Raw genomic sequence first — 54,537 nt, forward strand, 5'->3', positions numbered from 1 at the left:
CAGGCTACACTGGCACTCACATCCTCAGGACCACATGGCACTAAAGAAGAGGGGACATGACAACATCAGTCATTTCTAATGTCCTTCTTCCTCATACATAAATGTTACTCACTCTTACTTTACCTACCTGAGTCCATGCTGATAGGTGTCGAGGGGGACAGACAGGTTCCATCATTGAAGGTGACAGTGACGCTGTATCTCTTTCCACAGGGCAGAGAGGTGATTGTACAGCTGTCGACTGAGCTGCTGGTGCAGTTGAGCTGAGCTCCACTCTGATCCTCGATGGTTGTTGTGTAGTGTCCTGTGGGCTGATGGTTCTGCCAGACTATCAGGGCATTGTTGGCGTCACAATCTCTGTATGCCGTAATGTTAGTTGGAGGACAAGGACCTAAACAAGGTGGGCAGAGGATTTCATTTAATAGGTTTTCAGAAGGTATGCTTTTGGCAAATTGGGATTTGTTAGTGAGATTTATACTTGAAAATGTATAGCAGAGCTAAGTCCTCCAGATAGGAACAACAGATTGTTTTAAATTTTGGTGTAATCCAGATAAGCATAGTTACAAGAAAAGTAAGCGATATCTCTAAATTAGCTTATTTCAATTCATACAGCCCAGACACTGCAGCATCATCGTACATTCACCATTGTTTATGACTGACTGGTGTCATGGCACGCCCCCTTGATTTGCTGATCAATTGGGCAAAATTCACTAAGCTCACAGGCCACAAACTTTTGACCAATAAAATTAAGAAGTAAAATAGATTTTTTTCTTAAGTTAAAATTACTGGGATCATAATTAGTTCTGTTAGCCCATTTAGGGCAATTTCTACTATGTGATAGTACCAAGCCAACAAATATCATATGGAACACTTTTTAACTCCAATAAACAAACTGGTTGCAGGTATTGTGAACAGTATCTGCAAGGAAAGCACGTTATCGGAATTTTTGACCTACCTGTCATGAAGCTGACCTCCTTGCTGACGGTGCTGTTGCACTTCAGATTGGTGCCGGTAACGCTGCCAGTGTAGTTTTGTCCACAGCTCAGAGCTTCAATCAGGCAGTTGTTGCCCATTGAATTGCAGCTATGTGAGTTTCCGTTTGCATCCTGAGCAACTGCAATGTAGAATATAGAACCGATACTCGTGGTCCAGTTTACGCGTGCAGAATCTTGGCTGCAGTCAACCAATGCTGAGACATCTTTGGGGGGACAGGGAACTGGAGAGAGAGAAAAAGTTTGTGTTAAAGACTAATCTATATTTAGGAGAGTCATTGGTGTCTTGTCCCAGAAAAGCATATCACATAGGGTCTTGCAAATAATCCAGTACATACCAGTCTGAGCGACTTCTCCCAGCACCCTGTTGGTAGAGCATTTGTCGTTGGAGGCGACGATCCACACGCTCAGGTGTTCACCACAGGGCACCCCGGTCACTTCACAGCTGTTGTTGGAGGAGGTGCAGTTGTAGGTTTCTCCGGTGTTCCCCTGTGCTTCAACTGTGTAGGAAAGAGCTCCAGCAGCAGAGTCCCAGGTTGTGATCAGTTTATCAGGGTCACACCCAGCAGCTGTCTTTACATTTGTTGGTAGACAAGGAGCTGGAGGAATGGAGAGACAAGAAGATGATATAAAGAGAAGAAGTAAAGACTTATCTACTCTAAAGTTACTTCACCAGCTTTGAGTTTATATTTATACAGATAAAATACTGTAGTACGTCTACAAATCGGCTCATATGCAGTTTTAATCTTTGATGACTGTGATCTGTAGTTAAATGAAGTCATACAGAGCGAGAGACATTTTTACTGCTAGGCTTTCAACAATAGTATTTCATTTCCTTAAATTGTATTCTTCAGTCATCTCTGATGATAACGCTGTTGTTGTATATTTTTTGTTGTCCGAAACTCATGAAAGAACCAGCTGACACTGAGTTCATCTATATCTAAACACTTATCAAATCCTCCAGCCTTAATCCCAAGCCCATTTGTAAAAAAAAAAAAATGTACATGTTAAAAAAAACAAAAACATTCTCACATTGGTATAGTTTTATGTTCAACAAAGCTGAATAATAACTGAAAACACCTCTGCACTATAATTGTTTTTGTTGCAAAGTTTATGAAGACAGGGGGAAACAATGTATTGCATCCACTGTAGTTTTTTAAACTCTTTGACAACTCTTTGACACAGAGGAAAAACATTTATGAGACACTGGCTTCATTATCAATAACATTTTTTAGTAGTTTCTTTTGGGATTTTGTCTTGACACGTTTTTTTCACAATAAGAGAAATCGTAGCGGAACGATTTCGTTCCAATGGAAAAATCAATTCCTACTCACAGGTCTGGACGACCTCAGGTTGGCTGGCTTCACTGTTGCATTCAGAGCTCACGGCGTACACAGTGAACCTGTAGAACTGACCACAGCCTGTGTCAGTGAAGTGACATCTGTTATCTGCCGTCCTGCACTCAGTCACTTTGTCTGTGTTGTCCACAGCCGTTGCGATGTAGTACAAGGTGTTGTTGGTGGGCTGCCAGCTGAAGACGATCACATTGCTGGAGCAATCATTGATGGTTTGAGTATTTGCTGGAGCACAGGGGACTGGATGAACAAGGCAGAGAATGTAAAAGTCATGAATACATAGATAGTCATTATTTTTATATTTCTAGTAAGAGACCATAAGAGTGATAATGCATTGTACAGTTTTCATTAATAGGAAATAATGAACTCCACTGCTCGTTTGAAATCTCTGGCCTTCTGTCTTCCTTTAATATGATACTTCACATCGTCAGTTATTATCACTGACCATCCACCATTGGAGTAAACACGTGTGTGTGTGTGTCTGTGTGTGTGTCTGTGTGTGTGTGTGTGTCACCTTCACGTTTTTACTATCCAGGCTGATCACATTGCTGACCTTTGAGGTAACTACCTGATTTCAAAAGACTGTAAAGACTCTTGAGGCTGACTGGTGTTGGATGGCAGGTCTTGTGTGTTAATGAGAGGGTGTTCATAAGTGCTTATCATGACAGAAGAACATAGGACACCATGGGACAAACCTATTCAGTTTCCCACTGGACAGGCCTATAGGGGAAGATTTTTCGATAAAGAGCTGAATGTTCATAGGTGTGAGAGTGTATGGCAGTGAGAGGTAAAAAAAAGAGAAGGTGTGTGCACACGTGGGAGACGTAATGAGGCACAGACCATCGAAAGCATTTTCAAAAGGGAAAAACAGAACACGTTTATAATTTCCTCATGTGCTCCACCCACCTGTCTCGAACAAGGCTGAGGTGTTGGAGGTGCTCTCACAGTCGTCAGAGATGGCTGTGATGTGGACCACGTACTTCTCACCACACGTGAGCATGTTGATCTGGCAGCTGTTGGAGGCTGAGGTACAGTTAAGGGAAGCACCTGTGCCGTCTACAGCAGTGGCCCTGTACAAGGTAGCCCCGAACACCAAATCCCAAGTTACATTCACCCTACCGCCGGAGCAGCTATAGTCCACAGAGATGGTCGTCACCGGATTTATAGCTGGATGAAAGTTAAAAAAAAAAGTGAACAAAAGCAAAACAGATCTATTTTAAAAATGTTGAGGGGTCCAGTAGGCCTATAGCATATAGACTACTATTATTCAAATCTCATAACTCGACGCAAAGGCCTTTTGGAACAATTTTTTGACTCTTCTAAAGAGGACCGCTCTCCTGCACTTATCTTTGAGTTAAATTCAACACCTAATCTCCCGATCAGTGTTTGAAGTTAATACTATTTATTTTCAATGGACATTCTGTTGACTCGTGTAGCATATTTAGCTAGCTGTGTAGCTAAAGCTAAATACACTTTACAGTCTGACTTTCAGAGTCTCTAAAGTAGATCAACTGTGTATGGAAGAACACTTAACACAAGCATGTTTCTACCTTGGATGTACAGTTTAGCTAACAATCATCCTGAAGCAATGATAGTTAATACCGTCCTTCCCATGTACACTAAATAGCTATTGTAGCTAGCTGTGTCCATGGCTTGGCATTACATTACCAGTTAATATTTCAGGTGCCTTCATTTTTATATTGCAAGGATCCTAAGACTCAGAGGAAAAGAGAAAAGATGATCTCCAAATTGTCATATTAAAATTTGGATGCTGGAGTCTTATAAGATTTTTCTGAATAATTTTAAGTCATAATGTGAAGAAAATGCTGTTTCTTCTCATTTCTGTCATAACCTTTAGTAGTTGAGGTCTATGGGACTGACCATTGTCGTATTGAGCATGTATTTAATCTATAAAAGGGAATTCTTATCCTTAGAAACTCACTGGAGGTTTTGTGTGAAACATTAGCAGCCTCTCCAGGAACTAAGAAGACGCTGACAGATGAAACTCCAACGATGTAGGTGGAGCAGGGCTCCAGATTACTGATATCCATTGATGTGGCAGAAGTGTTTCTGATGACAGGGGCATTGCTGGGGTCCACATCGCTCACCTTTACTTGGTAAAGTAGGACTTTACTTACAGCGTCCCACGTCACTTGAGCAGTGCTCTTTCCTGTCTGTACCAGAGTCACACCTGTTGGTGGCTGCACCACTTCAGAGAAAATACAGGTGTTAATCTGATGCTTTCACAAATCACCATTAATGATTTCATATATATTGTTGTACATTGATAAATAATACCCTGTGTGAACTTACATGTTGTGACTGTCTTTGTACTGCTTTTGTCACCTCTTCCTCCACTGTTGATGGAGTAAATGTAACAGTTGTAGGTGGTAGATGGAGTCAGGCCGCCCACTTGCCCACCTAGGGTTGTGAAGGTCTGGTTATATTTTCTTGAGGGGGAACTAAATAACTCCTCCACAAACAACATGTAGCTGTCCGCTCCTTCCACACTGGACCACTCAAACCTTATGGATGTGCTTGAAATAGCTTTGAATAAAGTGATCTGAGAAACAGCTGGCACTGTGGGAATGAAAGATAAAGGCATTATTCAACAATTTGACTATCATGTAATTCACTAGTTATTTAATTTATTTCTATCTTTACCTGTCATTGCTATTTCAATGTCTGTGCACACAACAGTGTAATATTGTAAAACCTTCAGTGTGACTTGATAAACATTTCCGGGGTGTAGCCCCTGTATCAGCCTCTGTGTGGTTGGTGCTGCCTGCATCACCACCACAGGGGCGATACTGGTAGAGTTCACAACTTTTAGGTTCAGTAAATAAACTGAAGCTCCGGTATAGCTGCTCCAGGCCATCTGCAGTGTTGATGCTGTGGGAGATGTCACTGAAGAAATATTACATCCTGAAATGGACAAAAGCACGATATTTGGTTAATACAATTAAATAAGGTATCTGTATTGGACCCTAAATATAAATGAAGTAGAGGAGTAAAAACAACAGCATTGAACATTGAATCATGTGGGTGATTCCACAGAAGATAAAATACAACTGCACCCTTTCACACGTTCACTGTTAACTTAGAATTTCACACATTTTGAGATTAAACGGGAAAGGGGGTTAATGGTAAGCTTTTTATACATGGTTTTTATTATAACTCTATTTATTAGGGTTAATGTTGACTAACTGAGACTAAATTGTGAGAATACATTGGAACATTTTGAAAAAAATTATAAAATTCAAACTATTATCAAAATTATATATTTTTTCCTATTGAAAACAGCTAAACAGTACATACGTTCTTTCATTATAAAACAAGAGTACCTAGAAATGCGACATGAATTGTTTTATAGATCACTGTTGGTTTTTTTTATATATGAGGAGAAAAATGTAGTCAAAGCAAAACAGAAAGTTATGTTAACTATTAATAATTAATAAAAAAAATATTGATGTATTACAGTAATTGGTAAACAAGTTTATCTGTGAGGCGGTGGCCCTCTGCTGGCTGAGTAAAAATAATTGCTCACTTGAGTCCGCCTTAAACCTCAAGCAGGGTCTCTGTAACCACTCAAGTTCACTTGAACATGTTGCTTAATAAGAGACTTGTGATATGGAGGGCCTCCTGAGCTGTTTTACTAAAAAAAAAAAAAAAAATGTATTTCTTTATCGTTATATTTATTTTAGGATGTCATGTTTACGCCTGTATTTAATTGTGGGTCTATCTCCTTAGTGGATTTTGGGGAATTTTCATATTTTCATATTTAAAGTTTAGAAATATTTTGCTTAAGAATCATCCAACCATGATAAGTAAAGATTATTGTATTTCTATGCAAATAAGAGATCATATTTGTATATAAAAACTTAAAATGTTAGCCTCACTGTCTGTCTATGTAACTTCACCCAACTGAGTGATGGACAAAAAAAAGAATTGGTCTAAAAATGTTTGCCTCCTCACAGCATCTGCAACACTCACCTGTAGTGAAAACATGTTGTATCTAAAAGAAAAGAAGATAAAAAATGTATTAACAAACTATTTCAAATAATGTTATTTTAAATTAAAACAGAAAAGGAACTGAATTTGAAACAAGTACCTGTATAACAGACAATAAGAAGATTGATGAATAAAACGTCCTCATCTTGTCCATTGTGAAAATCAGGGTTCAGTACGTTACATCCACATGAGGGTCTGCACTAAGCAGGTCATCTTCTGAAATTTTTGCAGGCTGAGTACTGTAGATCAACTTCATGGGAACCAATCACAACGTCCTAAATGAGGACAGGTAAGTTGCCTGTGGGCTACCTGTCATCATGAGAAGGAAACATAGTATGTGTCATGTTGGGTGGAGGTGGGGGAATATTTAACTCCCCCATCCCCTTACGGTCAACTACACTTCTTCCATGTTCCCAGAATATTTCTGTACAGTTATAGCTCATTACCATTGAGTCTTTATTTATGTTAGATAAACTCTTTTTTTTTTTTTTTTATATATATATATAAAAAAAGTTGTAATTTTTTTTCTTTAAATGTTCATTATTTCTCTAAAAATGTTGACTTTCTTGTAGAGAAACAGGATTGGCTTGCTGTAAGGAAACATGATCTCCATTGTATCAGATACTCAGAGACTAAGGGAACTGAGTCTTCCTGCTACATCCTTCCTGGATAGATGTCATCTTCCTGGATATTAATCTGTAATTACACATTACTGTATAATGGCAGCACTTAATATGTCCAGTCATGATTGTTAAGTTTTCTTTGTGTCACTTCATTCTCATGTTATTATACATCTTTTTTTAAACTTTCACAACCAGTTATGTTTCTCTGAGTTTAATGTGTTTGTGCAATAACAGCACTTTAAACATGTGAAAAGCGCTCTACCCCCCTTAAATAAATCGTATGCAATATCAAACAAACTAAAATGAAATATATCAAAATATCATGTGTGGGTGTGCTGGTGGCGCTGTGGTTAGTGTGGGCTCCCCATACACAGAGGCTATAGTCCTCCAAGCGGGGGCCCAAGTTCAAGGCCGACCTGTGGCTCCTTTACCACAGGTCATTCCCCACTCTCTCTCACTCCCATTGATTTCCAAATCCACTATCCTATCAATAATTCAAATCAAGCACAACCACTGGTCAGAATCAATTGTTTGAAGTTACGTTCCCCCTTTGAATGGTTTCTGTATCTTGGGGGATACAGACATTTGACAGGCTGTGAGGTGGAGGGTCATTAAGTGGGTGCTTTAAATATTATGAGAAACACTGGAAGGAGGGTTGGGTCAAGTGCTCAGGTCATGTGACTACATGCCAACATTCAAATAGATACAAATGTCTTATATATTATATTTATATAATATTTTTTAAGGAACATTTTGCAAGTTCTAGTTGAAAAATGATTCATTTGATTTTCACAACCTTGAAAATCAGACGTTAAATGTTTGTACCCTGGAGGATACGTCGCCCAGATAGGTGTATAAAACAGGTACATCACTCATACATGTGTTTTATGGCATAATACTGTATAAATAATAAAGACTATAAAGGTGTGAAATATGTATTACACTTAATTTTACTCCTAATTGTGTTTTATTGGTTATTTAAACCAGTGTACACATATTTGACAGACAGACTCCATCGTTTTATCATCACTGTTCAAAATGTTTGCAACATGACAGTAATTGGGTCCCTCAGGGATGGTAATATAAAAATATTTTTAGTTTATAATTGTTTATGAGTTGTTTTTTAAACAAAGATTAGATTCATTACTACTATTTAGAGCATGAATAACTACTGTTCACTTTTTCTACTTTATTAAAACATTATATGCAAACAACATTTTGTCAAAATCCCATCTCACACCCTCAAGAAGTTAATATTAGGTGTCTCATAGTTGCTTTTGAATCCCCCTATAAGCGACGATCTGTGACTTGCTGTCTATTGATTTTTTCTAAGTTGTATTCTCCTGACTTCCTCTTTAGAGCTTTGATAATAGATAATCTGGATGAAAGCGATGTCTGAAAGGAACACTTCCTTGATAACTTGATTACTTTGATAACGTTTTCTTAATATAACTTTGGATGCCATTCTTGATTTCATCCATCCAATCAGATCATCACCCCTAAAAATGTGTTATACTGTATGTGTGTTATACAACTTCAGGGTCAGTGAAAGTAAGTCACTGAGGTATTTTAAACCAGAAAAGAGTGAGACCTACTTTATGAAGTGTCTAATAGATCTGTTTCTGGAATGATTGATGACAGAAAACATTGGAATGCAATCAATGTGCTTTATTTTCGCCGGTCAATTGTGAGGAAACAAAATCCATTGAAAGAGCGGTTACATTGAATCTGATCGGACATATCATCCACAGGATTCACCAGGCATGACTCCGGGCTAAGAAGATGGATACCTGCTGCCCCACTTTTTAACTTTTAACCTCATTCTGAAGCACCAACTAGCAATGCAACTCGGAGACATGTCATACAGCGGCCATATGGAGGTCTAACTTGGAGAAGTCCTTAGAGCTTCATTTGAATATATTTTGTCTTGGAAAACATCTCAATTTCCATGAATTAGTTATATGGGAGTTTCACTGTTAAGTTTTCTTATCAGATCTTCTTCTATAAGAGACAACTTCAAGACTCATTGTGAAGGTGCAACTTTTACAAGTAAACATGAGAAAGAGCATGAAATGGCATGCAGCCTACAAATGGCAATATGGACAATATTTGCCAAATACATTGGATTACCAACCACAGTTATTTATTTACGAGTCCCTCTTTTTTTAATGTATTGTTTGATTCTAGGATTTAAGCTCTCCAAAGTTACTCGCAAGAAACAATGTTTTTACTATTTAAAACAAAAAAAGAAAGCTTTTCTTGCTTGCAGCAGTTCGAACAAATAGAGATACTTCTAAACAGGAGTGATATTTCATCTGGGTATATTGGATCTTCAAACTGCTGTTGATGTAAACACATTCTCTGGTCCATGTTCAGTGGTGGTGGTGGTGATTGGGATGGGGGGGGGGCTTCACTGCAGGGTGAGAATGAAAAGAGAGACAGAAATTCTCAACATGGACTTAGAGGAAAAAATTGATTACCAAAATCTCATTAAAGCTTCTGTAGAGATTTATTGTCACTTCTATTAAGGGGGTTGTTTGTGCAGAAATAAAACCCTTAAAGTCTTTGTATGCAAAAAGCAGAATTCAGCTTTGTCATAATGAGTCAGCAGCTGTTAAATTTCTATCACATTACACTCTTCACAGATACAATAAGACAACTGCAGCTCCTCATCTCCATTTACCTAAGTCACGTTCCTTTCTCTTCTTCTGTCCATGTTTTACAGACATTATATGAAAAGTCCCAGAGGTAACAGCTGATACAGATCAGCCTCACCTGTGCTACCCATATGTATCTCTCAACTCCTCTTTTCTTCTATACTCAAACATTCACGCATATTGTTTAAAGCCAAACATACAGTCGTTTTATGCATGCTGTTACACGATCCCCTTCAAGCCATGATGTAGCACAATAGCTGCATTTTGTAAAACAAGATTTCATCAGTGTCCTTCACGTGTGTTCCCCTTAACAAAACTCACACAAAGCACGTTGCTTTACTCAGGTGGTTACATAACACGTGGACTGAAGACAATGGATTTAAACCAGAGGAGAGTTTACTAACAATAAACTTACCGAAACTAATTCACACTGCGTCTTCCATGAGAGATCACTAAAGAAGGAGAGGGGGGAGAATATAGCACAGGCGTTCTTAAACAGCTCAATATTTAGATTTCTAAATAGTTTGACATTTTAATGAGTCACTTATTAAACTTTATGGCGAGAGTTAGAAAAGAAGATGGACAACACTCTAACTTATTAGCCGTATGTGAAGCTATATCCAGCAAGTAATTAGCTTAGCTTAGCATGAAGACTGAAACAAGGGGAAACAACTAGCATGGTATCAGTCTTCTGAATAAATGCTTAGAAAGTTGCAAAATGTGAATATTGAACAGAGTTTGACAAAAGATACTTACTCATACCAGCATTACTTCCAGGACAGGGAACTAAAAATGTAAAATAATAGTTAAAAAAAAAAATAAAATAGGTTTTCTTAGAGTCTACAAATAATGGGAACTAGCTCAGATGTGTGATATGATTTCCGAGTAATCACCTTTATAAAGTTTATAACTCACCTGAGAACATCCTGGGTCGACAGAAGCTCACTTTGTCCCCGTTCAGTCCCACCGGTGCTGCCACCACTGTGTACACATCCCCACATGTTTCCTCCGGGATGTCGCAGTATTTCTTGCCGACACAGGTGTGGTTAGCCCCTGTCCCGTACAGCTCTACTGTGTGATTCTGGATCTGAGGCCCCAAAGAGCGCCAGTACACCCTGAGAGACTGGTTGGTCCTGCGGTAGAGCTTGACGCTTGTTGGACAGCAGGCACCTTCAGGAATGAATGATTTAAAAGTTCTGTTATAAACTGTGTTGTGGATGTTTTAATCCATTAACTACAAACTTTAAAAAAAATATGTTGATGTCCTATTTTCCAGGCAGCAGTTAGTTTTGACTTCCACTAGGATTTTTCATGATTCGTTTAATTATAGATGAATCTATAGGATATATGTATTCTATTTTCTTTCCTTTTTGTGTTTTCTTCAACACAAAGAGAGGATATATCTACAGATTGGTGTGAATGCACTTATGTTATCCAAAACACTTTCATTTGTAGACATCAGACAGAATGTAGAATAATTAAATGAATATAAGATATTTTAAAAGCTTCTGAAATGATTTAGATCCATGCAAACAGGCAAAACATTCAAAATGTCAAACACCACGTCATGCAATAAACAATAATCTTATCAAAAAAAGTAACATACACCTTACTAGATACCAAAGACAATGTCCAGTCCAACATAAGAAGATCAATTATTGTAAGAAAATGTTGAAAATCATGGGAAAATATCATTTCCACTAGCCAATGTGGTATATAGTATTATGCTCTGAAATCCAAAGTAGACAGAATAAGACATAACAGTAGCCAATCCTCACATCCGAGAAACTAGAAGAATTTTTTTTCTACAATACTCACAATGAGTCATTTTTTATTTAATTGGCAATAGTTCTGTTTTCTTACTAATCTTTAATAATCTAATTCCTGATTTCTTGTGACCATTTTAATGTGTAAGTTATGTGATTCTCAGTGATTCGCTTGAATATTTAACACTATCAAATAATCTTTGAGGTGACATTTTCCATTTTTCACATAAACGTGTTATTCATCCCTTATCTTACACTGTCATATAGGCTCTTGTTTCTAAGTTTCTGTGTTTGTGCACATGTATGGTTTTTTTTCCTCACTTGATGAAAATCCATGATGCTTGCACTCCGACATGTGTCCTGAGCTGCTGATGGCTTCCAGGTTGACGCTGTAGTTGGTGCTACAGGTGATGCATCCCATCAGGCAGTGGGTGTCCAGGGTGTGACACTTAGCATGGCCGCGTGATGACGTCAAGGTGACGATGTATGAGCGAGCTCCACTGCCAGGCGACCAGGTCACATTGGTCATAGCCTGGGTGACTTGGGTCACATTTATAAACATGGGGCAGCAAGGACCTCAGGGAGAAGAGTACAAGACAATGATCAGTACTGAAATGCATATGTATGTAATGAGGGTAGAAGAATGAGAACCAGGAATACACTGTCATGTTTTCAGTCATGAATAAGATACAGAAATCAAATTAATAAAACATGCAACATCACAATGATGATGTAGTAAAACGTCACATACAACCACTCGGAAGAGATTTCTTGGGAGTATTTTATTTTTATTTGTAGGATAACTAAAAGGAAAATTTGGTAAATGGTTAATTCAAGACAGCTGGGATGTAAAAAGAAGAAGAAAAAAAGACAAAATGACATTCGAATTATCTACCCGCAGCCCTGACACAAACCAAATCTTTTAGACCATGTAAACAAAACTTATTTGACTTGCCATTCACTTCCTGTGAGAATCATTCATATACCTGTTTCTAAAAGTTTAGTGAATCCAGGTAGACTTCTCCCCACTGTAGTTGTTGCCACTGCCATGACCTCATATGTTGAGCCACAGGGCAGCTGTGTTAGCTCACACGAGTTGTTTCTTGCATGACACTTGTGGATGTCTTGTCGTCCGATGGCAGTGATAGTGTAATTTGTGTTGGGGTTGTTGGGGTTTGTGAAAAGGACTCTGTAAGTGGAGTCTTCCGTCTGCGTCATGTTTATGATCTCTGGAGCACACGGAGCTGCAACAAGACACACAGGAAGCCAAAAAAAACAAATGTTAACCCTGTTCTATTTCGTTATGGTGAGCAAAGTGATTCAGAAAAGTGAAGGCAACCCTAGCAGCCAGATAGTTACGCTTAGCAGTAATAAGAAGCAGTCATTAGAAACAAAACTCACTGATGAACAAATTATACAAATTGAGGTAAGCCAAGCTAACCAAATGATGGCATGCATCTCATATTTATAGTTTAGACATGATCGTTGTTTCAATCCTTCCATCTTATTCCTGGCTAGAAAGAGAACACATATTCATGTGTTTAACCAGCAGAACTGTGTTTTGTCTCACCTGTTTGATTCATTAGATTGAATAGCTTATCTCTAAGTAGAGTTCCCGCACTCCCTTTGATGTGTGTATTTAATCATTTGTGTTTTTATTATAAGAGATTCCATCCATTGTACCTGTCTCATGTGTGTGTGGATTGCAGGTGCGGTTGCATCCTCTTAAATCGCTGCACGGTGTGACGGTCACAGAGTAAACCGTGTTGCACCTTAAGTCGGACAGCACACACACGGGTGCTGTGTCGTTACAGTGGATGGTGTCATCGGTTTGTGCCGCGGTGGTCTCGTACAGCTCGGCCCCTTTGACTGGTGACCACATCACCTCCAGAGTCTCTGTAGAAACCAGATTCACGGTAACGCCATCTGGGCAGCAAGGGACTGTGGGAGAGGCAAGTAGGAGAAATTAACAAATAGGTGAGAATGATAATCAGCACTGTGCAAAGGAGTATATACATTATTTACAGCCCCTTCTAGGGACTGTAGGGAGAGACATTATTTTTACGTCACATCAACTTGAAGGTAGCCTACTTCAAATTTAGAGTGCACAGTTTGGAACTGCCAAACCAATTTCTTTGACTTTTCATACAGGATACATGTGTAATTAATAACATGGGATCCATTTCATGTGTCAAATAACTCAAGGCCAGTGTGAACCTTGTGGCCTATGATACAAATACAAGGGAGGTGGTATTGAGAGAGAAGTGGCACACCTAAATGGAACCCAACCAGGTTAGTGATATCAATTACACCTGTGCCTTTTCTGCCCTGGCATTTCAAAATGACACCATGAAATAGGTTTATTTGTACAACATTGCACCATGGTGGAGTGTTCAGTGTTGTCAGTCATCTGATTTTAAGAATTAGCTGCTTAAAAAAAAGCCTTGTATTCATGATCTTTGATGTCAGAAATTCAAGTTGAGAGGACTTATGTATGAAAAGCATAATGTGTATTTGTGCAATTTTGTGCTGCTTTTTACAGAGCTACTATTGAGCTAGCACAAGTTAAATTTAGATTTGAATGTTTTCTTGAGGATTTGTGTTAGACATCTTTTTCGATAGCATAAGTCTGACTTAATGTTTATTGTGATGAACCCTGACCATATCTCAGGAAATGTGCCTGTCAATACATCTTTATTTTCACCTTGAAGTGAAAGCAGCCACTCTCACCACTTTGGTTGCGAATGAAAAAAAAAGAGCTCTGTCGCTTATTTGTATTATGTCAGATTTGAAAGGTAATGGACCTACTGGTAGTGTAATTTTGGACTTGTGAGTAGGGGCTAGAGCCGGCCTGGTTGTAGGGGAAGACAGTGGTGAGGTAGGTGTAGCCACACATGCAGAAAAACGGGCAGGAGGTCCCAGTCGTGTTACAAGACTCCTCCATCCCGTCGCCCCTCTTTATGAAGGCCACGTAGTACTCAACCAACGGCACCTGATCCCACACCACCGAGCAGTTCCCGGCCGTAGGCTCCTCCACCCAGATGTTCTTTGGTGGACATGGATCTGACATAAAAAGAGATAGAAATGAATACAAAATAAGAATAGCCTTGTTGAGCGAACGGTTTCATATTTTGGGAAAAATGCTTGTTTTCTCCATTGCTGAGACTTGATGAGATGAATTATAAAATTCAGATTTTTGTTCTGTTAATATGAAGGTACAGGAAGTGTTAGCTAAGCTTAAAATAAAAATTTAAAGTCTGGGGGAAACAGCTAGCTTGGCTTTGTCCAAAAACAAAGTCTGTTTGCTAGCACCTATTAAAACCATCAACCATTAAGAAATATCGAACATATCAATTGTGACTTTTTGGGGGTCTGGCAGTAGACTTTTGTGACCTTTTTCACAAATCCAGCTGTTTTGACTATTTTCCTAAGGGATGAATTCCTTTTCCGTGCAAAGCTAGGCTAAACAACTGCACTTCTTAGTTCTTGGCAAAAAATTAACAATGAATACTTGTTGTCGTGTGTGATATACCCACATGTGATGTAGTCTGCGGGCTCTGAGGGGCTGCTGGCACCAGCTTTGTTATAAGCTATGACAAAGACAGATTGGTTCTGTCCGCACTCCACAGGTATGATAAAGCAGTAACTACTGCCTATTGAAGTGCAGTTTTGGCCATTGGTAGTCCAGACCATGTAGCTCTCAGCTCCCTGCACTAACTGCCAGTACACAGTGACCCCAAGTGACCGACCCGTAGTAACCTGGACGTGGGTCACATCTGGGCTTGGAGGACCTGGATATCAAACCAGAAGAAAACAAGTAAAACGATATTCTCGTCCGGTACCAACTTAGCTACTGAGGTTTTGTGTTATAAGTGATCATTAAGATTTTTTTCATGCTTACGTGTGATCTGGCAGACGGTGATGTCATCTCCGACTCTACCCTCAGAGTCCCATGCCGTGCCCTTGATACAGTAATTGGTACCTGATTCAAGGTCATCAAATGTCACCATGGTGTCGGTGGTGTTCAGTTTGAGGCGAGAGCTCGAGCCCTCTCTGATGAAGCAGAGGGTGTAGAGGACAGCGTGCTCCACCGGGGTCCATGTTACAAGGATGGTGCTGTCATCAGGGGAAGTAGTGTTCAACTTGGGTGCCATTACCACTACAAACAGATATAGAGATAATAAACAGGAATATAAATGGACAATCGCATCGATTTCTTAATTCTTATCTCTCCCTACCTTTTTTTTTTTTTTCATAATTCATGTAAAAAGGTAACAATTTCCCTGTGATTATGTTACGTTGAATTTTCCTTCGGGAAGGGAGACAACCCAGTTCTCAAGGTTTAGTTTTTCATATTTAGAGAATGGGACAGTGCAGAGGCATGGATACTGTTTCCAACCACCTGTGATGGCTGCAAAGAGTAGAGACTGAGTGACAATGGGCGGTAAAATAACACACCGTTATTGCCAGCGGAGTGAGATAACAAGCTATTGTCCTACAGGAACAACAGCAGGGCTATGTTTCACTCTTCATACACTGATTACTATCTTGAGTAAACTGCTCCTTATGTATAGAGTCTAGACAAGTTAAAGTAAAAGTTACAATTTCCAATTCCTACATTCATTTTGTTAATACAAATGAGCCTTTATGAAGATAAACTGAAATATGTTCAAAAACTACAATTTCATTCTGTAATCCAATTTCAAACAGTCAAGCCACACTGTGAAATGTATTTGAGTTTCTAATGTAAGACTTTTGTCCACACCTGTCCCAGCTTGGATGGGGTAAGACGGCTGGCTCCGCCCCCCAGAGTTGACGGACATGACACTCAGCTTGTATTCTGTGAAGGGCTGCAGCTCCATCACAGTGCCCGGTGAGCTGCTCACCACAGTCTCGGAGAAGAAATCCCCAATAACTGACTCTGCCCTCAGGATGTAGCTGGTTGCCCCGGAAACCTGTGTGAACTCCACAGTGATGCTGTCGCTGTGTTTGGAGTAGGCCTGATCGATGCTGGGGACTTCAGGGGCTGGAGAACAAATCATAGAAATTAATCAAATAACAATCTATGAATCTTTTAATCTGTTGATTTAGGATTCCAACACTTCAGTCAGTTTCTCAATTTTTTTCTTGGATAATACTCTAAATTGTAGTTATATTGTCAATGCATTTAAAAAAAAAAAAAAAACTTTCTTCGACAAGTATTGAAAGCATGTAGTTACTAGTTTCAATCAGAGAATAAATGTTATATTACCAAATAAAAGAAAACGTATAAATTACAGAAGGCGCTTATTCAGTTTTCCTTCTCCATTGAATTGTGTGTGAAAGCAAACAGCAAAAATAAAGAAAACTGACTTTAATAAGCTCCCAGACCAAAGTATTCTTCAAATGTCTTAGTTTTCTGTCCAGCTGTCCAAAACTAAATATATTAAAGTCAAAAGGATATAGATAAAATCGTATTAGCTTTAACGAAAAATACACTAAAAAGTAACTTTTATTTTTAATACAATAAGCTAATTTAACCAACTATAAGGTGTTTATACTTGAGGAACAATGAGAATGCAGATTTGCCTGTTTTAAATAAGTTAAGAGTCTGAGGAGAACGCTATAGAAATGTAAGTTTAGTGTGGTCAGGAGCAGCCACATTTCCTTCTATATTCAAAGGAAAGTATCTGAATCTGAGCTTATCACCAGTGGTCTCCTCCGTCTCTGCACTGCTGAGCACGTTGAATGTGTTGTCCATGGCCTCCAGCTGCATGGTGTACACTGTGTTTGGGGACAGGGAGTTGACTGAACCCATCACCGTGTTGCCACTGAACTGAGCGAAGACGGATCGTTCCGGAGAGTTCTTGGGTATTGCTGTGATTTTGTAGGAGCTGGCACCAGTTTGATCGCTCCACTGCACTGTCATACTTTTAGATGTTACCGTGAACACTGACAGGGTGATATCTGAAGGAGATATAGAGAAGAAGGGAAACAATGATGGGAAACACTGAAAGAGAAAAATATTCTAATAAATTGCACATTTGTTCTTTTAGAATGAGTGTGTTTTTATAGAGTTTGACCTCTCAAGGTTGTCCTAATTACAAACAAAACGATTTTAGTTATAATAAGAGTTCCTTATCATCATTAAGTTTGTCAAAAAATATATTTACCATTATCAGCTGCAAAAATCTGAAAAGGACAAAACATGAAACATGAATGAACACAAGACTGACATACGTAACTGTCTGATAGATTACTAGAAATGTAATATTTGAAAGACGGGGACATCATTCCAAAGGTAGCAGGCTAGAGGTATTTCACAATATATCCCGAGGAAAATTATGCCCTGTATCATATTCTGGGAGCATGAGAGGCATGAGGCTGCACATTACCTTCACTCAACACAGATTTCAGGGCTGGTCAGTGCAGGTATTTCTTTCAGGTCTGAATGAATTTGTCTATTGAGCTACGGTTGGGCACGCAACACACACTTGTTGACAGCAGTGACACTCAAAAGAGCCACTGTGTTCCTGTTTAAAAAGTCCTTCCTTCAAAAGTTATCAATAATCTGAGTATGTAAATTATGCACTGGATCAAAGATAGGTTGAACATCGATTTGTTTTATTAAACATTTTATTATTAGTGTTTTTTATTGCAAAAAAAAAAAAAAAAAATCAGAACACAATTAGAAAAGGAGCATCTCTTACCTCTGTGAAGGTCAACAAAAGTAAAAGTTTCAGCATCTTTAACTTCAGGATTCCCATTTCTGCTGACTCTTTCCTGCTGCCTGAAGGCAAGATGTGTGATGCTGTTTCTCAAAATGACTTAAGAGAGACAGCTCAAGTTTAGATTAAACTTTTTTTTTTCCCCTGCTAACTCTCACTCTTCCCTCCCCCTTTTTCTCAGATGAAAGGACAGGTCCTGTTTTGTTTCAGCAAATACCGAAGAGCCCAAAGGCGGTAACTCCTCCCCGGGGGATGCCTGGGTGGCCTATTGGAGTGAGAGGAGGAAGCTCTAGTTTGTTGCGTAAAGATATTAGTATTGTGTTGCAAACTTTTCTGGCTTTTTTGTTTTTGGCAGTTTTTACTATTGGGCTTTGTAATTGAACAGTTTGTCAGGTTGTTTCTTGTCCTGATGTCTGACATATTTTTTTTACAACATCCAAGTTTAGAAACATTAAGCCTCACAACTTCTATAAAATGCAACGTTTAGGGACGATCCTGAATTGGTCAAAGTTTTCAAAAACAGAAATATAACAACATCCTTTTCACATTAAAGCAGCCACGGCCCTTTAGAATTTGTAAATACAAATATTGTGTGTAAGTCGGTGCTTAATAACGTATAGCACCTGCATCACACAGTGTATAACCTCCACCTGAAGGGTCTCTATGATGGATAAAATGTGATAACTCATCTTCTTCAGAGTCAACTGGGGTCAACATTCACTTTGAAAGAACAAGAAAACCAATTGCAGCAACCAGCGAGCTTAAGTAACCACATACATTTGGCTAACTGAAACTTTATACACCGTGCTACACAACAGGTAATTTTACCACACTCTACTGAAGCTACAGTACAGGGTGTGCTATAGTTCCAGTGAAAGTGACATAGGTGGGGTAAGATTGTTGTAATTGCTTTTCTTCCCCTATCTGCGTCAGGTGTATTATGGAGGAGGACTGGGAGGATCCCTAAGGACCAGCTCAATCTCGTGTATAAAGCCATTTTCAAAGAGTAAAAAGAACAACAGTTTCAGATATCCAAAATGTACAGTCAAATTGTTTTGTATGCTGTATAGCTCCAGGAAACTTTAAGATGTGGTAAATGAAACAAATAATCAGAAAATTTAGATACCTTTAGACGGAAATTACAAATAATATTTAACCTTAAATGATGGTTGTGCACAAATTAGACATTTCTGTCTGTAAATATTACTTTAATTCCCAGATGTGCATCAAAGTTTTACAGTATCTTACTTTAGCATAATATCAGCAATAATGCAAGCTAATAAAGGAGGAATAGTTACATTGACAGATTGTTTAAGGATCAGCACTGAACAAGCTGGTTTAGACTGTTCTGGAAGAGCACAATGTTTAAGGCAAGATCAGGGACCTCAATCTTTATAGCTACTATAGTCTTATCTGAAACTTCAACATCAGCATGGAAACAGCTAATGGCATCACACAACACATCACTTCAGAGATTCTGTTTTAATTTGGGCATGAACTTACTGAGGAGGAGCACGGCAGAAGAGAAGCATAATGGCCTCTTGACCAGGTCATCTATCAGACCGTCCCCTTTCAGAGCACTTATTGATGACCTGATGGTTACAACAACAACATCTCTACCTAGCTACAGATCGATCCTCCAAAGTCTAGAGTAAATCTTAAAATCAAATCTCTGCCTATATTGACTCTGAGCCAGACAAGTCCAGATCCTTTGTTGTGAACAAGGGGAAAGTCACAAACAACTAGACTATGGCATTGGCTTCTCCCTTTCTGGTGTCCAGCTCCCATTTGTCGTCAAGAAGCTAATCAAGAGCCTCGGAAAAATCTACTGCACCTTGAGGGACACTGCAGTGGTCTGGGCAACCAGCAGTGTTTTACAGGCATGGACTGCTGTGGACAAGTCATGGTTCCCTGGAAAAACGTGTCACTCTCTGCCGACTCTGTGTCTATGAGGTCACTCTGACCACCGTGGTGTGCCGCAAAAGGAAAGAAAGTCACTACCCACAAAGACGGCTGAGTCTGCTTTAAGCGTCATCAGAATCTTTTTTCTCTTTGGAAGCATGATAAGCTGAGGCTTCCCTTCAGTAGCTTTACAGATTTTATAATAACTCTGTTTAAGGATTTACCCAGTACCCATTTAGTCATTGTCTCAGGGTGTCTGAGGTCTGGTCATTCAACATCAGATGCTCTTGCCAAAGGCAGCCGCACCCATGGAAAGAAATCTAGATCTTAGGGGGGAGATTACAGCAGTTTTCTTCAAACATTTTCTCTGTATCTCACTATGAGGTACACCCTTCTGTGTTAAAAGCCCAATATCACTAAGCCAGACACATTGGCTGGTAGTCGTGGCAACTGCATCAAGAGGAGTGACATCCTCCATTTGCAGTTTCTTTTTTGGAATTTTTTTTAGATTTAAATGCCCGTTATTGGTTGGACAAGCACAGGTCGGTCCACTCCTTTACGACCAATCATGCACCTCCCTTAATGCAGTGACTTGCTGGTGAGTGCAAAGGGAAAGGAGCTTCAATCGCTACCCAGAGTTGCTAGCGATCTGGGTTTAACCAGTGAGCAACAAATTAAAGCCAAGTTTTGAACACACACACACACACACACACATCTGTCAAGTGCTCATTTTTTTGCATAGTCATTTACAACCGCGTACAATACTTTTTTGGTACAAAGTAAAGTAACTATGTTCTTGTGATTGTTTAAATGTGAAGAGTCTCTGTTCATAGCCTGCAGGATATGGAACAATGAGAACTTCTTCGGTTCTTCAGACAATCACAAGGAACAGTTCAGGAATGTTGTTTAGACACATCTTCTTTCCTGATACCCTCTCAGATACACAACAGAGAAAGTTGATCCCCCACAACAGAAACTGAACACAGCCCGGCACCAGCAGGAGATGGAGCCACAAAGACACCCAAAGGTAGCTCAGTAAGAAGACACTGTGACGCAAGCACCCATGGGCAGACAGGGCTGAGCATTAAGGAGTCTATGGAAAATGTTAGCTTAAAGAAGAAAATCTGATACCAGTAAGGTAGGGAGGGGTTTTCCTGACATGTAATGTTAATAATCTGACCCACTTTTTATTAAGTTTAAATCCATGACCCCAGTGGCTGTTTTTTATATTGAGTTGGAAAACAGGTGAATAAAAAAAAAAGGTTAGATGAGACAAGTGCACTGAGATGGAGCATTGCGAAAAGATATGGAAAATGTTTTATTGGTTTATTGCTGAAGTGAAACTGCACTACCCCCCTCCCCCTTACAAAAGGTCAAGCTGGAATTTTATTGTTTCTCCTTTATAAAATACATGAAGGTATAGGAATCGTTTTGATCTGTACTGATCAAATATTGTTGTGGTCAAAGGACCTCAAATCAAATGTAAACAAAGTCAATAAAAGACTTTCAATCTTTAAAAATATCAATTTGCTTTAAAATGATCACAAAAAAGTCACATACGGTTGTACGGTTGTACATTCTGAGAGTGAGTTCAGACTGTTCTGTGAAGTATAAATATACAAATCTGTAAAAAAAAAAGACATGACCTAACACAGGTACTTAAATAACTCCCTCAGCTTAGAAGAAAGGTAGTACTGTATTATCTATAAGCATCAGGTGACATAGGGACTGGCAGATTGATGATTGTAGGGTAAACTGATCTGTAACCTTCTTGTTACAATGCGTGGTGTTTCCTGCCCCCTAGCGGCTGAATATTGTGCAGCTTCCTGTGGAGCTTAGCCTCAGCCAGGTCAGCTGACAGTCTCTTTGCCATCCTGTCCGTGGTCCTCTTCATGCTGCGAGCCACCTCGATAGCCTGGTCTAGAGTCCTACTCATCTCTTCTTCCTAGGAAACAGAAATAACATTTTCAATGAACCAACCATGACAATGTTCTATTTTGGAGAAGGCATTTTCTAGCATGCACACAAGAAATCACTAGACATCTCACCTTGCTTCCTCCGCATCTGCTTTTCCTGCTGCCAGCCTTTGAGGGCGCTGATGCTGGGGTCTGTGTCCTCTGGAAGTACACATTGCTGGGCAGGAGTGCCGTGTCTGACTGGGTGGAGCGCTTTCTGTGTCGGGACGTGGACTGCATCAGTGGCTCCCTCACTTTATAGCTGGATTGTTTTTTTTGTTCAAATAGTGAGGAGGGATGATTCCACTTTAACAGAACTATACAATCAGTATTCGACAACTTCCTGTGATGTGATGGATTTACTTTCTTGTGAGACCTATGATTACCTTGCAGGCAGGCTGCTGGAGGAGCCATAGCTTACTTGTAGGAGGGGCTTCTGAAGAGATGGAGAGGAGAAAAGAGGCCTCCTCTCCTTGACAAAAAACCCGTCTATGACTGCTGCTGGAACATGGAAATATGAACATGAATAACACACAACACTTAAAAAATAGATATCCATGGTTTTTGTTTGTACAACTAAGGACTTTTATGAGAAGACACTGTTGATTTGTGACAAAGATGAAGCTGTCTTGTATATACAGTAGGCCTACTCTATATCCAAATTTCCTATGATGGAAAAATTAAGTTACCACTGTTGACATTTTATTATTCACTTGCATGATAAACATTAGATTTTCAAATGACTTACTTTGTGTCCTTTTCATGGCTTGGCTATAAGAAGTCTCTTCTTTCCCTCCCTTTAAGATAGAGCTGGTCGGAACAGAGTTTTTAACTGAGCTGTTTCTCTCTGACCGAGGACCATAAGACACATGTGACACATCTTTGAGTACAACACATCCCATATTAATTAAACTATTGAATAAAGTCAGTACTAAGAAACAACAGCTCAGACCTTGGTTGGATTGCAGTTTATTGGTAAACTCAGGTGAACAGCTCCCGCTGCCCGTCCCTCTCCTGCTCCCTATGGGTGTACTTTGGAACTGCAACATGTTATCAGAACCAGCTGTGTCACCACTGTCTGTGCCTATGGAGCAAATCATCCAAACGATTTTAAGAATAATGGAAATACACAAACATACATTTATAAATGTGGAGGCACACTTTAAAAAATGCAGGGTTTTGCTGCTATTTTCTTTTTTTGGTGGTGGATTACCTTTGCTCCTGCTGGGGTCCATGTCTGAAGATATCCAGTCCTCCTTCTTCACCTGACTGGAACTAACATCGCTCAAAGGCTGTCTGCTACTTAATGGCTTCCACAAACTAGAAGTAAGAATATAAAGGGTCATTATGGACCAAATTCGAAATCAACACACTCCAACAAAGACCATTATCCGTCAGTTTTCCCATAATACCCGCTAGTAGCATGATCACCTGTTGCATGCTAGTCTGTGCTGGTTTCGGAGTCTGGTTTTAGACCTGCGCTCCTGACGATCCTCTCTGTATCTTGAGGTGAGATAGTCCATCTTCTGTGCTAGGTGAGGCAGCTGGTCCAGGCCCTCCTCAAGGTCCTTCTTCAGCCTGTATACCTCTGACTGCAAAGCTACGATAACCTCGCTATACCCACACACAGATACAGATATTGACTCGGTGATAGGGCAACATCAAAAGATAATGAGTAAATCTTTATAACACTGGCTCTCCCGAGCATAAACCGACCTATTACAAGAGCATGAGTTAAGTGGACTGCCTCTGTCATCTGTGTCCATGGTGGCACTGAGTTTGGGTTCAGGAATGTGGTAATGGAGCTGAGCAGGCGGGCTGCCTTCAGATCCTGTTCAGTGGAAGAGAAGCATTCATTAAATCAGTGTTTACCTGTAAATACCAAATAATCATACAACTTTTATGTTGGATTTTCAGCAGAACAAACATTCCTACAATAAGTGAACTTGTAATTTGTTGAACCGCTATGGGAGACTGCAACTCTAATACATCTTAAAATACAAAGGTGCAAAAAATCTAAAGTAAATGATAAATATTGAAAATTCCAGTAAACAAAATCATGAATAGAAAATGTAATAGGAAAAGCAAAAAAATAAAAAATAATTAACCAAACCCCCAACAATCAGACATAAACATTACAAACAATTCATTACAATTGTCAACAGTTGAAATAATCTGTGCACATATCAGGCCTATTCCTGGGAATATCATGTACTCGTCTATCATGTCACTAGTCATAGTCATCATAGTCCTTTTACACAAGAAAACAAAGGGGTTTCATGGAATTTGCTCACAAACACTGAAATGAGGTTGTTTAAATAATTTATAATTTTTTGCGTTGCAGAACAAGAATTTAGCATTAGGATGGATTCACTCACCTTGCAAACGGACCAAAGGCTCCTTAGTGGTACTCTGCACCCACCTCTCCACTGCTGCTGTTCCACCACAGGACTGTGTTTCAACAGATTGATTGGGGCTTACCCACAACTGACTGGGGAGGCTGGCTGAATGGATTGCCGTCTGCAGGTTGGAGCAGGAGTCCTCAGTGTCTGTGCTGCTTAAACCATCATTCTGGGACGGCACACTGAAGATAGGAGGGTCAAACATGAGTTGATGTGGAGAAAGTGACGGTGGGTCTGTTTGTGTTTACTGACAGAAATCTGCTCTTGCTCATTTATAAACGTTTGTACCGTTCTGTGAGCTGATTCGATTCAAATGATCCAGAAGCCGAGTTATTCAGGTAAGAACTTCCAAATCCGCTGTCAGTCTCTGGGCTCACAATCCTCTGCATCGAAAAAAACAACAAAGAAAAACAATACAAAAAAACCCCATAAAAAGCAGTATTTGCATTCTACTCACAACTTCAGAAATGAACCCTGAAATGTGATGGATAAAAACCAGTAAATTATAGAGTATGTATAAAAAAAACCTGCAGAGTCGGTCAATACCACAGAGGTAAATGTGCAGAGATAATCAAACTAGCCAATCATTAATTGGGACCGACCTGTGCTGAAGAAGATGTTTGGAGAGGAGGCTCTGAGAGGTTGTGGTTATCTGAGTCTCTGGGTGCATCAGACAAACAGGAGAGCTCCACAGCTAGACTCACACAGTCTCCCTGATCACACTCACCCACTGCGTGCAGGACACTAACCAGGGTGCTATGACTGCAGCGACAAGAACAAGTGACATATTTAACATCTGTAGAGTAGGCTGACAATACAGACACTCTGCAGAAGTAGCTCACCTACACTGTCACGAGATTACAAGATGGATTACAAGCATGAGCCATGCATTATTTAAGAGTAAACAGTGTAGAGGAACCAAAAAAAGAGAGTCACTGGAGACATGGTTAGCTGTAGTCTTTGGACATCAACAACACTGACCTGTCGGCTGTCCTCTGTATCTGTCCTGAGAATGATGAGCTGCTTCCATCTAAGTATGCTAAGATGTTACTGTGGTCGATCTCATCTGAAAAGACAGAGTTCCTCTCCTCCTCCTCTGTCTCCGCTGTGTGAATTTCCAGTCCCTCCACAGAGCCCTGCGAGCTCCTGAAACAGGACAGAGAAGAGAACCTGAACGCGCCAACTCAAACACTTGATGGAACTGAACACCGTCACTGCAGCTGAAACATTATCTGCCCATGGGAGAGCTGAGAACATGGCTATTATTTTAGCACAAACACACACGCGCCATCGATCAAAACACTCAACGTGCAGAACAATGGCGTAAATAATTATGCATCCAGGAGAACTTTTTATTTCTGTACATATGAGCACTGCTTACTTGTGTGACTACATTTTTCACAGGAAGTACAAAGGTGTGTCATTCAGCAGACCAGTTGAAAACCCCACATTTTAAAACTTAAAATATTCATAATTTACAAACAGAATATAATATAGAAATATGAAACTAAGAGCTGGACTAAATACATCACTTAACGATGAACAAAGTATTCTAATTAAATCTTAAAATTATCTAAGCAAGTACCTTGAATGGCAGCTGCTGTGGCTGCTGTTTCTCATTAAAGAGTTTGTTGTTAGAACTTCATGACTTTCCTGTAATTGAACATCTCCATAGACCTTGCTGTCCTTCTTTACTTTCTCCATATTTTCTTCTTCTTTCTCCATATGAAATCCAGCAGTGGAAAAACCTGAGCATGGTCCCTGAAATGAGAAACCCAAACAGATAAATTGCAGTTGGGGTTGTCTTTCACGCACAAAAACACTCAACGTTTCCTCCTTGAGATGATTCGTCTTAAAAGAAGAGACAAGGTGAACATGCTGCAAGGGAGAGCTGCCTGCAATATGTCAGAGGCTTCAAATTCAACAGTGTAAGAAAAACTTGGTGTTTTCATAATGTCAAGATGGATTTAGTTTACTCATGCATTATTAAGTATCATATTTACCAATTCCAAGCCTATTATGTCAAAAATTGACAGAACATTTAACCTTCTGGTTGTGCTAAAGAAAAGTCAGAGGACCATTAAACTCCTTAATATTTATGTCAAGGAAAGCATGAGCCTCTGTATAAACATTGATTCCAGCAGATAAAGAAGAAATGGAAAACCTTAACTCTTTGTGGCTCTATATAAAAATCCTGTTTCAAATGAATGATGTCATCACAACATGAGAGATGCTATTTCACAGATGAACAAATAGCTGACACATTGCCGAACGTTGTAAAGATGAGTAAGTGCGAGTGAGGGTGATAGGTGTGTCAGAGGGTTGATTACCTCATGCAGGGATGGTGGGGGTGAAGGTGTAAGTATGCAGAGAGGATTCAGCATCACATGCTGTATCTGTCTCATGGGTGTGGGAGTGGAGGATGAGTGAGGTGGAGATATCTGTTCATACACGTTTTTGTCTATCAACTCCTTTATGTCCTCAAGGTGCATCCCTATCCTGAATATGTCTCCCTCCACCAGCCTGCACACAATTTAACACACACACACACACACACACACACGTTAATATGCAAAGAAGTGGACGCATTATGATGATGCTTGCACTTTCGCTTGGTTGCAACAGCAGACTCTTTTTCACCTGTTTGGGTCAAATGTGCCAGTGTTCCTGCACAGGCCCATGTAGTTTTGCATCTCCAGAGCTCTGTGCTCCTCTTTCTTGCTGATGTATTTTCTCTCCAGCTGGTCCTGAGCCTCCATAAGCCCCCTCAGCATCTGACCAGGGACACATTTTTACAGTAATTGTATGCACAATGTAAAACTAAAATGTAGAATTGCATTGGTCCTCAAAAAAAAAAGAATCTTCAAGTTATAAAATGCATATATATGACGTTCTTTAACACCTAAAGAACTACATATAGGAAGTGAACAACACTTACCATGTGCTGCTCTGCTGGGCTCACTGACATGTTGCTTACACTAATTTTGAGTTCTTCCACCTGAATAGAAGAAAAACTGGTTTAGATATTTGTTCACAGGTAAACTCCTGGCACAACTTTCAACTCAAGAAGCAGAGGAGGGTCTTCTGACACAACTTCACCAACTACCCAGGTGCATGGAGAGTGAAAGGCTTGATGTCAAAAAGCAACAGCAACACTTAAGGTACAAAGATCAACTTTATGTACTTTATTCTATTCATCTATTAAAGCTCAAACTTTTAACTTACTCTCTGCATGAACTGGCTGATGATGTCTCTCAGCTCTGTTGTCATTATTTCTCCATAACTTGGACCTTCTTCAGGCTGGTTTGAGGAATCTGTGTTCATCTCCTTGATTTTATTTTGGGAGTTTGTTTCTCTTTTTTCACCTGAAAAAAAAAAAGATTTGAGTGAAATAGACTTGAAAGAGGCCGGTGAGAAACATCTCATTGATATTGATACTGGTTTCTGAACATCCACATCCAAAATACCCAAATTCTTAAACTCTTAAGCCAAGAATTTGAATTAAAACACACATGATACCAACAGTTGCTGACAATTGATTTAATACAATACAATGTCACTTCATTAAAGTGCTCCAAAAGCAAAAATGTGTTTGTGTAACCACAAGTATGTCATCTGACCCGGTTTGTCACCATGGAAACCGGGTGCACTTGCGTTAATTGCAGGTAGTGAAGCAAAGCGTCAACATGTCATAATATCAGATGTCAGAGACTTACCTGATGTGGGAAGGACAGGAGCCAATGATCCAATATGGATTCCCTTAACTAAAGGTATATTTTCTAGATGATCATCCTCACACTCAAAATGAAGCATGAGCTCTGAGGAGGACTGAGCCTTGAAAAGAGAGACATAATTAATCATGTACATTAAACTATGACTGCAATTTTAATGATTTTCACACTCCCACAGTAATTAGATATCAGTCAAAAAAATACTTAATTGTTTACTTACATTAGTTCCAACTCTCATTTGATCTATAAGGTTCTCGGCCTCAGCATATTTGGTTAGTAATTTATCATATTCAGCCTAAAGACATGTGGAGACAAATGTCAGTGCAATGTAAAGCATTCACACTGCTACTTTCTGCACTCTGAAAATGTTCTACCTGCAGGTGATGCACCAGTGCAGGAGTCTGTTTGTCCTCATCTTTGAACACATAGGGCTTCTCTGACAGCTGGACTGAGTCCTCCAGGACTCTGCTGATCACTTCTAACATCTCTGGAGAGGACTGGGCTCTGTGCATGGTGCTGGGGCTCTGGGGAAGGGGTTGGGGTTGGGCTGGTCCACTTGGAGCTTTGGGGATTTTAACCTTCGGGGCAACCTTGGAGAAGTCCGGTAGTGGATAATGGACTTGGCCTTGTCCATATTTCATCTCAGTGAAGGACCTGGTGCGCACAAGTGGGACTTGTCGCACCTGATCATTTTCTTGGGACTTTTCCTGTTTTGCTAGATCTACAGCACTTGTGTCCTGTTTTGAGTCTGGACTTTGAGAGTTGGATGCAATACAGTTAGAAGCAGAAGCATTTACCTTTTCAGGTCTCTCTTCGGGCTCCTCCACTAAACTTGATTTTACATCATGACTCTTTTCATTAGATCTTTCTGCACAGGAACTCTGAATAATCTCAGAATTACAAGCAAAGCTCTCTGAATTGTTACTGTTATTTGTTGTGCTTTTGTTTACTGGAGCCCAGCTCAAAACTGTGCCATCCATGCTCTCTAGCAGGGACACCTCAGGCAGAGTCTCTGCCTCAATCAGCCTGCCAGGCCTCAGCAGTTCTTCCTGGGAGAAATGTCGCAACAACACCTGGTTAATGTCTGCAGGGCATGATGGGGCAAACTCCTTTGGCTTTAAAGCATTAAAAACATGATCCTGTTTAGTGTTGGCATCGTCTTGCAACAGAGCTGCAGGTTTCTCAGCATTGTGCTCAACAGAAAACAAGTGTTTAACTAAATCATCTCTCTCTATTTGATTACATTCAAGCAAATCTAAAGCATCTGGACTTGCATGGATAGTAGCTCTTCCATCTGAGCTTCTTTCTCCCTCAGAGATAGAAGTCTTGTTGAAGTAGGTGCTTCCAAGGTCACCATCGAAAGGATCATAAGGTAGGTCGTCCTGATCCTCGTCGCTTGTATCCTGCCCTGCATCCTGATTTAATGGGGGCTCACCTTGCATGGTGTTTGGTCTTTCAGCAGACACATGCAATTTGCTGCTCTTGATCTTGCTCTTTACCAGTCTTTCACTCTGACTGCTGACAGTGCTGGACTCTGAGGAAGTGACATCTAAAGCTGACAGCTCAGCACTTCCTGAAAATGACATAATGTATAATTACAAAATATGAGAGTTCTATTGATTCATTGCATAATACTTTTAATGACACTGGCATCTTATCACTTTGACTACTCGTCACTTTGGTTTAATCACATTTCTTGTCACCCAAAAGATTAAAAAAAAAAAAAAAGATTTTCCAATAACCAAAAATAGACTCCAGGACTTACCACTGAGATGGATGCTGGCCTCAGAGGCTGCAGACTCTGCTTGGGACAGATGTATGGCAAAAGAATTCTCCAGGTCACTCAGGTGAAGACTTTCATCCTCACTAAGGTCAACAAAGATGCTCTGCTGAATACACTTCTCCCACAGCACAGTCGGCCTGTCCTTAACATCCTCATCTGCCTCGTCTGGTTCTCCCTCCATGAATACTTTGTCTGCAAAGTGACAACCTCTCCTCACCTGTGTTAAGAAAGGGAGCACCTGTTCATCACTTAGCAACGCAACCTGTGAGCTGACAACACTGGATCAAAATGTGTTAAGCTGTCAATTATTTAACAATCAGAGCATTGTGTGCTCACAGGTTGGCGTGACAAAAGTGTTACATTTTTTTTATGGTCGAAAGAATTTATGTGTACTTGTGTGTGAGAGAGATAGAGACATTGATGGAGTACATATACTAATAAGTACTTGAGCATCAAATTATAGTGTATATTCAACAATATCTAAATAATCATTTAAAACTTTAAGTCCTGCTTTTTTCATTAAAAGAGAAGGTATAGTGTTTTAGCATTTGTCAAAGGCAAATGACTTGTGGCAATTATTGCTGACATATTGGATGTTTTTATTACACAATCTTCAACATGCTACACAATTTAGATGCTGTATCTACTAAAGGAATTGATTAATATTGTTGTAAAGGTTTTTTATAACAAAACAAACAGAATGTCTAGGTGTACCTGCCATGCTATTGTAGCGTACTACACATTTGCCTCTGAACCGCACTGGGATTTTGATTTTAAGAAGCAGAAATACTCAAATGAAGAAGTTGCTGTCTCAAAATAACAAATTAAATATGTTGATTTTGATTCTTTTGATTACTCCATGCATAAATAATATGACCCCTCCAAAAAAAATGTAAACATAACCATTATTTGAAAAAAAGTGCAGCACCAGCATACAAAAAGAGTACAAGTAGGCATACAAATAAACCACACTGACCTGTCTTGCAAACTAATAAACAAAACAACCATCCATATCTGTAATTATAGCTGTACCAACAATTTTATTTTTTTGACCACATGTTTCCTTTATCAAAGGTTTTCTTCGTTATTGTTAAATAAATTAAATAAAAAACAAAGTGACTAATTCGCATCCACTCCTAAAATACTTTGTAATGTAAGAGAAGGGGACATGTCTGTGTATTATACACAGACAATACACTCCATAGTGAGACTTCTTTGTAATTGAGTAGTTTTTTTGTAATTTTGCTTTTGTAGTTTTAGTATAAAACTACCTGTTGACCTAGTTTTAACTTGCACTACAATTGCAGTCTCACATGATGTTATAGTAGTTTTGTTGGTGGAAACTTACTTGGATGTTTCACGGTTTCTTCGGCGCAGTAACATCAAGTAGATCCGATCCACAACCATGGTCTCGCTCTTGACATCATCTTGTTACCGGCTAAAGTATTTCTGTGTCTTTCTTTCTTGACATATGGTTTCTCGGCCAGGTTTAGTTTCTCTGCCATCATTAATAATGTAGCCTTCACGGAGCGTCTAGAGCCGGACTAGCAGCTGTACAGGCAGGGAATGGTTGCTTGGTAACGGTGGTGAGGCCTCTACCAAAAAATACTACTGATGCAGAAATGTGTTTACGTTAGCAATTTTAAAAGGATGATAGACCACAGTACCTCGCATTTTAATGATTTTATTTCGTGTATTTTTACATTTTTACACAGCGGCTCTCATTATTATTATTTTTTTTGTTGATACTCTGCGATTAAATGGTGGAAAAGTTTCATTCACTGCCCATCAGGTCCTGTCGTACGCACGTCATCTCTTTTCTATTCAAATCTGGTGGTCCAATGACTGTTATTCTGGGCGTGGCTATTTTTGAATGTCCTCCTCTGATTGGCTAGTTGGCGAAAAACACAATACGCTTTGAGAAGCCACAAGGGAATTTCGTCTACCTCACAGAAGTTATAAAAAGTTTAACAATAGCGAAAGGATAATGAAGTTTAAGATGTAGTACAGTTCGTCACGCAATTAAACACATTTTTCGAAACGGAGCTATGTTTTTATTCTTGTGAGAATTTTTAAAAAAAAAAAAGAAGAGGACAAGTCACCATTGTTCGAACTGGATCGTCCAACGTAAGTTTAGAAGCTAACACGCTAGCTTGCTAATAATTTTCTGGATGTGATTATTTGAGCTAAAACGTGAATACACTGCCCCAGGTTGTGTTTCCTCCGGCTGGAGTAAAGACTTCTTACCGTAGTGCCATTCATGAAAGTGTGGTGTTTACAATCCTGTCATTCAGGTCCCTCATGTTAGAGTAAATTTAAAGTGAATGGGGATCAGCCTGACGAGTACAGATGAATCATACTGTTAGTAATACCCAGAAGAATTATTACTATCAAATTAAGAACGGGTTGTTTACATAAAGCTAAAATGTTCGTAAGAATCACTGACATAATGTTTGTTGTAGCGTTTTAACCCTTACTATGTGAACAAAGTACTTGCACAGATTTCATTTCAGATACTTGCACTAACTTTAATGTGCATGCCAGATTATTAGTAATGCATCGTCATATGTAGAGCATTGTACCTCTTTACTCTCAGATCACTCAAACCTTTAATGTGTGGCATATGTTTACTGTGTAGTGTATACGAGGTGTGCTTATGAAAAATGTCTTTATTCAAAGTTATTCTTTTTGTTTTAGGTTGTTTTAAAACATAGCTTTGTCTTCCTTTTCTGAATGTTGGGAGAACCTGGTTTGATGTGTACATCATTATTTGGGTACTTTTACCCAATTAACTGGCAACTGAGTGTATATCCACTTTAGTTCTATATCTCTTAAGTTAACTTTATTTAATGTCATCTCAAATCTATGTCACAGTCTTCATTTGTGTTCTGAGGGAAAATACACAAATGCTCATACTTAAATGTAAGTAAGTCCTGGTCACTTTTCTTTGCAGACTCTCAAGATATCCTGTCCCTGTCAGGAAGAGTTACCGGTCAGTATTCTAGTACTCAGTAGTTGTTTCTTTGTTTTGTTTTGGAGCAGGCTTTTCCTGGCTCATGGTGTAATGCTTAAATGTGTTTCCATATTTAGATTTTGCTCTCAGTAGTAGTTGTAACAGGGCTTCAATGGGCTCTAAGTACAAAGAAAACAAATCAAATCTTCTTTGTGTTTAAGATGAAATCATGTCCTGTTTAAACTCAAAGAGTCATTGATGGCCTGTCATTAAGAAACAACCTCTCGTTTCCTATGATGCACCTTTTAGTCATGAATCATTTGTCCTGCTAAACGCTTGTTCATGCCCACAGTAGGTTTGTGAGCAGTGTAAGTCTCTCTTTAACACACCCAGTTGGCATGCAGAGGTGGAAAAGGCTTCGCCAAAAGTGGCACAAATCGGTGATTATATAATAATCTGTAGAAACATGCACCGCACAGACTCCAAAAGCCCTGGGCTTAAGTTTGTGTTGAAGGCTGTTCACATTCACATAGCAGCAGGAAGAACAGACGAGAAGATTTCAACATACCCATACCAGGTTTATTTCATAACGCCTGACGAAGCACAAGTACTCAACAGTTATGGACAGTGAATTTCCAAAAGCTTTATTTATTTATTTTATGCATGGGTTACTTTTAGATACACACTTTTGAACTCTTAAATACCAGAAGACAGAAAACTCTTGTATTTAAACCACTTTTTTTTTTTTTTTTTTTTTACAAAAACACAAACAGGTCCTCATAATTGCATTTTTTTAAGAGGCCTTAAAACTATCCGTTATCCCCTTAATGCGAGGTATTAGATTTCTAAAGGTTGATTGTTTTCATGGAAGAATCTTTCCAGTTTTAGTCGTTGTTCAACAATTATTATTATTTGTCTGTGCTGCATGTTGAAGACCAGTTTTTCTCTGCAACATCTAGATTTAGAAAAGTGTACAATCCTTTTTTAAAAGTCAGTACCATGTATCAAAGAAAGCTTTACACGCTCACAGACACACTAGACTTTATGTCACATCTTGTTGTTATCCCATAATACTTCCATATATAGTTCACCAAGTTTAAATTGGTTTTAAATTTATAAGTGCGCCCCATTTAACATTTGATGTGTGTGTTGGGAGGGATTGCTGAGATCAACTTGGGGGACTAATGGGTGTGGTTTGTATGACCTCATGGAGAAATGAGCTAATGGTTGGCTCTGGTCTTTATTTCTTGCAGTTTATCTTATCCATATTCTTCTAAGCAAGCATCCTTCTTGCTCGCTTATCACTCTCCTTTCCTCTGGTGGAAGTAACAAGCACACAGTTGTTTTGCTATTTTCCAAAGCCAACTCTTAATTTGGTGATCTTGGCAACATATGCAACAGGTTGCTGCTGGTTGCTCTTCCTCCGGACATCATGCTTTTTCTGCCATCTCTGCTTGCATAGGTTACATTCTGTTGCGTCATAGCTTGCTCAGCTTGGAGCCGCTTTAATGCACACACTTTTTCTGAGAATGAACCGAGTCTTCATCTTAGAGTGACAGCATGTCTGTGTTGACCCCATCAATTCCTACTCTATCTGCCGGTCCCGTCTGCCCCACTTGTGTGCGCGTTGCTGTTTGGTTGGTGTTGCCACGGCAGCACCTGGCCAGAATGAGGCTTCACATACAGCATCTTGTGTTCTCTTCACAGAGGGCAGCTGACGAGAGTGAGGGGCAGTGACGCAAAACACACAGTATACGAAAGCAGCGGTGCGGACTGACGCTCAGGACTCTGCAGCTCTGTCTTACACTTAACGGGGTTACCTTCCCTTGTCAGCATTTTGCAGAGGGACACAGTGGTTAGCCTCCTCTTGACCCAGAGTTTTTTCTTTCTTTCTATTGGCTCTTGTTTTATAAACGCAGCCATTTTTTCGGGAACCAGACTGGGATTTTCCCTCATATTATGCACAACAATGGATACAAGTGGCTCAGTGGTTAGCACAGGAGCTGAGGAGCAGTCCTTTCATGTCCGCTACAGGTAGGCATTTCTCCTCTCAACTTAAACTGTGTTGTCTCTTAGTTTCTTGTTTTTCTTGCTAGTTCTAGAAGCAATATGAGTGAATTATTTTTATAAACAGCAAAAAAAACATGTTACATTTATAATTGTTCCAATGCTTCTCATATAAAATTTGTCAACCTAGGTTTGACTAACTTGGTGTTACTTTGTTAATGAAGTGATTAATTAATATAGCATTGGAAATTGAAGCCAAAGAGTATTTGAGTGATAAGCCCTTTACAAAAGGCTTATTGTGAGTTTGTTGACTAAAGGCAGGTGAGTTCCCTCCTCCAAAAAGGGCATCTGCCAGCTGCCCCTACATACCCAGGTAAAAAGCTCTGGGAACAGGTGTGACCTGTCAAACTTAGAAAGACCAGCTCCAGGAGGCTTCAATATTTAACTAGGCCTGAAAAATTCATCACTGCTGCCCTTGTTTTTTCTCCACACGTGTCCAATTTATTTAGATAGAGTTTGTTTCTGCTTTAGGATGTCTGTTTTTAATCATGAATACTACTGTTCTGGATGTTTATCATCAATGATTTGATTCCATTAGACCTCACCCCCTCACCTTAGCAGTCTGCTTCTGTCCGACACGTCTAATAAAGCTTCTTAGCACTCGATTACACTGTAATCCGCTGGTTGCACATTCTTCAACCGTAATCTCAGGTGACCAGGTCAGACGAGAGAGCTCGAAAAAAGCGGATTAGGATGGAAATTGCTGATGGAGCAGTTTCCACGCTTGCATGAATGGGAGAGTTTAATTCTGTGATCACACCACTTGTGTCATCTTGAATGTTCGCCAACTGGCGATATGACGTCAGAAGAGGAATTGATTTCATATTAGAAGGAATGCTGGTTTTTGTAACCTGTTAGATGCCTCTCAGATGTTCCATGTGCTGTTGTTGTTTTGAGACGCCAAAAGCCAGCAGGTAGGCTACTATTTGCTGCAGCTACTTTTCCTTTAGACAACTAAACAAGGAGTAATCGTACCTAATTTAAGAGTGATGATGACATGAGTTTTATCACTTATTCAGAACTCCAAACCTTTGTTTACAAGTCATAGCCTTGCCAGGGGTGAAACAGGCGCCTTCTGTTTGTTTTTGACAGTTTGTAGCACACTTTAGACTTTTATAAACCTTTTTTTTCCTCATGTGAGGATTGCAGACTAAATTGCTACTTTATGTCAGTGTTTATGAGTCTTTTTTTTTTTTTTTAGAGCTTTCAGACAAACTTTGGGAGCTAAATCTTGTGGTAAACAAACTGAATGGACTTTGTGTGAAGCTGGTCTCGCCCCAACAGTACAGTTTCCGGTGAAACAGAAGTTGGCAGACTAACAAGTAAACAGAGGTGCACAGTACAAACATGTGGCCTAATCTGAAGATAATCCATCTGCAGATAAACCACCGCCCATTGTTTGAGACTCTTTTCATCTGGCCTTGACACGTCTGAGACAAACTATCTTGTGACTCTACAGGGCTTGGTTCTTAACTTCCATTTCTTAATACATAGATTGTTTCTATATCTAAAAGATTTTTAACAAAAAGTCACATCTCAATCTTTGGAGCATCTGTGCGCATATAAACTAAATTGAGTGGTCCCTACTGCAACAGAAAACTATTATTAGGATACAGGAATGTTTTTTAGGGTATATCTTATTTCTAATCAAGGTTAATAAACTTTGGTATACCTTGACATTTCTAACCAGTCTTTCTTTTATGTCCACTGTACTGTGAAAGAAACCCACTTTCTCGTCTGAGGCATGTCTAAAGGATGTGACCATAACAAACAAACCCCAGTTTGAGCCATTGTTCTCTGTGGGCGAAAGGAAGTAACTAAACAACATTCCCTGTATAAAGCTTTTTCACTTGGAGGATATGGATTTAGTTCTCGGGTTGTGAGTGGAGTCGCTCAGTCGGCTGCAGCTTTCAGCCAGAAAAGATCTACTACCACAGCGTCTTTATTGTTGGTCTTTAGTTATTATGTTTGGTAGCTATTAAATAGTTTGGTGCTGCTCAGTAAGCTTTTTTTTTTTAGTTCAAACAGCAGCTTGTTAGTAGAGGCTGATTCTTTTCTGTCTGCTGTAGGATGGAGGTGTCCTGCCTGGAACTGGCGTTGGAGGGTGAGCGGCTCTGTAAGGTGGGCGACTACAGGGCAGGGGTCTCCTTCTTTGAGGCTGCCATCCAGGTGGGCACGGAGGACCTGCAGGTGCTCAGTGCCATCTACAGCCAGCTTGGGAATGCCTACTTCCATTTGCACGACTACGCCAAGGCCCTGGAGTTCCACCGGCACGACCTCACACTCACCAGGTCAGACCTGCAAGAGAGCCCCACCGAACCATGCTGACAGATCATTATTGTATTCATAATAACTAACACACCATGCTTTGTTTAGGACAATTAATGACCTGCCTGGAGAGGCCAAAGCAAGTGGAAACCTGGGCAACACGTTGAAGGTGCTGGGGCGGTTTGACGAGGCTGTGGTTTGCTGTCAGAGACACTTGGACATAGCAAGAGACATCAATGACAAGGTGAGGCAGCAGAATGTAAAAGCACATCAATGCATTCAGTGAAGTGTTCTGTTTTTGGGGGCGTCATCACCTTCAGCACTGATGTTTTTCTCCTGGATTTGTGTCAGGTGGGTCAGGCGCGAGCTCTTTATAACTTTGGAAACGTGTACCATGCTAAAGGAAAAAGTATTTGTTGGAGTGGAGCCGAGCCCGGAGATTTCCCAGAGGAGGTCATGACAGCACTGAGGAAGGCGGCAGAGTACTACGAGTGAGTGATTGTACAGTGTTCTGCTGTGTTAGATTGGAAGGATTCTTTTCTTCTGTTATCCACTCAATATACAGTAACATGTGACTGTACACATTTGTGTTTTCAGGGCAAACTTGGCGATAGTAAAGGAGCTCGGGGATAGAGCTGCACAGGGTCGAACATATGGCAACCTCGGCAACACACACTACTTGTTGGGGAACTTTGGTAAAGCTGTAGCTTCTCACGATCAGGTGTGGTATAGAAGGCGTATTTCCAAAGTGTAGACATTGTCTTCTTTTATTCTATCAGATGTGATCATATATGTTTCTTTATCTCTGTTTTTGTGCAGCGCTTGCTCATAGCTAAGGAGTTTGGCGACCGCTCGGCAGAGAGACGGGCTTACTGCAACCTAGGGAACGCCTACATCTTTTTGGGGGATTTTGAAGTGGCAGCTGAGCATTATAAGTAAGCTACAGCCCACACTTTCATCTCCCAAAAGTATCTCCTGTGGCATCAATGAATCCAGGGGCTAACACTGCAGCCTATCTTTGAAATGTTTGTTTGTTTTTTCAGGAGGACTCTGCAGCTGGCGAGGCAGCTAAAGGACCGAGCTGTGGAGGCTCAGGCCTGCTACAGTCTAGGTAACACCTACACACTGCTCCAGGATTATGAACGAGCCATAGACTACCACCTGAAACACCTCATCATAGCTCAGGACCTCAATGACAGGTACGCACTCATTCAAGATTGGATCAGTAATTCATGCACATGTTTCAGACGTTTTAATTATTTCCTTCCTCTGTTTATGATGCAGGATCGGAGAGGGCCGTGCATGTTGGAGCCTTGGAAACGCTCACACTGCGCTGGGGAACCACGACCAGGCCATGCACTTTGCTGAGAAACACCTGGACATCTGTAAAGAGGTACATGATGTAAATGATGGCTGTGGAAATCAAAATCTAAGCGGTTTACTTTCAAAGCTGAACATAAGGGAAAATAAATCGTTCAGTCGTACAATTCATCTAATTGTTTTTGTTCTTCCTAGACTGGAGACAGGAGCGGGGAGCTGACAGCTCGTATGAATGTATCTGATCTCCAGACGGTTCTGGGTCTGAGTTATAGCACAAATAACTCCACAATGTCAGAGAATAAGGACATAGACTACAACCTGCATGGTGTGTTGGTCAACTTAGAAGTTATTTAAATTTGAAGCCTTAAGTCTGTTTTTATCTGTATAGTTGTTTTAACATTGTTTGTGTGTTAGGAGCAAGGCCCAGGATGAGCCGAAGACACAGCATGGAGAACCTTGAGCTGATGAAACTCACTCCAGACAAGATAAATGTAAGAACATCTCATCCCCCCCCCCCCCCCTTTCAGTGGACCTTCTGAAACATGTTCACATCATGTTCTATCACAAGCTGGATGCTTTAAACTCTCCAAGATTGACTTTTCTTCTTATCCTCTTGTCTTTTGTTTCCTCCTGAATTGTGATAACTAATCCATTCATGTGTGCTGAAGGGTCAGAAGTGGAACAGTGACATCCTGACCAAACAATCCAAACCCTCCCTGGCTAAGGCCTCCTCCAAGCTGTTCTTCGTCAACCGTCTGCGTGGGAAGAAGTACAAGACTGGTGGCTCCAATAAAGTCCTCCAGGACACCAGCAACACCCTGGACACGAGCCAGAGTCTCGCACAGGGACCACAGAAGGTACACAATGCAGGGCTGATAACAAAACACAGACATACACATGCCAGATCTGGTTTAGTCTCCTACAGCTGTCATAAGACCAGATCAATTCATATTCCTTGTGTTCCCGTTTTTGTGTTTTTTTTTAGCGACTCAGTCCCGACACACTTGGTGACGAGGGATTCTTTGATCTGTTGAGCCGTTTCCAGAGCAACCGCATGGATGACCAACGCTGTTCAATACAGGATAAGGGCAGCAGGTTGTCATTGAATAGTGGTCCAGAGTCGCCTTCCACAGCTATCAGGAAATGTAAGTCCATGCATTTATGCTCAAATGTTCCACAAACAAAATAAGTGAAATAAAATGACATCAGCAGAAACTTAATTCTTTTAAACTCTGTAGCTAAATCTGAGTCTGGGAACGTCTCGGGAATCCCAGGCCGGCGGTTAGAGGAGTCATCGGCAGCAGGAGGAAGCCTGCCCGGCCTCAGACTGCATCAAAACAGCCACCAGGCGGTGCTTAGTCACCTGATGGCCAATGCAGACAACACTGAGCCTGACGACAACTTCTTCGATATGCTTGTCAAATGCCAGGTACGATCCAAAATATGTACATGGCTAGCAAAGTCTAACTGATAATATATCCCGCCAATCTTTTTATATTTAATGCAAACATAACATCGGAATCTGACACTCTCTCTCCTTAACCTCCATCAGGGCTCCCGTTTGGACGACCAGCGCTGTGCCCCGCCTCCTCCTCCAGTCCGAGGGCCCACTGTCCCAGACGAGGACTTCTTCAGCCTTATCATGCGCTCTCAGGCCAAACGGATGGATGAACAGCGTGTGACTCTGCCTTCAGCATCAAATGCTACAGCCAGGCCCGACTCCAACTAAACTCAGCACTAGAGAGACACAGGTTGTTTTTTTATGAACACATTACGGTGTGGAAAACTTTGATGGCCAGTGGATGGTCACTCAGAGTAGTGTGTCTCTTGACCTTTGTCCTTCTGGACAGAACAAAGCACTGTCAGCATTATGTGTAGTCAACAGTATGGAAAAAATCTCAAACCGTACAAGGACTTGTTTTGCAAAGCTTGCACAACACCAACGAACTCTCAGTAATTTCAGGGACAAAACTGTTTTTTTTAGTCTTGTGTCATAAATCTGTTCTAATTCAAATGCATTTCACCTGTTGTGTATTTTTCAATACACAATGCATTTATGATTTTATTTATTGTACTTTTAATGATTGTTTTAAATTTTGTTAACTGCCGTCCCACAACAAAATGTAGTTGTACCACTGTGGTGTCTAAATCAGTGTGGACACACAGGTATAGCACTCTTTCCATGTGTTTGTGAGGGGTTTGTTTTTTTTGTCACCATGGCCAGGAAAGGGAAGCGGTATTTTAATAAGCAAATAAGTTTGATAAAAGAATGAATTCAACCCATGTACAGACCAGATGATATTTTGTACAACATTCTTCAATGAGGAATAAAGCCTCATTTGTAAAAGAATCTTGTTTGACTATTTAAACGTTTTTTTTTAACCCAAAACAATCAAGATACAGTTTGTGTAAAAGACACTTTATTGAATGTACCAGCAGTCAGACTAGAGTTAGCTTGAATCAGTTTAAGTCACTTTTTAAAAACAAGAAATAGAAAGGCTAAATACAAGAGCCACTAGCATTTAAAACATACTAATAATAACTGTACATAACATAACTGAAATAAATACATCTATGTACGAATTAGTTTGGCCTTCTTTGTTAAAGCAATATATACTATACATTAACATAAAAGTTAAATATGCATCTTAGTAAGTAAATCAATGTTAAGAGACAAAGTGCGCATGTAAAACACAAGAAAAGAATATGAATGCCCCAAAATACAGTTTCAAAAATAAATATCCAAACACCCATTCTTCCGCTCAGGTTCCATTGTGCACATGGCAAGACCCTTGTTATAGGCAAAGACTGCCCCCTACTGGTGTTATATCGTTACAGCAGTAGACAAACCAAAGCTTTATGGACACTGAAAAATGCCAGGGCTCAACCACAAATTACACTTTTTTTCCCCATTTGATATCGACATTATCACAATTTTCCTTTGCAAGCAAGCCATTGCAAGACATGAACAGGTTCACTGCAGCAACACTGATCTCAAATTTGAAACAAATGCACAAGCTAATTTATACATTTTGAGTAGTAACGTAGTTAACAATAGACATCAGTACATTATCCCACAGGGAAGCAACAACTGACCCGTCGACAGATAGAACGACTTCCACAGATTCAGCCTCCTGAGGGGAAAAGTTTGTGACCGACACACTGAAAATGTATATTTTACACCATAAAGTCAACTCTTCATTTTACCAAACAATAGCAGCATAACATCAGATGTAAGAAAAACTATATGCAAAAGAAGGAGGAATGTAGGACTTCTCAAAATGAGCTCACAAAGTTTGATCTTGAAAAAATGACCATGTTATCCTTTTTCTAAATGTTTTTTTCTTTTACATTTTTTGTAATGGAAACTCAAGGAAGGCACCATCATGAACAAAGCAGTCTGTTTTGTCTAACCTCGACCACTCTTCATTTAAAAAGTACATGCAGCAACTGAATGGAGTGTAAAGGGAGTCAGGGATGATGAAGTGACAGTGAGAATAATTAATACGATGAATGCTTGATGTGAGGAATGTTTAAAAAAAAAAAAGGAAAACATGCAACATGTGCTTTTGATGTGTCAAAAGTTTGTTTCCATTTGGTTTCCTACAGACTGTAAGGGTAGGCTCATTCTCCTGTTTGTGTGTTCATGTATGTGTGTTTTTTAGGCTGCAAGTGTCAATGGTGTGACAGTGTAGGAGGAGCAGTGTTGTTTTAGTTAGATCATAGAGACTGGTGTGTGTGTGTGTGTGTGTGTGTGTGTGTTTGTGTTACGGGTTGTGTGTCCAGAGTGTGACAGTGCGGTCAGCTGAGGATGAAAGGAAGGACAGGTCCTGCGTGTGCCATCGACACTGAATCACCTTGTCGCCGTGCTCTCCCACCACAGTCACAGGCAGCTGTTTGGTCAGGTCACCTGAAAATAGAAGAAATATGAAGACACACACGCAGGTTAAGAAGAAGACAAACTATCTTAATCCCAGAGGGGAAATACAGTTGCTCTCTTATTGAACACACTTCACACACGACCCCGAGCAGTTGGGGCTCTGGTGCCTTTCTCAAAGGCACCTTGGCAGTGAACGGGCAACTAATCCAAATCCTCTGGTCCATGCCAGGACTTGAACTAACCATCCCCCAGTTTTCAACCCAAGACTGAGCTCCTGCTGTCCCACAATGCAAGTTTAACAACATGACACATAAAATCAATCCTGGTCTCACAAAGGATTAAAAAGTGTTTTAGTTGTTGGTTAAGACATCAGGGATCATGACATCATAATTAATATAGAAGTATTGACACCCAGTTCAAGTAGATAAGTGACTTAAAATGACCAAACTTTTCATCATCATCATCTATTTCTCATTGATAGAGGCATTTCAATACAGGAAAACAACACTTAGTAAATATTGCTCTGTACTTACTAAGTATATTTATGTCCATTCATTGCTACAATGTTCATGGGTGTCAAATACAGGGAATATGATGACGCAGGTTTCAGATACATTTTCAGCACTTTCCACAGGTTTCCCCTGTAGCTTCCTGTTTATTCTAGGAATATAAATACTGGAAATAATCTTATTCTGGAATGCAAAATGCATATTTTGTTAATTAACTAATCATTATGTACTTTCTGTTAATAATAAATAAATAAATGTAAAAAAAAATACAGTTAATATGTAGCTACTGCCAGCAGTTTAGATGAGCATTAATACTGAAAATGAGTAAACAGCCAGCCTCGCTGAGCACATGTAAACTAAATAAGCAGGATAAGAATAAGCAATGCTGTTTCTTTAATCGGTACAAAAAAAGATACATTCCTGTTTAATTGTTGCTTATGTCTAAAAATAAATCTTGGGAATAATGAAGTCCTGCAGTCTAATCTGCATCATGAGACTTCAGGAAGTGACTGCCCAAGCCAAGAAATAGTTCAGCTCCCCCCCCCTTATACCAGAACCAGTTACTTTCTACTTGGAGTCTAATTAAAGTTGTTTTAATGAAGAAGTCAAAATGCCCACAGCACAAAGTTGACATCTTAACATTTCTTATTTTGTCTGACCAACAGTTAAATACGAGTAACACCTTTTTACAACGATGTGAAAAGAGAATCATTCATACAATAACTTTATCCATTCAGGTTTGATTCACAGCCAGAAAGATGAAAGCTGCATTTATTGGATTGAATGGAAAACAAGTATCCCAACTACTCCCAGGTTAAAGGTTAAAGGTAAGAAATATACTTCTATGTATAACCAGTGACAGCCAGTTAGCTCTGCCTTTATCTGCTGAACAAACGTGTCAGGTGAGACTTACCTTGGAGGTTGGTGACCATGACCTTTGTGTCGTAGGAGCCGGTGAGCAGGTAGTGTGCACCGGGGGAGAACCTGACAGAGCGCACATCGCTGCTGTGTGGCCGGTACACCTGGACAGTTCGTCCTCCTCTGATGTCATACAGCATGCATGCACTGTCTTCCTGTCCTGTTGCTAGGAGACGGCCACTTGGATCGACTGCTACTGTGGCAACAGGACTGCCTGTTGAAAAAAAAACGTTCTCAGTACTGTCCAAGAGTAATAAAACTAAATCTGAAAATAAATAAAAACTTCACTTCTGGTGTAATAAGTGTTTTATTCAGAGTTCTAATAAGAAGACAGAAGTGTAATGACAGAAAATGAGCCCTACCTGAGCCATGGAAAGCAGTCCCCACTACTCTAACACAGCTGGGCACCCTGAGGTCCCAGAAACGCACAGTCTTGTCTTGAGAGCCTGAGGCGATCATCCAGCCTCCCCATGTGTACAGAGACAGAATGTGACCTGAACAACAACAACAACAAAATGACACGTTTCACACCTGTCAGAGGAAACCTTTGCTTTATCACTCTTTGACATGAGTTCAGAGGGAGGACAGGTGGATGAATGTACCTGTGTGTCCGCTGAGGGCGTGCAGACCCTGTCCTCTCTGACAGTCGGTGGTGTAGATGTTACAGTCTCCAGCTCCAGCGCTGATCAAGATGGCTCCTCCGCTCTCTGGACCCTCCATGAAGGCCAGGTCTCTGATGGTGCCGTCATGCATGCTGAACTCCAGGTCTGGACCTGAGGGACACAAAGACACGGACAAAACTCTTGTAAGATCTTCGTATGCTTGGACACTTGCAATTAAGACTGTCTTCAGGCTCTAATGCGGGTCGTCTCACCTGTAGCGTTGCTCGTCTCAGCACTAAAAGGAACCACTTTGACATATTTGTCGTTGGAGCCTGTTGCCAGCAGCTGTCCACAGTGACTCCAAGCCACACAGTAGATTGATCCTTTGTGGTGTTTGTTCCTCTTGAAGCGGACAACCGGCTGTTTTATTGGACCTGTACTGCTGTGAAGAAAAGAAAAAAGAGAGAAGCTGAGTTGTCAGACAGTTTTTCAAGTAAAGTAATCAACTTCATGCTAGAAAAAACATAAAGACAGATTTAATACTTAATCTGAAAGTGATGCAAACATTTTCAGTCCTACTCAACGTAGCCTGAATTGTTCTGTCTATTTTATTGTTGACTGTTTCATACTGTCTCTTGTGCATTGACGTTTGTTGTTGAGAGATCCCTAAAATCAGGAGCCTTTCATTTAAAGATTTTTCTTTTTTTGATTGTCCATGTTACCTTGGGTCTATAGTTTCTGGATAAGCGCAGACGCGTAGAGTTTTGGAGTTGGATCCCACAGCGTAGAGCGCTCCAGACGGGTGAAAGGCGACAGCTCGAACAGCCTGAGTGTCTTCCAGGGTATGCACAGGTACAAACAGGTCTTTTGTCTTCTCACCCTGGTGACACACACGCATACACACACACAAATATATATATATAAGACAACTCATTGCCACACAGATGTGTTATGATTATTAGTAGAATGTATTTTTATATTCTCTAACCTAAGACATCCCAACAAACATACCATCCAAGCTTAAACTGTAATAATCAGATTAGTTTAACTAGCATGCGGAGGTAGGAATGAGTTAGAACAGGTCTAATAATCGTTTTCATTCAAATCTAGTGAGTGGTTACATTTTTGCTTGGGGAACATCTTGTGTCTATTGTTTACCTCTTTACTTCTGGTTAAAGAGCTCGGAGAGTCTTCTTGTTGACCTTTGTTTTTCTGCTCACTGCAAAAAAAAAAAACAGAGAAACCGTCAAATACAACTGAGCATGAATGAACTGTGATATAACAACTTAAGAATTCTTACCTCTGTGAGATGACCGGGGACTCATCAGGGGGCTGGACTGCACGCCCCCCCACTGTGTGTTGTGGGGTGCTGCTGAGCACCCCTCCCCCTCGGGTACTGTTGTGCTCGGGAGTCCCAGATGGAGGGTTGTTATTGTCCTCAGAGGTGGGTGGGTTCCCGTTGCCATTACACTGCTGGGCCAGAGATTTCACCTCTTCCCCCATGTTCTCCATCCCAACGTTGAGCTCCTCCAGCTTCTGGATAGACCTGACGAGACACACAGAGACATTTATTGTAACATTAAAGCATTCTTTTATCCACTCCTTTTTTTTAAGAGGATTTTCTTTTACTTTAATCAATTTCAAACTAATTCTACTTTTGCATACAGACTGTCAAAATACAAACTGTGGTTGCATGCTAGTTAAATGTATTACAAAAAAATCTATAACTTCAAAGGGCAGAGGACAAAGAAAGCTGAAGTAGTGATGTCATTATGCACAGCTTCCCTTGTGAATAATGCAGAGTATACAGAGATAGGGAGGACTGGAGAAACTCTCATGGGACAAATCAAAGCGCCATTGTCCTCCTTTCAGAGGAGCAAAAATTAACACATCTCACATGTTTTTTTGTGGTTGTCATAAACTCACTATTGGGTGCTATTTTCTAGTTAAGTCTGGTTGTAACATTATGTATAATTAACACACGAGTCCCATGGTGTGATGTGATGTCGCTGATAACCACAGATGGCTTAGCGTGGACTGGAGGCGGGCATTTTGGGGGGAGGGAGGTGGGGTTGTCACGCAGGGAAAGCCACCTGGGACTCATAATTATCAGGGCTGGAACATGTCTGCTTGTCAGACAGCTGCTCCTCTTTTGTGTGCAAGATATTAAAAACCAAACAGTAATTAGCAAGCTGCACCGGAGCCACCATAACCAGGCAGGCAGCTTTAATGCATTGACTAGTTTAAACTAAGAGAGGCTAACATTCATATATCTCAAGTATGTGTGTACCTGTTGAGAAACTTCTCCGTCAGGCTGTTCTGCATGTCGCTGGGCGGAGGATCCTGCTGGACCCCGCCCTCCAGCAGCATCTGTTGGTACAATTGCCTCTGCTGCTGCTTCTGCTCCAGGTGCTGCTGCACACGAAGACGCTGCCGATAGAACTCCTCGTACTTCTCTGTTGAGTCGCGAAGCTACGGATTAAAGATAAAAAAAAAATAAACTTCCATGTCATTATTTTTTTCAATTATTTTAAGCATTATGTTCAGATGAACTCTGCTCTTCTCTATTCTTCGGTCAGTTTAGGTATCAGAGGATAAAGGAGTACATGTCTGAATCTAAGAGCAGAGGACAGGTTTCCTCTCTGTCCTCTGCTTCCTGTCCTGGCTCTTTGACATGATTGTTCAGGAGAAGGAGGAAGCTCTAAAAAAAAGGATTGGAGGGCAGACAGAAAAACAAGAGAGGGAACGAGCGTGACAGTGAGATCATAGAAGCCCCAAAGTCTGCTTCTGTTTCTAGCCTCTTTATGTGTCTCCAGGGTGACGAGGAAGGCTGAATGAAGCACTAACTTCACACCAAGCTGCACAACGGGGGCCCAGAATAGACAGCATGAGACAGACAGGAACAGATACTGTGTTAACACTGTGTTTACAGGCAACATGAGGGCAGTAATGACTCATTGTTGTGCTCCTGGGACTTCTGTGTCCCTTCTGACCAAATCCCACTGGACTTCTCTTCAACCGTTTCTTTTTTCTTAGGAGATGCATGGTATAAATTATAATAACTTTGTAAAGATAAATAAATTAAAACAGAATTAAGACTCATTTTCAATATAAAGCCTCTATTTGTTCAATTCAGGTAAGTAATTTAAAGTATGCAAAAGTAGCTATTAGCAGTTCCTGTTTGCAATGTAATCATAGCTAAACCTAAATCACTAGAATGCCCTTCGTAACAAGGAAACCTGAAAGCAAGATTATTCCCAGGGCATTCATGTCTTAAGTAACAAGGAGCTTTTTTTTTACGATTTCTAAGCTGATTTATGGACTTAAGTTTGCAATGGACATTTGAGATAATGACACCTTTTGAGGTAGGAATAGACATTGAATCGAACAAACATGGATATCATGTCTTAGAACTCGCTGGAATGATGCCCAAAAGGAGTTTAAAAAAAACTTGAGGGTTAAACTACAATAACTTGCAGCACAAGCATCTATCTGACCCCTCCTTAAACCTGAAGCCGTTTCTTTGCTTCACAACTCTTCCTCGTTGTTGGAGTCTTGGCGTCATTTTCAATACTCACATCACACATTGTATAAAACTTCTGATTCACTTCCTATTAAATGTATTATATGAGGTTTCTAAAATTATTTTAATGTGCAAACAACACATTAAAATACAAAGGCTATCTCCTCCAAGCACAACGATTTGAAAGATATGATGATATGATTAAAGTCTACCAAAAGACAAGACAGCCAACAATCCAAAACAAACTCTTTTAACAGTCAAGCTTGACAGAGACTACGCTGCAACTCTTGCAGAGGGATGAGTCAGACCCGCAGCGTCCTGAATATTGTTAATTGGAACTGGACTAAATATAGACTTCAACAGAAGGCAACACCCAGAGAGAAAAGAAAACAATGCAGAGACAGAACAAATGAAAGCTCTTGTTCAGCAATGTGTGATATAAAACAGGTCTAACAAGTAAAAAAAAAAAAAAAAAAAAGAAAGGTCTACCTCGTTCCCATCAGCAGTGCCAGCCGGAGGAGCCTCCTCGCCCGGGGCTGGGGCAGGACGAAGATTCTGAGCTCCACCTGAACTCAGCATCTTATCTACAGGTGTGTCTGTCCTTGACCTTGGAAGAAAAGCAAAAGAAAAAGATAATGCGACAGGATTTTGTACTCAACAAAAGTGGCAAAACATCTATGGAGCGTGCTCCAGTTGTAGCTTAGGATGAAAATTATGGGACTATTAAACTCTCACGTTTCAGGGGATTCCTCAAAGATGCTGTGGCAGTCGGAGCTCTCCATCATCAGACTCCTGCTCAGGTTCGGTGCGCCCGCTCCGGGGTAGTGGAAGTTTGCAAACGAGTGAGACATGGGAGAAACGCCTTTACCCGGGGCCACCTCCCCACCACTTGCTCTCTTATCCTGACCGGACAGCCCGTAAGACAACCCGTCCAGTGCTGGGTTCAAGGAGCGGGACATGTAGGTATCAGCAGACTGTGGGCGTCGGAGCGGGGAGGAGGGGTATGGAGACAGTTTACTGATGAGCGGGGTGAGGAGGTCGGCGTAGCCAGTCTTTGCAGGCTTGACCAAGCGGTCCACGTGGATGTTAAGTTGCTTCTGTTCGAAGGCGCAGGAGAAAACGGTGTGGGCGAGATTCTGCATCCAGGAGAGCAGGGAGAGGTCCAGGTCGTCGCAGCCGTTACCGCAAAGCATGTCGACACCCATGAGCACCTCGCTCTCTGTGATCTCCTCACCTGTCGCCTTACTCTTCACATTAAAGAAATTAAGATTTTTACTTTCTGCGTATCAGTACAGCCAGCCATCTGTTAGGTAGTTATCAACAAGTCAGACGTCCAAAATCAGTTTAGAACACATTTATGTATGTTTAGTGTAAGTCGCTCAAACCTGGCAGAACTCCACACAGCACTCATAGAGGACTCCTTTGAGGAGCAGCTGGAAGAGTCTGTCCCTGCTGGCCTTGAAGCCAGCCTCACTCAACTTCCTGTCAGCAGGGATGAACTCTGCTACCATAGTGCACGCCTCCTCAAAGCACTGCACCCTCGCCGTGCTCGGGTTCCAATCCTGATGGAGCAAAGAAATAAGGAATCAACATGAGGGTAGTAAACATATAAATAGATAGATAGATAGATAGACTGTATTGTCTGTCCCAACTGAGACAGAAATTCTCCTTTGACAAGGCTCGAACAACAAACAAAACAGAAAGTGCAGTACATTAAAAGAGGAATTAAAAACAACAGTTTCTAAAAGGGGGGGTCTATTTGATTTTGTTCAGAATGGTTATCGCAGAGGGAATGAAATAAACAATTGAACAAAAACACACTGGTGTTTTTTTTTTTTTTTTTAAGCGACTTGGTGAAACTTGTTAAATTGTCTCAACTACTGAAATATTTCCCCTTTAATTGATTTCAAATGCCTTGCCTTGAACTCGGCGTGGTTTGTGAGGCGAGGCAGCGTGAGGAGCAGACACAGTTTGCTGTAGTCGTCTTTAGAGGGACAGAACTCCTCCAGGGCATGGAGACCCTTGACTGCTTCCTGCATGGTGAACTCCAGCTAAAGAAAAACATGACAAAGATATTAGTATGTACATGGACATTTCTCTCAGGCCAGCAGAGGGAGAACAAAAAAAATGTTCCTCTTAGAGGAGTTTTGCAAGCGGCAAAGATGACTTTGAGATGAAAAAAAAAAAAGATCAACTTCCAAGCTAGCATGCACAAGATTAGAATCGGAAAATGAGATTTAAAAAAAGCTCTATGTTCTCTAATGCACAATATGCAAATGTCTGTAATTTTCAGCAAGACTATTTTTGATAGACGCTGTTCTATTTGATCCACAAGCCATTGCCTTTTGGTCGTTTCATCTGTGCACAGCATATCACAGGTAGTAAACACATGCTCTTATAAGAATGCACTACAGAGTCACACACATACTGTACAGCCTAATCCAGATCAGTCGTAGACCGCAGAGTGGCCAATACCAACATCACTCGTTGCATGCAAATGTTGGTCACATGCACACACACCACCTGCCTCCTCCTCTCTTTATATCAGAGAGGTTGTGAAGCTTGTTAATATAACATGCAGCAGGTTAGTGGTTTCAACCAATGCAATTCAAAAAACACAGTTTTCTTCTCCTCCAGTCTTCAAGATTTAACCTTTTTTTTTTTTTTTTTACTGCCATGACAACCAGTGACAGTCAGTGGGAAGACAAAGCAGCACTGTTACAATATCTATTCATAAGAAAGACACTTTAAGACTGTGTTGTTACTTTGGAGGCTAAAAGACCAAAAGAAAATACAGATAATTAGTTGATTTAAAACCATGAGGTGCTGTTTACTTACATGCAGGGGCTCATCCTCTGCAGATATGGCGTTGTTCACACACAGAGCCTCCAGAAACTTCTGCTTGAGGATGATGTAACGAAACCTGAGACGTCACAGACGATGTTAGAAACCGTGGCACAAAAGCTTTTCAGTGTTGATGCTGTTTGTGTCTAACTTTGCTCCAGTACACAACATCATCATACACTTCCAACCAAAGAAATCAAATAAATGCAAGTTAAAAAAAAAACTAATTAATAGTGAGAATGAACACACCTTTTTCCGTCAAACTTATCCATGCACTCTAAAGGCTGAATGAACTGCAAGACCTCATCCCATTGACCATCAAGAACCAGTTGCCTGAAAGAGAAACAGTTCCATTTCAAATACAAAGACAATGCATTGAAGGATGCCCTCATAGGAAAATGCCCCACAAATGTGCAAACTCATGACTGTTAATGTCCACATAAGAGGTTAGAAACCACCTTTTTGTTGTAATAACTTTTAATAAAGGTGTAGAATGACAGGCAGAGTAGAACTACATAAAACACACTGTTAGCTTTAACTGAGCTGCAGTTAGTTTGACACATCTCAAACTGTAGAGGAGGAGGATGATGTTCAGTGTTAGTATGCAGCTTTTTTGGAGGTGGAATCTGAGATGTCAGCGTCTAAACTATGTAGTGGTTGCAGGGGGTTACTGTTGAGCTCATCTACCTGAGGAAGAGCATGTCGTCTGAGTAGAGCCCATTGATGACGCCGCTCTCCTTCTCCAGAGCCAGCATGCTGATGTGCAACTTTCTGGAGTTGAGAAAGTCCAGGATCACCTTGATGATCTCCACCTCCTTCACATTAATGGTTTCCTCCGCTGTCATGGTGACGACGGACTGCAGACGACAAGGACATGTGAGCAAATCACTGATATTACTGAACGCATGACATTTTTTTCTTTTTTACATTGAAACACCCAAAGTAACTGAAGCAGACTTTTAAGCAGATGATGAAGGGGCTCTGGATCAGGATAAGACCAACTTTATCTACCAAACAGCTGTGCCACATTGTGATAAAACAACCCGAGATAGAATTTCACATGTCTACGCTGGCCAGAGTAGTTATCTGATATCTAAGAAATCTGATGATATGTTTGATTTTCAAATACAAACATTACAACATAGACAATTTTTTTTTAATTTTGCTTATTATTGCGTCTATTTTTTTCTTCTCCCTCTGGACTTGTGCAAATGGGTGGCATGGAAAGAATTAAAAGGCGATGCTGATTCCAGTTTTGATCTTGATGATCAAAATTAAAAGCATGTTTCAACAATTTTTAACTCACAAAACCATAAAATCCCTAAAAAAAAAAAAAAAAAAAAAAAAAAAAGGTCTTGACGAGGATTCAGCTCATCAGGTAGGATTTTGCTTTCACGATATGCTTGATTCCTAACACACGATTCTGACATATTTGCCACATCTTGAATCATGTCGATACGGAAATTATCCTTATAGCTATGTTATCGATATCAGCAAACTTGACTGGCAATATTGGCCATTTTCTCTTGCAGAAAGCATCTAAAATGCACGGAAAACATCTGCAAAGAACAGAATCTAAAGTGCCCTGTGAACCTGACAGTACTGTACAGTATTGTCTTTTATTTACTGACACTCCGGCCAAAAGCAAGTATTTGTGAAGTCAGAAGGCATGGTCCCTTATCCCACTGTACTGCTCCTGATCTGTAAAGTTTAACTTTTGAAGATCAAAGGTGTCAAACCAAACAGCACAGCACATCAGTCCCTGTTGTGATTTACAACAAACCCTTGTTGGCATCTTCAACCTACTCAAAGACTTCACAGTAAAATGATGGATTGAGAATAAGACATTCTTGAAGTTACTTTCTTCAGAAAAACCCATCCTCTATCATGAAAAACAAAAACATGAATTTACAAAAAAAAAAGTATAACAATTTAGAGATTGTTGCATCATCAAGACAGTACCTCTGGTGTAGGTATGTATCTTACTTTGACATGATACACAATCCACATGTTGTGTTAACAGAGGAGAGAGTCATTTCTTTATCCTTTTGTCGTGACAGTAGTAAGCCTTGCATGCAAACACAACATCTAGATGTGTGAGGTGGACAATGCTTCTCCCTGCAGCTATCAAACAAAGTATGAAAAGCAAGAGTTCCTGCTTACAAGCATCAGAGACAGGGGCACTGCAGTCCTGCTAAGCTAGCATGAGAGATGGTTAGCTAATAACACTGGCACTAAGTCAAACAGTGTAAGAAGCTTAGGCTACTTGTTAGCAGTATAAGGCTTCTGAATATAGCGAGCGGATTATAGAAAACAATCTAGTTACAGAAAAAGCTCATACAAAGCTGGCTAATTTAACGCTCTGGAGGGAGGGGAGGAGGACTACTAGCTAGACAGGCCGAGGGGAGTGAGGCATCATCCGCTAGTTAGCTGTCCGGGCGGGGTGCGCACTGACAGCTTTCCCAACAACAACAACATAAATCTGCTTCTAACAATGCTTACCTGTGTCTAACAATACATGAAAACAAATCCCCGGGTGTTTCCGTGCCGCTGACAGACGCTGTCAAGACGGTACCGCTCGGCGTAGTGAGGGCTGGTGGTCGTGTTGCCTGGTTGTCCCTCCGCCTTGTCTCAGTGTGTCCCCCCTCCTTGCTGGATCTTTCTGCGCTGCTCCTCTGCGGTCTGCTGCTGCCCAGCCCTGCCTGCCTGTCTGCCTGCCTGCCTGCCTGCCTGCCCGCCGCCTGCCTCCTGCAGGAGCACCGCCTCCATACATCCTCCAGCCACTTCACATCAGCAGCACCTTGGACAACATGTTAGCAGCAGAGTACTTAAAACTGACTGAGAACATTAAAATAAAACAAAAAAAAAAAAACAGGCGTACCCGGAAACTAAAATAGAGGGCCTTTAATATTCATGTGCATTGCATCCTTATTGTCTTACAAAATTTGTCAAAATAGTCAAAGGAAATGTAATGTATATGTTGTGCTTTCTTTCCCTGAATCAATGGCACTGGATTTGAAGAAAGAAATGGACATTAGAAAGGTCCAGAGATACAGGAATGAATCGCAGTAGATGCAGGGTGTGGAGGACGAGATCTGACAGAAGTATAAATAAATAAATAAATAAATAAATGTATAAATAAATACTGGAATAAATAAATAAAATAATGAATAAATAAATAATTGAATGCGTGAATAAATAAATAAAAACTGGTAAATAAATGGGACATAGATAATTAAATGTCTTAAATTTATTTCTAAATTTATTTATTTCCACATTTATTTATTTCTACATGTATTTATTTCCACATTTATTTATTTCTACATGTATTTATTTCCACATTTATTTATTTATAGATTTATTTATTTCCATATTTATTTATTTATAGATTTATTTATTTATTTATTTATACTTCTGTCAGATCTCATCCTCCATAGCAGGGAGGGGCCCAGGGAGAAAGACATGTAGGCTACCTGACACAGAGTTTCGTTCTGAGGCTCTACCTGAACTCACAATGCTCGCTGTGTCTCTGCAAACCCGTAGATTGAGTGGATTTAGCTGCAGTAAGATCTCATATTAGTACATGCAACTTTGCCAATATTTGGACAAGAGACTGGGACTGGAGATGAGTGAGGGATTAGCACACTGAAGGTTGCCACACCCTAAAGCATGCTCTTTTTTTTATTGGCTATTTTAAATTGGAAATGATTTACAAAGTAAGCAGGAAGCTGTATTCAAGAATACCTACAACTAAAAAGGCGACAAATGAACG

At 40.3% G+C, this 54,537-nt stretch overlaps 4 protein-coding genes across 9 annotated transcripts; 1 reads left to right on the forward strand and 3 right to left on the reverse strand.

Annotated features, from left to right (window-relative positions):
* Positions 1-8,631: 8,631 nt before the first annotated feature.
* On the reverse strand, positions 8,632-18,266 carry fndc7a (fibronectin type III domain containing 7a). The gene is made up of 14 exons (XM_029277392.2): positions 18,091-18,266; positions 17,554-17,572; positions 17,090-17,347; positions 16,167-16,427; positions 15,303-15,560; positions 14,938-15,192; positions 14,210-14,464; positions 13,085-13,342; positions 12,388-12,645; positions 11,723-11,977; positions 10,551-10,805; positions 10,392-10,421; positions 10,051-10,087; positions 8,632-9,391 (listed from the first exon to the last, which is right to left on the reverse strand). The coding sequence occupies exons 1-13, from the start codon at positions 18,145-18,147 to the stop codon at positions 10,056-10,058; spliced, it is 2,451 nt and encodes an 816-aa protein (XP_029133225.2). The 5' UTR covers positions 18,148-18,266; the 3' UTR covers positions 8,632-9,391; positions 10,051-10,055.
* Positions 18,267-21,315: 3,049 nt separating this feature from the next.
* LOC109984096 (microtubule organization protein AKNA-like) lies at positions 21,316-31,685 on the reverse strand. Of its 5 annotated transcripts, none has more exons than XM_065953978.1 (22): positions 31,230-31,685; positions 29,864-30,098; positions 28,473-29,671; positions 28,319-28,393; positions 28,084-28,201; positions 27,593-27,732; positions 27,306-27,365; positions 27,008-27,141; positions 26,698-26,890; positions 25,953-26,128; positions 25,349-25,513; positions 24,970-25,129; positions 24,656-24,750; positions 24,344-24,549; positions 23,682-23,796; positions 23,397-23,579; positions 23,179-23,285; positions 22,918-23,049; positions 22,714-22,812; positions 22,352-22,463; positions 22,059-22,227; positions 21,316-21,955 (listed from the first exon to the last, which is right to left on the reverse strand). In XM_065953978.1, exons 2-22 carry the CDS (start codon positions 30,060-30,062, stop codon positions 21,785-21,787), a joined length of 4,008 nt encoding a protein of 1,335 aa, XP_065810050.1. In that variant the 5' UTR covers positions 30,063-30,098; positions 31,230-31,685; the 3' UTR covers positions 21,316-21,784. The 5 variants fall into 5 exon arrangements, with proteins under 5 accessions (XP_065810050.1, XP_065810049.1, XP_065810047.1 ...); XM_065953977.1 differs by having other exon boundaries at positions 22,352-22,466; XM_065953975.1 differs by having other exon boundaries at positions 22,714-23,049.
* A 148-nt stretch (positions 31,686-31,833) lies between these two features.
* Positions 31,834-41,072, forward strand: gpsm2 (G protein signaling modulator 2). The gene is made up of 16 exons (XM_065953980.1): positions 31,834-32,008; positions 32,835-32,873; positions 34,542-34,868; positions 36,971-37,192; positions 37,278-37,413; positions 37,521-37,660; positions 37,767-37,890; positions 37,989-38,104; positions 38,213-38,368; positions 38,454-38,562; positions 38,685-38,814; positions 38,904-38,980; positions 39,158-39,346; positions 39,475-39,634; positions 39,728-39,918; positions 40,042-41,072. The coding sequence occupies exons 3-16, from the start codon at positions 34,804-34,806 to the stop codon at positions 40,216-40,218; spliced, it is 1,992 nt and encodes a 663-aa protein (XP_065810052.1). The 5' UTR covers positions 31,834-32,008; positions 32,835-32,873; positions 34,542-34,803; the 3' UTR covers positions 40,219-41,072.
* Positions 40,893-53,486, reverse strand: wdr47a (WD repeat domain 47a). 2 transcript variants are annotated; one of them, XM_020634002.3, is made up of 17 exons: positions 53,268-53,486; positions 51,453-51,622; positions 51,015-51,098; positions 50,760-50,844; positions 49,841-49,972; positions 49,307-49,483; positions 48,657-49,168; positions 48,411-48,528; positions 46,689-46,870; positions 45,699-45,944; positions 45,557-45,617; positions 45,121-45,278; positions 44,671-44,837; positions 44,399-44,569; positions 44,159-44,290; positions 43,792-44,010; positions 40,893-42,399 (listed from the first exon to the last, which is right to left on the reverse strand). In XM_020634002.3, exons 2-17 carry the CDS (start codon positions 51,608-51,610, stop codon positions 42,257-42,259), a joined length of 2,745 nt encoding a protein of 914 aa, XP_020489658.1. In that variant the 5' UTR covers positions 51,611-51,622; positions 53,268-53,486; the 3' UTR covers positions 40,893-42,256. The 2 variants fall into 2 exon arrangements, with proteins under 2 accessions (XP_020489658.1, XP_020489657.1); XM_020634001.3 differs by having other exon boundaries at positions 44,671-44,840; positions 53,268-53,485.
* Positions 53,487-54,537: the final 1,051 nt, after the last annotated feature.

The sequence above is a fragment of the Labrus bergylta genome, chromosome 4 (genome assembly GCF_963930695.1).
Source record: "Labrus bergylta chromosome 4, fLabBer1.1, whole genome shotgun sequence".
NCBI lineage: Eukaryota > Metazoa > Chordata > Actinopteri > Labriformes > Labridae > Labrus > Labrus bergylta.

What these genes read in the sequence shown, in the direction of transcription:
- fndc7a (XM_029277392.2), bottom strand. Translation starts at nt 18,147, where the DNA reads ATGGGAATCCTGAAGTTAAAGATGCTGAAACTTTTACTTTTGTTGACC. An exon ending in AGAGACGGAGGAGACCACTG is followed by an intron (nt 16,428 to 17,089) that starts GTGATAAGCTCA and finishes TTTGTTCTCCAG; the next exon opens with CCCCTGAAGTCCCCAGCATC. An exon ending in GCATCATGGATTTTCATCAA is followed by an intron (nt 10,806 to 11,722) that starts GTGAGGAAAAAA and finishes TCATTCCTGAAG; the next exon opens with GTGCCTGCTGTCCAACAAGC.
- LOC109984096 (XM_065953974.1), bottom strand. Translation starts at nt 30,062, where the DNA reads ATGGAGGGAGAACCAGACGAGGCAGATGAGGATGTTAAGGACAGGCCG. An exon ending in CACAGCAGCTGCCATTCAAG is followed by an intron (nt 25,514 to 25,952) that starts GTACTTGCTTAG and finishes GTCCTGTTTCAG; the next exon opens with GAGCTCGCAGGGCTCTGTGG. An exon ending in TCGAATCAGCTCACAGAACG is followed by an intron (nt 24,550 to 24,655) that starts GTACAAACGTTT and finishes TCCTATCTTCAG; the next exon opens with TGTGCCGTCCCAGAATGATG.
- gpsm2 (XM_065953980.1), top strand. Translation starts at nt 34,804, where the DNA reads ATGGATACAAGTGGCTCAGTGGTTAGCACAGGAGCTGAGGAGCAGTCC. An exon ending in TCCTTTCATGTCCGCTACAG is followed by an intron (nt 34,869 to 36,970) that starts GTAGGCATTTCT and finishes TGTCTGCTGTAG; the next exon opens with GATGGAGGTGTCCTGCCTGG. An exon ending in GCTCAGGACCTCAATGACAG is followed by an intron (nt 38,369 to 38,453) that starts GTACGCACTCAT and finishes TTTATGATGCAG; the next exon opens with GATCGGAGAGGGCCGTGCAT.
- wdr47a (XM_020634001.3), bottom strand. Translation starts at nt 51,610, where the DNA reads ATGACAGCGGAGGAAACCATTAATGTGAAGGAGGTGGAGATCATCAAG. An exon ending in TGAGACGAGCAACGCTACAG is followed by an intron (nt 44,570 to 44,670) that starts GTGAGACGACCC and finishes TGTGTCCCTCAG; the next exon opens with GTCCAGACCTGGAGTTCAGC. An exon ending in GACTGCTTTCCATGGCTCAG is followed by an intron (nt 44,011 to 44,158) that starts GTAGGGCTCATT and finishes TTTTTTCAACAG; the next exon opens with GCAGTCCTGTTGCCACAGTA.